The sequence below is a fragment of the Phasianus colchicus genome, chromosome 1 (assembly GCF_987193195.1).
Source record: "Phasianus colchicus chromosome 1, bPhaCol1.hap1.1, whole genome shotgun sequence".
Taxonomy (NCBI): Eukaryota; Metazoa; Chordata; class Aves; order Galliformes; family Phasianidae; genus Phasianus; species Phasianus colchicus.
In genome coordinates this window covers 45,034,986-45,095,933 of record NC_143436.1, presented here as the reverse complement: position 1 = coordinate 45,095,933, position 60,948 = coordinate 45,034,986, and the positions used below count along the sequence as shown (strand labels likewise).

Below are 60,948 nucleotides of genomic sequence, written 5' to 3'. Positions count from 1 at the left end.
CAGTTAAAAAACCAGCACCACTAAAAATAGAAAACTACCAACAACAGGATATGTTTCTTCTTTTTTATTTTTTATTTTTAAATCAGCCTAAAAACCCTCTCTCACCGATGTGGTAGTGTACCTTTGTGCATCAGGTCAGTGATTCTCCTAGAAATATCTGGTAATTGCTTCTAAGCTGTAGGCTCTCCTGAGCAGCCTAGCTCAGGAGAACTCCTCAAGGGTATTTCAATTGCTCTGATCCACTTGGATAAAGTAAGTTTCTGTGAATCTTTGGGCTTGTTTCCAGAAGAAATGGGTCTGACTGGAAGACTCTCTCTGCTGCAAGAAAATCTAAGCAGCACTCTTTGAGATGCAGGCACTCCTAAAATGAGAGTAAAGTAAAGCCATCAGTTGTCAGCTAGAAAAAGGAAGAAAGGAGAAAAGAAATGAAAACATAGAGGATGTAGTTGATAATTAAGTCAGTGCAGACTCCACATAGCCTTTGTAATATCTGGAGAGAAAGAGATGCCAACAAGATCATAAATATTCTCCTGTTCTTCCATAAGAAGATAGTTTAGGCCTCACCTCTTCAAATATTTGTTCACATATTTAATCTCCTATACAAGAACAAAGAAGTGCTTTTTTTTTTTTTTTTCTCCTCCGAAGTGCATGTCAGCCAAACTAAGCTGCAGCAAAAAAATCAGGGAATGTTTCCAAACCATTGTGTGTAGACTTGCTGGAGGGGTTCCTGAATTGCATCTCTCTCAGAGTTAGTTGATACTCTTGAGTATCAGAAGTGTGATGGATACACATGGCTCCTTTTGAGTTATCTCAAGTGCTTTACAGTGAGCCAAATTTCCATTTGCCAGTAACTGAGTTTTCAAGGGGGAAAAAACATCTTGCCCAGTTGTGACAAAACATAGAAAACACATTTGTTTGGGGGAATAAATGAAATCTGTTTTGATTATGAAACCAAAGTATTTTGGAGGGAGGTAGAATGGAAGCAGGATGATCTTTTGAGTGTAATGTTTAGATTTTGTGGGTCCACAAATATATTTCTAATGAAATATGTCTGCATGAATTTTTCTGTGATGGCTATCTGCCTTGAGTGGAATATTTCTGGAAAAAAAAACTTTAAAGACAAAATAGTTAAGCCATTTTTAAAAACCACTTTTAAAAGAAAAGATATTTTTCTTAGTAAAAAGTAAAAAACCCTCAACCACTCAGTGAATTGCTTGAGGAAGTATTGGGCCTCTGTAGCTCTGAAATGGCATCCTGAAGCATGGCATGCTTTTTTTTTCTTTTAAGAATTTATCTTTTTGCCTTCTTTTCCATTGGACTTGGCTGGTGGTAGCCAGGTGAACATTTTGAAAAACCTCTTCACACGTGCTCTACTGAGACTTGTTAAGGTTTGGCAGCCAAATTCTCAGAAAATAGGGAAAAGGCACAAAGAAAAAGGAAGAAAAAAAAAAAAAGAAAAAAAAAAAGAAAAAAGGTAGAAATGGAAGAAAAAAGAGAAAAATAAGAAAAAAAACTGTGGTTAGCTGATAGGCGCTCTCTCCAGGGTGCCATGCTTAAATCAAGACTTTCTCAGATGTATTTTTCTCAGTTGAAGGGAGCTACCCTGCTGCCAGGAGCGTTTGTGGGAGGTAAGGAAATTTCTTTTGACTGTTCAGGTGGTCTGGAAGAGGAGTAGGTTTGCCTTGTACAAGGCATTATCAAAAACATCAAGAACTTAGGTTCAAGCCTGATTGTGGTTATGGGGTTACTTTCTCAGATAAAGATCATGAAAGATAAGCTAGAAATGTTTGGTGGTGGAAAGTAGAAATATCAGGAGTGGGGAAGGTAAGACCAAAATAAAGCCTTTGGGAAGGCCTGAAAAATTAATAAGGAAAGGTGGGCTGGGAGTGAAGGGTATTTCAATGGAAAATGTGGAGAGGATTGCAACTGCAAATCCAGTAGGAGAGAATGTTTTGTTGTTGGAGTGGGAAGGTTGGAACTGAGAGAAAAAAACGTAGAAGGCATAGGGAGGAGAGAGACAGGAACAGAACAGTTTGGTCAGGGCATGAAGGGTCTGGTCAAGAGCCTACGGTTTTCTCCTGTGCGTTACGGATATCTACAGACTGTAATGAAATGCCAGGTTCCTTGCTGGCAGCAGCCATCTGAGAAACTCACTGCCAGAGTACATGTGCATTCCTCTTGAGTGTAATCAACTCTCACAAAGAAAATATAAAACGAATGTGACATGGCTGTTTGTTGAGTCTGCCGCGTGTGCTGAATAGCAGGCAGGCTGGGAGAGGGTGGGGAAGAGATGTGAGGTTATGTAAGTCAGTCTGCACCTCAGTGCATTCACATCAATGGGCTGGATTGATGTTGCCCGGGCAGCTTTAATTCTGGCATTTTCATCTTTTTGCATGCTGACTCTGCAACATTGGCATTGTTTTAATGCACTTCAAGTATGTATGAATAGAATACAGTAGAGATGTGACACAACAGATGATATGCCTGGGCAAAATTAATTATCTACAGATCTGGCATGTGATTGGAGGGGCTCTGCAGTACACCTTTTCCCTTCAACTCTTGTTATGTCATGTAGTCATTTAATTTGACAATAAGAAACCAAAAACATTACAATGTGGGGTGAGGAAAGATAGCTTTTTAATGCTGTTTGATTGTTTGCCAAAGCTTCTGCAAGTGTTCCTGTTAGGACATATTACTGTGTACTATATACAGCATGTTTATATTCTTACAACATGTTTAAACTTCTCAGTTATAAATTTCTTGTGTGTCTAGAATTGCCTGGGAAAGCAAACCTGCACAACCTGTCGTTGTCCTTTTTCCTGGGCAAGGTCAATGTGCCTTCTGTCAGGTCAGTAGGACCTCAGAGACAAGACTAGAACTCCACAGTGGATTGGGTGTGTTTATAATGGGATGGGATAAATTTGAAGAAATCTGAGTGATTTACGTGAGATGCAGTTATAGAAGAGTGATAGTAGGAGATCAAAGGATGTTGATTCAGTTGTATAATTTGGCCTCGAGACTATTAAACATGGGTTACAGTTCACCAGGGGAATTTTCTTTCTGCTAGCCTGTTCTACTCACAGCCAGAGAAGGGGAAGGGGGATGGGAAAAAAAATTGTTTTCATTTCTACCAAGCTGAAGCAGAGCTCGAGGGGGGAATATTTGGAGCTTAGCTGTGTGACCTACTCCTTTGTTTACCTAGATTTTTTAAAATTCTTTTCTTCCTGTTTTGAAAGGATTTGTAGCAAACTCTATTAAATCTGAATGTTTATCACATGCTGAATTTTACCTTTTTTTATCTAACAGCAGTCAAGTTCTTCAAGACGCTTTGACAGATAACAAAAAGTGTAAATGGGAAAACGTATAGAACTCTTTAGTGCTAGAAGCACTAAAACAGTGAAACTGCAGAAGTTCAGAAATGCAAATAGGAATTCACTTCATTGTTTCTCTCTCAACAAGTTCCTACATGTACCTATTGCCACAGAAAGGAGGCTTCCTTGTTGTGTCCTTGCCCAGGAAAAAAAAAAAAAAAGAAAAAGGAAATTAAAAAATGCTCCTACATTAAGTTCAGGTCAAAAGGAAATACATTGTGCATAGAGAGGCTGGTGCATACTTGAATTCCTGTGCCAAATGAAGACTCTGGCAATTTTTCAATGGTTTAAATCATGACCAAGATTTCTCTGTCGGCAATCAAATCTTGGCCTTTTAATCCTTTGGAAAGTTAGTTTGATTTGCTTTGTCACATCCAGGAGCTTTTAGAACAACTTTGTGCTGTACCATCATCCATGCTGTGAACCCATTGGGCCCATGGTATATTGTCCTGCTATTTACAGCAGTAGGAGGAAAGGGGGAAAGAGTACTGTCCTAAGAGTGAAGATGTGCTTCAGACATTGACTCTGCATGAACAGTTTGCAACAAGCAGAAAGCAACAGAGAATTAAGCAGCATTTTTCTCCTATGGAGCTCTTCCTCCCTTGCTAAGATACTGTCTATTCTCATGGAGCATCACTGCAGGGAGATACACCCCATGTCTTCGTTCAAACAGTATAGGTGAATAACATATTTCTTTTGTTCATTCGCTCAAATCTAACAATCAAGAGGGGAGCATGAGGAGTCGAGCAGAAGAGAAACTATTCAATTAAGATAAATTCAAAACCTTTTATTTAAATTGTGATAATTTTTCTTGTTAGCTGGATAATTTTAAAACAAAATAATGATGTTTTGAAAGGAAAATTTAAAAATCATTTATAAAATAAAATTGAATGAACATCTTAGCTTTTCCAGACAAGCCTTCCAATTTAAAAAATGTCAAGATGGAAATGTCAATTGCCTTTTCTTTTCCTATAACTTTTTAGTCTCTCCCCCATCATGTTGTTGAATCATGAAGTGTTTTTCCCCTTAAATTTCCTGAGACAGAAACATACCACAAAGACTCAGTCTAGCTAAAAAACTAAATAGCCATCTTCTGCTTAGAGGTTGCAAAATGTGAGCTATATTCTTTGCATTTTAGCCTCTATATCAGAGGTCAGTGTGGTTTGTATATAATTCAACCTTCTCTTGCCACAGACTGGAAGACCCTGATAGAGGTTTTACTGGCTGCCCTGACTGGATGCTTCCTCCATTATCACTCCATTCTTCCCCACAGAGTGTATGTTTGTTTTGGGGTTATTTGTTTTATAAAGTCTGGGAACTGTAGTGTTTAAAAAACCTCTATCTACAGAAGATGAGTCCAATAATGTATTTTTATGCCTATTCATTTGCATCCATCTTGGAGAATATATAAAAATATCTGCTTTCTGCCCACTAGAAATTCCTGTTCTGTGACATGCTTTTCTCCAATTTCCTCTCAGCTTTATCCAAAAACATTTAATTTCTAGCTATCATTCTTCTCGTATATGGAAAGCCCCTCAAGTGTCTTACCATGACTACTACTGTTTACTGTATCAGTTCCACACGCTAATATGATTTCCTGTAAGAAGAGATGAATATATTAGTTCTGCAGTGAAATCATAGAGAGACGGTGGAAGAGAAAGCCTGACCAATGTTTTCAAAGAGAATAATCTCAATGGAAAATGCTAAATTGGTTCCATGATATGAGTGTTAGTTGTAGAGTCTTGCTATAGCACAGGCTCTTGACTTTCTCTTTGGTTTTCTGGCTGGCAACAGATATTGTTGCTGCCACCTGTTTGAAGACAATTGTGCAACTGGGACCATGGAATGATGTCCAGTTGCCTTTTTTAGAATATGAATAGGGCCTTTGAGTTTGGCTGTGCTGAGCAGTTTGAGGCTGAATCACTCTGTAGGCTTGCCAGAGAAAGCGTTTAGCCTATGGACATGAGCCAAAGCCCACTGAATCTCACAGCAAGGCTCTTTTTGGCTTCGGTGGGCTCTGGCTCAAACTCTATATGAATGAGAATTTCTTCTCAGGAATTAAATAAAATTCCTTATTTTTAGTTTCTCTTTTTATTTTCCCATAGACTCTCACCTGTATTTTTCCATTTGAAGCACTGCCTCTTTGCTCCACTCATCCCTGCTCTGGAGCTAGAGTGTTAGGAATGATGGCAACACAGATGCTCAGTCATGAATAAGGCAGGTATAAGGAGCCGTCTCAGAGCTCAGCTGCCTGCCTGAACTGCACTGTACCCACTGTCCACTTTTACTTGCTATTCATTTTTGAATGTGTGTTATTTTGAAATGCCTCAAATGCTGTTGGACTCTGAGCTATTTTGGACATGAGCATGTCATTTCCCCTCCCTCTGCTGCAATCACAGTTGGATCCTGCAGGCATTTCCCATAACAGGCCTCAGTTATCAACAGCAAGAGTTTTAGTGCATTTCCCTTTGCAAAGACTTTTCTTGCCAGATGGGAGTTGTTAGTTGTTTATATCAGGCTATGAGTAATGCCCTTTCGCTAGCACTGTACACAATGGTTTTTTTTGACATTTATTCCTTCTGTTGTTATACTATGTTAGCTTTGCAAGTTATAAAGAACAACCTTTTTCCCTCAGGTGTCCTTTTGTGTGCTTTTTGCTCTATTTTTTTCCTCTCCAGATTTTCTCTTCCAATTTTGAAGGTAAAATGAATGTATAAAAATAGGAAAAAGAACAACAAACCTTCCAAGTCTCCTACTCACTGATGTGAATAGATCCTAGACATAGATTTGTGAACCCATTTGCGGGTTTCTCAACTTCCGTTTCTTCTTGAATCTCCTTTATGTCTGTTACAGGACTACTATTTCATTCTGTTTCCTTGACCCTGTTGGACGCAACATAAATACCTAAATTTTACCATCTCTAAGCTCTTCCATTAAATGGTGGGATGAATCTTTTCTCTGTAAACCTCACTCCATTATAATCCATACAGTAAGACCTTACACTGTGGGTCATTGAGCATTTTCTGTGAGAGGAGCCCCTCAACCCATGCTTATTCTGAGTTTTGACTCTAGGTGTTTGGACAATGAACCTGAAGTCTTGATCATGAAGATTTTTTGTGATGACTTTGGCATCCCTCTCATGTTTTTTCACTTCACAGATGATAGATAGATAGATAGATAGATAGATAGATAGATAGATAGATAGATAGATAGATATTTTTTAATCATTCTGTCTGCTTGCTTCCCTAAATGGTTTAGGATCCCTTTAAATATGCTAAGAAGATGGGTCTGTTTGAGCTATCACACTAAGCTGTTATCACCTTTTTTAACATTACAAACCTGAAAATATTTTCCATGCCCCACTGTACTGAATTAGAACCTCCATGACTTGTTCCTACCTGCTTGAACTATCTTTTACAGCCTTCTAAGAAATAGCCTTTAACAACAATAAAACCCTTTAACCGTAAATGTATGGGTAACATCTGCACTCTGCACTTTACGGTGGTAGTAATTTAGGAGAAACTCAGCAGAACTTCTAATCTGATCTTAATTATATGGTTGCCTTTTTGCTTTTAGTCACTGCTTTGGAGTGTCCACCACTTAGGAGTGTGAGAGGCTTTGTGAGAATGCACAAAGAAATAAATAACTGCTGTTAAAACTCTGTGTTCTCTCTAGCATTAACTCAACCATGGAAAAAAATAAAGGAAGAATGTACCCTCAGGTATATTTTCCTTGATGCATATAAATTCAAGTCCCATGGAAATGTTTATTTGTAAATAAGCAGCTTGGTTTAGTCTTGTTTCTCAAGATTACCTGGTTGTGAGTTAGAGTCTGCACTCGGTAATAAGTGAAAAACAAGTTTGATCACTGGAATTCTGTTATTTTCATCTGCAATATTATGCAAGATCAAGGTAACAAATTCTGTTGCCAGCTGGAGCTGCAGGGTAACAGGTTGCTGCTGGTTTTCCCTGTAGACAACAGTAAAGAACACATTTTATGTCAAAGTAATTGCACTAACAGGTGCCGTTGAGCAACTGTGTTTTGGTTGCGACACTCTTGTGGCTCAGCACTTACCACAAATGTTTATATAAAAAAAATTCAGTTCTGCTTTTAAATTCCTATTCAAACTGACAAGAAAGAATAGGGTAAACAAGAGTGAAGCAATAACTACAGTTTAAAAACTAGAAAGTCCCTTTCCCACTTCTGGTGGTTGCTGTCCTATCAAAAGTCCTTCCTTGGCCATTTATCACAGAGACTGTTAGCAGACTTCCAGGGCTGACAACATAAAGACCTGTAAGAACTGAATGAGATTCTTGCAGTGGGATACATAGTGATGTGATTATGTCACATATTTGGGAAATATAATGTAATTTCAGGCTCCAAACACAAGACACTGCTGCACAAGCAGTGGGCTCTTTCCCTCTTGCTTTTGTAGTGTACCCAGCTGCAGAGCAGTCAATGCATGGAGCAGTGTTGGGAAGGCTGGAGCCTAGTGAGTACCAGAGATGAAAGCTTCATGTGAGATGCCCCAAGGGTGTGTTTAAAACGTTGTAGGTATATATAGTGATGCAATGGCTCTGATATAAATCTCCTAAAGATGGGCTAAATATGGGAAAAGTGGCTTTAGCTATATCAGTGTCCTCATACAACCAAAACATATCTTATTCTAACTCAGGTATCTATTCCAAAATTCTGTGTTTGTTTGTTTGTTTTGGAAGCCAAATATCTATGCCTGCAGCCTGCACAGTTCTTTGGATCTAAAAGAATCAGCTCTTCCTAACAAAATATGCTGAGAACAGTCTGGAAATTGTACCTCCACCTCTCCTTCTAGATACATGCCATGCCTACAGCCTCCATGCCTTTTTGGTTTGCCTTAGTATCTTTCTCATATATTCTTCTCTGGTTTTAGCATGGATAGATGATTTCTGTGAGGACTGTAATATCTGACAAGACCTACTCTTTCTTCAATGTCTATTTTCTCAATCTGTTCCTTCTTGGAGACATTGTCTTTGCTTACCTGTGGGATTTCTCCAAATCTTCCAATTGCTTTCTTCCTTCCACCTATACCCACCAGGCTTATTTCTCTGAAACTTACTTCACTGGACTTACAGTCCAGTTATTGTATCTTAATTAACTGTTCATAATTACTGCAGCAAATTTATACATGCATGTTCAGTGCCACAGCCAAGGCAAGAGTATGCACAGCTGTATAAACATGAGTGAATGTGGGCTAAGATAATTCACGTTACTTCACATTCTGTAGGCTTGAAGAGTGTCCATGGTTATCAAGGAAGACTGAACCCTATATACAACTCATCCTGTGTTTTGGCAGCCTGAAACTTCCCTATTCTCATTCCCTTCACCTCCAATTCGTTCTGATTGTGATGAGTAGTAATTTTTTCTTTTGTACTGGTGTAGTCACTGCCAGCAGTGTTATGCCATAAATTGCATGATCCCACTCCAAGCCCCTTTGCTTCCACTCTTGCGAGAATGAAAAACACTTTAATGGTGTGGAGGGATGTTTACAGTTCATTCTCTCTTTTTACTTTGTTTTCCCACAGAAGTATCCCTGAAGTTTTGGTAACAGTTGTTTGCATGCATGGATATGAAGGCCTCCTCTTAATTTGGCTTGCTCAGTGCCTTTAATTGATGTTATAGATAGATTCCCATTGTTTAGTTCTTTTAAGAACACAGGGATTTGTTATTTTTTTCTATAAAATCTTTTTCTTATACGATGCCCACACTATAAGTGTCAGTAGCATACGCATTTTTCTCTGTCCATATCCCTTTTTTGTAAACAGTTGGATGAAACCACTGAAGTTGGCACACGTTTTAACTGAATAGCCACAATGTTGTGCTGCCATGCAATGCTTTCCCCATCCTCTTTCCCCACCCCAGATGTCATGTTCCCTTACATGGACATGTCCAAAATGTGGTGAGCCACTCCTAGCAGAGACAGAGTTGGGCTACAGATGGGAAGCAAATGAGAACAACCTTCGAGAACAAAGCTGCTGTAGTCAAAGGGCTTTGTCTTTGTGACTCTCCAAAAGCTTTCAGGAAAATTTCAGCTTACAGAGACATATTTTGTCTTGGTCATCTTTTGAGCACTTAATTACATATAGTAAGATTTTTGTTTTTTTCTGTGTGATACAACATTCTTTTGTTCTAGGAACTCCTCATTGTCTTCAGTTCCAGAGGGGAAATCCAAAAATTTAGATTTACTAGCAATGTTAGAAGACATTTGGATAAAACTGGAATTTATCTGAAGTGATTATCTGAACTAGATGAGAAAAAAGCATACAGATTTGATAACAAAATACCAAATTTCATGTGAGGATTCTGAGGGATCTGGATGTGAATCTCAAACTTTTGAGATATGAGACTACGTGGTTTCAAAAACAAAAAAGGATGGTGCACCTGGGATAGATAAGTCTTTTCAATTCACTATTGCATTTCACTGAAATGAGAGGGCTTGTTCTCTGCAGGGTGACATGGAAGCTGCCATCTCATTGTAGAGCACCACAGGCAGTGAGAGACAAACTGCTCTTTTTGATGCGTTGCTGACTGTTCTCTCTGTCATTCACTTGGCACGGGAGAAAAAAGCCAGCCTGATGGAAGGGCAGCATTTTGTCTATTGTTTTATTAAGAAAAAATACCTGCAAATTGTAACTCAGCAGTTTTGCTGAAAATACAGGTGAAGAACAGGAGGTGATTTACTTCAGTGAAGCTGAAGGAGAACTCTGACTTCCTGCAGCAGGAAACCACCTCCTACTGAAAGAAGCTTGTAGGGCAACATCTAACCCAGAGCAGGACTTCTGGTGGTCAGAAAGTGTTTTTAAGGAGGAAGGAAGGTGAGGGAGGGAGCAAAGCAGGGCTGAGTCTGGCACATATGTCTGCTTTTTGGGTGGTACAGGCTCTAGGTTTCTCTAGGTGTGAGCAGGACTGGGTGGGACATGGGCTACCTGTGCAAGGGGTCACTTGCTCTGCTTACCAAACTGCTTCAGATGACACTACGGGCAGCATGGCACACTGATGCCACCCCACCTGCTTCACAGCGTAGCTGTAGGCTTGCTGTGTGTTCCTGATGCTCACTCCCCATGCTAAGGTTTTCTGTTACAACCAAAAACTACCAGAAGGGAGAAAAGCTCTTTTCTTTTTGGTAAAAAAAAAAAAAAAAAAAAAAAAGATCTAGGTATGCAGCATCTTACTGATTCTTTCAAAAAAATCCATTGGAAAACAGCTTCTCTAGCCAAGAGTTTGCCACCTTTCCCACTGAAAACACTTTTATGGAGACCAGAGATCACCTCACCTGTCTTTAACTACTGCTCTTATTTATGATCAGACTGTTCCAAAAGAAAAAAAAAAAAAAAAGAAGGAAGAAGAGCTGCCTGCTGCCTGCTGCCTGTGGTGTGGTTTGGCTGCAGCTGGGCCATGTGATGTATGCTGTGCATCTCCCCACCTGCACCGTGCAGCTTGCTGTGGTGGGCTGCTGTGCTCTGCGGGGATGGATGCTCTTTGCATCGCTGGTGGCAGCTGCTGTTTGCTGGGGGGCTGCTGGTTGCTTTCAAATCCCATGGAGAAGCTGGTGGGGTGGTGAAAGGAATGAGAAAGAGGGGAGGGAGGGTTCATCCTCAAAAACGCTGTTACTATTTAACTCCATGCAAACTCAGCTGCCACACACCATCATGCAAGAAGTCTGCTCTTCCTGAAAATGTGGCAGTCCTTTCACAGCCCCTTCCAAAATTTCCTTAGATGGAGCTGGACTTGGCCCTTACTCAGGAGGAGTGGTTGAGCATTTTTTAAACCTGTTGTTCCTTAACTGAAAGGCTTTTTTCCTAGCAGAAAATAAAGGCCTTCCACTGCCAACCTTTCTGCCTGCAGAGTGGAATTATAAATGGCTTCAACGTTTTGCTCTTGTCTGCCCACACTGACAAAGATTGTTAAAAATTAGCTCCTGGTCTGGAGCTATTCAGATATGTAATGTTTATATATATCTGTTTTCCTATCAGTGTCCAGCCCCATGGCTTTTCTCACAAACTCTGCTTTCTTTACTGTGCAGGGTAGAAATACATGCTGACTGTCAACAGACTGCTGGTAAAATATCAACTGGAGCAGCAGCAACCAGGTATCTTGAGATGATGCAATTGATAGAAATCACTCTGAGATGTTAACTTGGGGTTGGGAGGGGAGTGGAATAGCAAATATACTTGTGTAGTACTTAATATACAAATGACATTTAAGGCTTTCGACTGTTTTCTTTAAACCTGATCTGATTTTCTAATTTCTAAACCTTAAATTCCAGCCAAGGACGTCTCTGAGCTAAGAAAAAAAAAACAAAGATTTTTTTCCCATCAAAATCTAGGAGAGGTGACAATCACAAATTTATTTGCATACAACTACAATGCCAACAGAGCCCCCTGCTCTCCCCTCTTCCATTCCCTCCTAAGTATGTATTTACAGAAATCAAGGCTAGGTTGATACAGGGGACTTGCTTCTGTTCTCAAGGGCAGTGATGACATGTTAGGAGGATCACTACAAGGACGATCCTGAGACTCTGCACCACCCTGAAAATTGAAATTTGTGGACTACGATGTGCTGCTGTTACAAAAGCAGCAGTGAGGAATGTGGCAGTACTGCACATCTCTGCAGCTGGCCACCCCTTATCAGGAAATGATGCAGAAGCCAGGAAGCATTCACATGTTCTCTACTTACACAAGAATGGCAGTGGTGTTTTTTTCTTTGACTTTCCCTCAGCACTAATTTGCTTTAACTCTTTGACTTTACTTACCTCCTTGACAGCCAGTTCATTTTTTACAAATAAAACTTCAGTTTTATCTGGATCAAGTCAATTTTCTGTACCAGTTGCTGGGCTTAAAATGCTACAGGTCTCTGCTTGAATCACAAGGAGACAAAAGACATCTCAGATTTCATGCCTGTTTATGGTAGGGCTAATATCAAGTCCTTTAGACAGCAAAACACATTAGCTCAAAACTCAAAGGACTAGAAAAAATTACTTTGCCTGATTAGCTTTAAGCTGACATGTCTGAAAACATCAAACAAGAATCAGCCTGCTTTTGAAATTTGTTTCCACTTATAGAAATGACCTTCTTAATTCCCAGCAGCATTACATCCTAACTTAAAAGAGCTACCCTTTCCTCTCACAGCCACAAAGGTGCTCCCATAGGCTGATGTCTTTGATAACACTGATGGAGATCCCTGCTGAAATCCCATCCATGTTAAGAGGGATGGGGAATCAGAATGATCTTAACAACCTTTTTTTTTTTTTTTTGTATGTGTGTGGCAGACCCTCCCAATAGGGGCAAGTTATCTGTGGTATGAAGAAGACTCCTTCTGTGTGTGATATTTTGGCATTGGTGCAGTCCACATCCCAAAATAGAAGATCTTTCTATCACTTTTTCAGATATTTCAGACATTTGAAAATATTCTTGCAGAGGCTGCATTTATTTCCAGAGGATCACGAAGTCACAGAATGGTAACACTGGGAGGGATCTCTGGATGTCTTATGGTCCAATGCCCCTGTTTGAGCAGGGACTCATCCCTACGTTTCATGAACAAAAGTATGTACTGTTATAATAGCAGAGAAGTAATGAGTGGCCTCATCCCAGATTCAAGTAGAGGCAGAGCACAGGTCTACCGGCCCAGGTAGGTTTGTCAACCAAACTGGTAGACAGCAGCTTCCATCCTGGTTGTATTTTTTTTTTCCTCTGTTATCTTCCTGGAGGACACTTCTCTGGGAAGAGAGCTAGAAAGCCATCTTTGCCAAACTTAGCCTTGGATCTCAGAGATTGGAAACCCAAGGGCAATTTTTTCATTGCAAAGAATGGACAGAAATGATATCAGGAAAAACTTTACAGAAAGTGTTGTTAAGCACTGGAATAGGCTCTGCAGGATGTGCTTAAAAAACATTTGGATGTGGTGCTCACAGGCATGATTTAGCAGAGGGGTTGTTAGTTAGGGTAGTATGGTTAGGTTGTGGCTGGACTCAGTGATCTTTAAGGTCTTTTCCAACTTATGAATTCTATGATTCAATGATTCTATGACATTTCTCCACTTGCTTCCACCAGGGACCAGATGTTGAAGCATGTATGTGTACTATGATACACCTGCTCTTACTGCGGGTTTATATATTTCAAGAACAATACACTAACCCAAATAAAAGTTATTGTTAATAGGTTCTATTATTTTTGCTGAGTGTTCAATGCTTGAGATTTGTGCATTGTTTTTTGCTGAGTCTTGAGTTCTTTCTTGGTTAAACTTTATTTGGTTGACAAGGGAATATGAACAGATAACCTCTTGCCTGTCATCTTTATGAAGAACATATTTGATATAACCAGGCACTGACAAGCACAGAATGTCAGAGCTGAGATTTCGACGTACTCAGTGTTGCCTTGTAGATGTGCACCTAAATTTATTTCTCTATTTTGCTGATGCAAAGAAGTAGAGTATTGAATGGATAGGAGTCCCTATCTTGGTCTTGCATGGGCTTTCAGTAGAAGAAGTAGGGGGCAGAGGAAGGTAAGACGTTATTCAAGACTAGGCAAATATGTAAAATAAATCAGTGGTTATTTCCTTTCAGGACTGTGAAGCCCAACAGCACTACTTCAAACTGGGTAACCTTCTCTCCAGCCTTTGCAGCAATTTCAAACAGGTCACCTTAGCTCGAACAGATTTCAATAGACCAAATTCATATAAGGAGGCAAAGCAGGAAGACTATTCCAACAACATGAAGTTTACACAGTGTAAAACAAGCAGCCAGTGTTTTTTTTTACAGTGACTATTCTGTTTATTTGGTTTTTTTTATCCCCTTTGGCAAAAATATAAATGGACATGATTTTATAACCAAGACATCAATACATTTCTCTCAGATTCTTTACAACCGATATTCTGATATTTACTCATTCAGGATAACCAGGTCAATTGTTTTTGGCACATATCCACAAGCATCAGTTCCTCAGTCTGGTAAATGCTGTTTTTGTAGCAGTCGGCAGGGCTGCTGTCTAGTCCACTTCCAAAACATCCTGGTAGAAAACAAAGAGCAGATTTAGCAAAACAGTAAAGTTTACTTGGAGCTAGAGCCACCGTCTGAGGCAGGTGATTGCATGCCCATAAATGAGTACAGGGAACTGGTAAAAATATCTACATGGGCAATAAATAAGTCTGGTTTACAATAGGTGGAATTTATTCCAGTGTTACAGTTTAAAGTAAGATTCATGATATATAGTTTGACTGCAACCTTCAGCACAGAACTAAATTTCCTTTGATGACTTGCTTCAGTTTTGGCCTTATGCTTGAAATTTATCTATCAAATCTTAGCTACAACATCCAATATTTAATTTGAAGGAATATAGCTGCTTTACATGTTGTTTGTGGTGACAATTCTGTACAATTATCAGAAATGCAATGCCTGGAACAATCAATGCTAAATTTCTAATTAATTTGAAATAATTATACAGACATCAATATAAAAATAGACTGAGAACTCACTAACCTTAGAAGAATATGTGCTTTAACTTTTAGCCCCGAAAAATGTGCAGACCGCTTTTGATAGTAGCCTGTTGTACTTGAGATGCTCAAGTTAATGATTATCAGTATTCTTCTAAGCCACTTTGTAATTATTTTTTTCATTGAAAATGATTATCAGATTTTATTTTATAGAAGATGTCAGAGGATGAAATAAATCTGTGCTCCGAGGACCATAAAAATGGCTGGTTTTGCATTTAAATTTTAGATATGGTATCAAAACCAGTTTGGTATCAAACTCTGTTTGAGTTCTGTATTTGGATTAGCAATCTAACGATCTAAATAGTGCTTACATGATGCTGGACTTGAAACTGGTCATTACAACTCAGGCAAGAGATCTTAGAACGTTGCTTCACCAAAATCAACTCAGTGTGCAGCATGGCCAAATAAGCCATCAAAATGCTGGGCATCATCAGAAAGGATACTGGGAACAGAATGGGAGCTATGATTTTCTGCTATTTAAAACCTGATGTGCCCCCCATCTTTACCATATGCAATCCTGGTCTTTATGTCTCAGGAAAGATTTAGTGGAGGTGGAGAAGGCACAGAAAAGAGCAACCAAAATGATCAAGGAGATGGAGCAGCTGCATCAAGAGAGGAGATTGAAAATACTGGGACTAGTTTGGAAAAGAGAATTTATGGTTTATGTTAAAATGAAGGTGATAGACATACTGAATGTGGAACTGTGTGTCTGAACTACCTGTTGAAATTTGTAAATCAGTTAAAAATTAGCAAAAGAAGGCATTTATTTCTACCTTAGGTGGTAACTTTCTGCAGCTCGCTGCAGGTGGTATCAACAGATTGAGAAAGAGAAAAGACACTTTCATGGGTACTACAGACAAGAGGTAAGGGAGGTAAGGAGGTGCCATCTGACATCCCTAAAAGGGGGAGGAGGCAGCAGTGTCCTCACTCCTGTGCACTTCTCAAACAGTACCCATAAGAATACCATGCAACACGGAGCAGTGGTCTTACTCAGAGGGACGCTTTGCTTTTATGTTTTAAGTTTGCTGTCTGCACAAAAGAGAAGTGGTGCTAGTTGCATGACTTTAAAGCAGAAACTGATCAAGCTGATGATGCGGCAGAATGGATTACTGAAATAGTAGCTGGATCTTTTCCGTCTAGGAAGGGAGAACATTCCTGAAAATGCAGTTTTTTACAAACAACAGACTTTCCTCAATTTTCTCACCATTGTTTTGAAATGTTAAGTAGTGACACATCAACCATTCAACTGTAAAGAGAGAGATGTCACAATACCATACGTCTCCATAAAATACAGATAAAAGTGTATCCTGAGTGAGTAGATAAGTTCTTATGGAGTATTTTCTTTCCTATTCTTTTTCACGCACCTGCCTTGGTTTTGGTAAGTGAAGAATACTATGCCTGCAAGCTCTTATATTCCATTTGCCACCTGGTCTAGTGGATGGTGTTCCTGCCTATAGCAGGAATCAGAACTAGATGATCTTAAAGATCCTTTCCAACCCAAACCATTCCGTGATTCTATGATCTCTTGTAAAAGCCATCTAGGCTTATCTCCCTGAATCTCAAAGCAGTTCTGTGAAAAGTGCTGCCTATCCTTGGTATAAGAGAAGAAGAGCAACCAGAAGAGTGAAGTAGCCCAATTCATGAGTACCCATTGAAGTCTTTGTTGCTCAAATGTTTTATGATATGATTTCCAGACCTTCGCCCTTGCACATCATACTTGTAAGAATTGCGGCTTGTTGTTTCTGGGCAAATAAACTCACATTATCCTTTTATGTGATTCCTACAGAAAGTCTGAGAGCTACTAGAGTGTGAATTGTTTGTTCATGAGCTTTTTCCATGCAGAAGGTACCCATGGTCTTTTCCTTTCTTTCCCTCATGTGCACTGTAACACTTGCTAAACAGAGGTCAATCATCCTAGAATTTTCTCTCAGCTGCACCATAAATAATAAATAATAAACAAAGCTGCGTGAAGCTAGGCATGAAGGATACTGGTGGTTTGCCATTAATCTTTCAAGCAGTAGCCAGCTATATCCTGTCAGTTGTTGTGTGGTTTGCTAGATATATTTTATAGTTGTCTTACTGGATACCTTATGTATTTACACTGTGTGAGGACAATTAAATCTTCAGGTGAGACACTTGTGTGTTTGGTGACAGAGACCAGCTGAAGGATATGCAGTCAGCTACCAGTGCGGCTGACCTGGATTCTTAACATTTGTTATATTTTGCCAGAGACCATAGATTTTGCAGTTTCCTATTTCCAGCCTGGTGCCAAGTGCTGTGCTATTCAACTACCTCTCTCAGCAGAGACCCAGAGTTATGAATCCGTATGCCATTGCTTCCAACTGCAAATAACTTAACATAGTGGTTTTCAGTCTATGGCGCACTGATGCAGAAATCATACTCTGTGGTCTACGTCTATGTGGTAAATAAATATTTGAGAAATTAAATTCAAAAGAGAACAGCTCACTGTTCTGAGCCAAAGATGTCTCAAAATAAAAAAAAAATAAATAAAGACGGGGCCTTCATATGTGAAATTTATCACACTGTTAAAATCTTTAGCAGAAAATACTGGGTGAACTGAAAATTGAAAAAGCCTTACAAACCACAACAGCGTTCTTCCTGCTTGATATTTTGGGTTTTATTTTTTATTTTTTATTTTTTTTTGGTGGTTTGGGGTGTCTTTTTATTTGTTTTGGTTGCTGACTATATGACAGTATTCTCCTTTTGGTCTAATATCTTAGGTGTTGACAAATAAATAGAACTGTTTATTCTATAAGCAGTGGGGGTAGAGCCCTGCTGAAGACTCTCAGCAGACCCCAGTGCCCCACTGACTTTCTTGATTCCGCTCTTCCTGAGACAACTTTGCTGCAGTTGAGCTGAACAGGAAAATAGCAACAGGACTGTAAGGTATGTCTGTGACAGAGCAGCTGTCAAAGTGCAGCACTGTGTGTTGTGTATTTCTCTGTAGATCTGCCAAGAGCTGGCACGCCGAATAGATAAATCTATGATTCTTAGAGCAATGCGTCACAGTGACCTCGGACAAAAGATCTCTGGGTTGAAGTGCGGCAGCTGCTGTAGCCCTTTGCTTTCCAGGCTCCAGATCTGTTTTATTGTATTTCACGGGGATATTTGTGTAACCCAGAAGCAGTCAGAAGGAGACAGGGTTTCTGCTGGTGCATGAACTGAACTCTTGTTTATCATTTGGACAGATCCTACCTTTGGATAAGCCTTCGGACATGGTATCTTAAACTATAGTAGATCCAGTGAAGGCAGAAAGAGGCCATCTGGGCTCTGCAGGTGAGATTTATCCATGAGCCAAAGCTAACATAAATCTCAGACTTATGCCTTTCTTTGGAATTTCAGCAATGCTTTGCAGAGCCAGCTCCAGGCTTCTTGGCAATGCCGGCCAAAGAAATAAATAATTTAAAAAATGCCTCCTGCCAGAGAGCAGAGCTAGAGACAGGATGGACCTGTAATTGAGAAATGTGGGGAGCTGCTCTCACTTCTGTCAGAAGGGCAGGGGGTGGCCGTGCCTACTGCTGCCAGACATCCTCCCCAGCATGCTCTCTGGCTTTGCAAAGGGAGCAGAAACAGGAAACTGGCTCCAGCAAAGCTGCAACTGCCAAGGATGTTGTGTCACTGCCCGCGGTTATTGCCAGGCTTTGCTCACAGTCAGCAAACTGAGCTGCGCCAACTTGGAGATAGTGACTCTCACAAGGGTGGATTTCACCCTGCCCAAACACAGGTGCTCTTCCTACATGGCAAATGAAAGGATTTTGTAGCATAAGCTTTAGTTTGTGTTTTAAGCTTGGGTTTTGCTGTTGATGGGAAGCGGCTTTTCCTCCTCAGTTTTGTCATTCTGTAGAACAACTCATGGCCACCATCTGTATGGGCACAGATACTGGACCATGGCTCATTTCCTGCATCAAGCCACAGATTTTATGCATGACCTAAGGAAGTTACTTCAACTCACCCAGGTATCACTTCTCCACTTTGTATGAAGCTTTCAGCTTCAGTGGAGTTTGTTATAATAACCCCACTTAGATGTGAAGGTCTAACAGCAGAAGCCATAATGAAGACACTGTGGTTACCTAGAAGGCTCAGTACAACCACTGTTGGTTTCACTGGAAGCTGCTATGAGTTTAAAAATTGCGTCCCTCTGATTTTTCCCCCATAAATTCTAGAAATTTGAGCCAGTGACTACAATGTGGGCCACTGACAATTTAGTAATAATGTTTCTGTCCCTCCTTGCTAGGGTCAGTGAGATTCAAATGCTGCAAAATTTACCAAGGGAGTTGAGCTGTCAGCACTGTGTGGCAATTCATAGGACTAACACTAAAATAAAGTTTGTAGGGGTTTATTATTCTCAACAGTAAAGCAGACGAGTGGTAGAAGGTGGGTGCCTGAGGCTGTGTGACACTGAGAGCAACTGGAAGAAGCATCTCAGGCAGTGGGCCAGACTGGTAATGTTGTGGCCCTTTGAGCTCATTAGGTAAGATGTTTGCAGTTTCCCAAGATATCTTGTCTCACTATTGTTGTGTGTTTTCTTTTCCACTCTTCTGGCTGGATGGGATCCTCCCTGCCTCTCCCCTGTTCAAGCTGCAGAAGCCATATTCCTGTTAGCTCCTGCAGCACAGTGCGTGCCTGTGGGTAGGGAGATCAGGTGTATGTGGCCAGGGAAGAGATGAGGCATTATGGACAGGGGTTTTATGTGGAAGCCATCTCCTTGGCTTAGAAAATCCTGCTCATTTCTCCACCTTTGTACCCTTGATGCTGACTGTGTTGATGCAGAGCAAGATTCTGTTCAGCTATACCACTGGCCTTGCTGAAAGGATGGTAATGCTTGTCTTATCCAAATAATTGTGCCTACACATAAAATGTAGTGGTTTTGAACTACTTTGCTTTTCATGAGCTGTTTAAAAAAAAAAAAAAAAAAAAAAGCCAAAGAAAACTTATATGGGGGCAAATATGTTGCCCTCATGATGCAAAGAATCACCTTGTTTGCTGACTCAGCTATTTGTGGTGGAGGGAAAGAGAAATGATTCCTAGCCAACAAATGATTTCTAACAAAATCTAAATTTTGAGGAACTCTTTTTGCCAGTGCCTTTCATATTGCCCCACAAATTACGCTGTAGATGTATCTTATTTTATTAATAGGAAAATTTCCTTATAGAAAGATTTCCCCTCACTCTGTGATCAGAGTGGGACAGAATCAGAGCTCTTCTGAAACCTGTTGCATGTGCAGCCCCCTTGGTGGGACTATTTAAGCAGTCAGCATCATAAAGTATCCCTAGAAAGGGGATTGTTGCTCCTATTTTAAAAAATGTGTTCTTATTTGGGATATAATAATTTTGATTACATCCAGTGTGAGCAATGTTTCAAAGGCCAGACTTTATGAACACCCTTGAATTAATTCTCCAAACACAATTGTGTTGTGTTCAGATATGCAAAAGAGGAGAAACTCATATTCAGGAATTGCATGTGAAAAATTTGAGTCATGTTGGACATTCATAGATATAACATGAAAAGAGGAGTTCATCTTTTACAACTGGAATAAAAGCCCTTTTTGAGTAGTGTTTTGAAAGCATTCTCAGAATGGTCAAGGCAGCCCTGGCAAAATGCTGTCTGTAAAAAAAGAGCAAGTCAGATAATAATCTATTGCTCTTTTTTATGAGAGGTATATGCTGGGTAAGTAGAAACAAAATGAACCACAGAATTATGCCTTTATGGCATCAGAAATGTCACCCCAAGGAAATTAAAAACTGCGCACAATTGCAAGCGTTAATCCCTGCCCTGGATGCTACAAAAAGACCCCTGAGTTTCCCTTTGGCAGAACTTCAATGTCTTGATGATTTTTTGTGTGCGCACAGCAGTGCCACAGTTGGCACATCTGGGTCTATGCCCTGTCTGTACCTGCTCAGCAGGAATGTAAACATGGCACAGACACTGCTGCCTTTAGCTGCGTGATCTCTTCACATCAGCAAGGGGAAATGATAGCAGGGTTTCTTCTGTATGTGTGCATGTTTTGTGGCAGAAGAAGGAAATGGTACTTTTTGCAGGTGAGCTGAAGAACAGAGAATGAAATCCTCGTGACTCAGAGAAAGGAGAAGTAACATAAAGCAAAGGTTAGATCTGCAAAAGTGCCATTCATTCACTATTAAGCTAAGGAAGCAGTAGAGAAAGCCTCCCAGACAGATAACGTGACTGCAGCCACGTTATGTTGGTTTTTATTTGTCTTGCCTGGTTAAAGCTATCATGCTGCACACATTGCACAAGAACTGATATGGAAAGGTCAGCTACATTTCTTAGGTGAGAACAGAGCAGCAGTAGGGTATTTCAGTATGTTGCAGATGCCTACCAGACAAGGGAACTGCTGAGAGTTTGCAAAGAACACATCCCCTCAAAGCTCAGTAATATGTTTGGGATTCTGCTAAATTTACCAGTGTTTTGTGCTTGAACTTTGTCCTGATGGTCAAAGGAAGGCTCTGAGTAAGGACATCTATTGTCTATTTCTAATTCTGGCTACTAATTTTGAAAAAAATCACTTTTCCTTGTGTCTGACTTCTCAGTAATTTCAGAGTACATATGTGAATACTTATATGTGGTCATAAAAAAGAATTTTATAACTCTTGGCAGAGAGTCTTTCTTCCTACATAACTTGGGAGATGCTTGTGGAAGAGCTGGAAATGTATCATGTATTTTACTGCATTATCCTTTGAAGAGAGGAGTACTGCAGGAAATACAGCTACCAGCTTCTGCTTCACAGTGTGTTTCTCCACCATGCCAGTGCTATGGCAGTAATTAAAATGACAGATAAACAACGTTCACGTTTGTTCTCCAAGCCCAGCAATGGGGAAGCTCTGCACAGCCCAAGTTAGAGCTGCATGAACTGTGCTGACCCTTGCCTACACCACTTCATCTGCCTTATGGGAGGGTGATGTAGTTGATTATTATTGCAATTTGGAACATGGGGTTTGTTTAATGCAGGATTAGTGAGAAAAAAAAACACATGTACTTCTCTGAGCATACTCCTGCTCCTGCAACAACAAGAGAACTTAGCTTCTTTTCAATGGGAATCCTGCTGCTTATTTAATAGCAGGTGGGATTAAACTCTGCAATAGGTCAAAGTGGGAGGATCTGGAGTGACATTCAGGGCATATCCAAGCATTTACTGGTGTGCTGTCCAGGTTCTCTATGCACCACCACAGTGTTTTGTTTTTGAGAGCATAGGGAGGATTAGATACCACGTGCAGCCTTGTTTCTTCAGTATCAACAAGAAGCAACTCAGCTCATCCTGTCAGGGGCAGAGCAGTTGGCGTAACTTATCCAGCAGAACAGCTGATTCTGTGAAATGTATCTGAGAATTAGTCAAACAGACCAAGAGTGAGTACAGCCTGCGGTTTAATGACAGCTGAGCAAAGGTCCTCATTGTACTAACAACATCCTGCGTCTCCGTGGCAGTGATGTGGTATATGCACACGTACTCCTTTGCAGTCAATAACTTCTCATCAGATTTTCACACCGGCTGATTTGGCTGTTATTTAACAAGTGTGTTTTCCTCTTCCTGCCTTGCGTTTATTTTTGTTGCTGTTGTTGCAGAAGTAAAATAATCTCAGATATTCTCAGAAATTCTTCAGAGCGCTGCTAATGTTTTGCTTGATGTTCTGCTGAAAGAGGTTTTGCAGGGACTTTTTAAATGTCACATCTGTTCTCAAAGTGCATTTACTTAATTGGCGTACAGTGCTGGATGGGATTCAGTACCTACGCATGTACCAGCTAGGTACAAAGCTGCATGGCTTGTCAAGAGCATACCTGAAAAAGAAACATGAGCTCAGCTTCCTCTAGAAGTGTGGCGAGCTCTGATGATATAGGAGATAGTACAGCAGGATGATACCTGTGGCAAATGATGGGCACAGGCCCTGGTTGCTGATGCCAAACAGAAGAAGAGGAAATCTTCTTTTCCATGAAAAAAAATCCTTTTACATTTGGTGACCTTTCCACCTGAATAAAAACAAAATCAATATTGCTAACATCTCCTATAATGTTTGATCTTTTCTCATGTCCTTTACTTCTTTTAGACTTCTTACACATAGGTATCATGTTATGTAATACATTTTATATTTAGCATACAAATGATGAAACGCAGCTTTTCCCCAGTGCCTTTTATTATAGATATCAACATGCTTAATCAGCGAGATCACCTCTCATCTTCATTTAAAGGGCTAGGAAACAGAAAAATAAAAATAAAACGATGTGCCACACAGGCCAGAAGTGCAGTGGCAAAGCCCTCAATGGAATTTAGGAAAGATTTTGCTAGGAAATTATGCCTCCTTATTTTATAGTACAAAAATATAAAAATGTAGAGCAACAGCACTGAAAATATCAGAAAAGGCTTGAAAGAAAGCAATAGAAAAATGTAAAATCACACAATAAATTTGGAAACAAAATGTTTTCTGAATGAAAAGGCAAAATGATCTGTTCAAGTAATGACTTTCACATTCCACTGTGCTTTTTTTTCCTAAAACAATCCACGATTCCCATAGATCCTTCTATACTCTGCAACCCAATACTGATAGAACTGGAAAAATAATTTTTTGGACCATTTTCACTTTCTCTAGAGGAAGAAAAGGAAAGTATGTAAAGCCAGCAGGACTGCTGGAAGGCTGGTAGTTTTTTTCTTTTACTGTTTTTTTCTTTTATTTTGTGAGCTTTATGAATGTGCTGTAGGCTTAGTTTGTGCTTCAAACACATTTTATCTGACAAATCATAACTGATGCAATATGATTTAAAAGTCTCCGCCATCATCCAGAAATTACAGTTCTCTCCCCAGGGACCTTCCCCAAAACATAAAGCAGAGCCTTCCTCCTCATTAAAACATTTTGTTGTGTGAAAAATGACAATGAGCCGTAAAATCTGGAGGGAAATGATTGCTGCACACTAACATATGCTCAACGATTTCAATACCAGAGCGCGTGGAGACTGTCAGTTGCACTTCAAGATGAGGAAATGAGCTTCTTGATCTTGTCCGGATGGAGGTCAATTTAGAGGGACATTGCAAGCAAAGCAGTTGGGCCCTGAAAGCCTTTTTTCAACAGAGCAGCAGGATATCCAGCAATCAGCAGTACGAAGGTACCAGTTTGTTTTGTTTGTAAAACCATGTCTTACTGTCCTTTTGCTATTCCCGCTTCACTTTTCTTAGAGCTGATGAGAATAATTGTCGTTGTTATTATTATGTACAAAAACGGCTCAGAAAGAAGATAAAGGTTGCCTACTCAGGCACTCAGAAGTTAGAAAATAATGGGATTACTGTTGCCTTGACAACATTTCCCTCTCTTTCCCCTGCCCCCAATCTCATTCCAGGAAATGGCTGAGCCACTTTGCTGAAACTCTGCAAAATAATTAAATAAAAGATTCAGCCAAAGAGGGACACCTGGCTTGGAAAACTTCCCCCTTCCTGCATCTGACAACATGATAAACAGATGAAAAGCAGGATTTTTTGAACAGAAAAAGAAAGTAATGCTGATTGTACTAGTAGCTCCATCTGCATTTTTTTGTTATTTTGCTTTAATTTATACTACATCCCTGCAGGCTGTTTTTGGAGCACATCCCTTTGTTCTGCAAGGCACTGCATCATGTACACAGCAGCAGGAGGGGGCTTAGTTTCCTGCTGCTGCTCATGGAAGGAGGACTTCCTACCCTAAGAAAGAGAAGACCAGGTGGAACTTGAGAAGGCTGCGATGATAACACTGGAGGCACAGCTTCAGGGCTTTTAGCACAATGCGTCACACTCGTGTGACCCATGACCAGCCTGCAATGTTGTGCCTGACGTACAGAAAGAGCTCTGCTTCTCTGGAGAGCGTCACAGAGGCTGCAGGGGTCTGGAGCTGGCAGCCCCCTGGGGCAGGCAACAGCACCCTGTGACACCTGGTGCGTCATCTGCAGCTGAGCTCCCAGTAAGGTCAGGCAGGAGACTGATAAATGACCCCGCCTTGTCAACACCGCCGTCATTAGTGTTGTTATCACCCTGCAAATGGGAACGTGAAGGAATTTGTATCCCTGCCCTTGCCAAAGCTGGAGAGCAAGTGGGAACAGGAGCTGTGGAGGTGACTGTTCACACCACTTGCATTCTCCTGCAAAGCAGCGTAATGTTTGGTTTGTAACCAAAGGGATTTTGTAGCTGATAATTAAACATTATTTCAGATTGATGGAATTTATAGGTTCTCTGATGATGACGAGGTTTCTTTCAAAGGAGGGACAAAACACTTCAGCATGCACTGGCATGGCTAGAACACTAACAAATCACTGGCCTGGTGGAAAGCCCAGAAATGCTCTCATACCCCTTTTCTCATCAGCCTCTGTGAACTAACACACATCCAAAAACGGCAGGTAATGTAGCCTATACAGGGGCTGGAAATGGGCCAACCTGGCCACGCTGATTTTGACAAGTAATTTGACAGCACTGTGAGTGGCAGGAGCAGTGTGATTTATTCAAAAGTTGAGTACTCTGGAAAAAAAAAGAAACACAACTAAATTTGCATGTAATGAGATGCATTTTAAAATCAAAACAATTAACAGCTACGTTATTTTTTCTTCCTTTGCTTTTACTTGGTGCACAGTCAGCCTTGTTGCTTAAGATTCCTATTGAATACTTTTCGGTGGGAATCTGATGAGAAGCAGGGAGCCTGGCAGCCCCTCCAAGTACCTCCGTGTACAACCAGCAGCGTTGGTGGAGTTTCATCAGCACATAGGAGACATAAGGGGTTGGCCAATCTGGCCCATCAAGTCCTGGTTTGCAAACTCTGCTCAACTAAGGGATACCAGCAATTGGATCCACAGGTCCTGACTGATCTGTTTGTGAAAATTATCTAAAGTGACAAGCAAGGTCACTCACCACTGACTCATATAAGGTGACTGGCTCATTCTTGTATGGGGTGTGCTGGGTGTTACAGCTATTTGTGACCTCAGATTGAGCACTGTGGCCTTTTGGTTCAAAAACATATGCTTCAATGAGATGTTCTGTGAATTTGGTAACCTCAGTATTCTATGAGAAGTGTTTGATTTCACAGGGGAAAGCCTAAAGAGATTTGAAATGTCTTGTTTCTGCAACTCTGAAACAATTTTTTTTCATCAGGTAACACCTGGTGCTTTTGTCAGTGCTGAGCAGCACTTTACATTCTATACTCTAAAATCTTTGGATCAGTTATGCATGGATGCAAGAAAATAAAACCCCATTGTATATCTTTGCTCACTATCTGTCCTCTGTCCCCATCATTCTAACACACACATTTCAAAAGAAGACAGTGCTCTGCTTTCCAGTCAAAATATTAAAGAATGCTTCTATCTGTCTAGAATACTTTATTTACAGATACGAGAGTATTAGGTAACGTGAGATATGCTACAGACTTCAGCTTGTGTAATACAAAGGAGCAACCTCAGCAGAGCAGTCCAGATGTGCACTGGCTAAAAATCTGGCCTATAAAATGGTGGTTAATAAACACGGAATAACATATCAGGTATTCAGCTAGGAGCACCAGGCTGCTAACATCTGCTGTGAAGTGAAACTGGTTGTTCTCGACTCAATGCATACATGTGCTTTCCTGTACATTCACACATAGAGCTGGATAGTAGCTCTATAGGTGGCCAACACACAAGCTTTCTCCAACAAAGGGGAATGATTTGTGATGAAATTATCTCTAGTATTGGTATTCCAGGTTCCCTCCAAAAATGTGATAGTTTTGAAAGCATAATGCAAACTGTTCTTGAGAAAGAATTATTTTAGCAACAGAACAGCACATGAAATTCTAAATTGTGCTGGAAATTTGGGAGGAAAATGCATTTAATCAGGACATATTGCCTGGGAAATACTCTCTGTTATTTTTCACACCAATGAAAGCTTCTCTTTATTTGATTTGTGTGTAGTGGAGCTTCACCAGAAAGATTACAGGAAGTCTTGAGGCAGATTTGCAGCTGAGACATAGGTGTAGAGGGATTTTCAACCAGGATATCACTGACAAAAATGTTTTGGCTAAAATTATTTTCCCTTACTGTGACTTCTGTCAGGGAAGACAACAGTGCAGGACTGTCATGGCACCCAACAGCACATAATGCCACCACAAAGGAAAACAGTATTTACACTGAAACAGAAAAATTAGTTAATGACCTGGTTTGAAACAGGAAACAAGTTGTCGCGTTCTGTCCTTTGAAAGTAAAAATGATAAGAGCTTTGATGAGTGGACGCCATAATCAGGGCCTTGGTTTTATGTCTCATCCAGGTACAGCTCCTCACCCTATAAAGCCAACCATCCATCTCAGCACAGTGCAGTCCTTTTTTCATCCTGGATCACAGGAAGGGATGTTGCCAAGCAGGGAACTTGTTCCCTCTGGCGCATGCTGTTATTACTCCTTCTGGACAATACTGTCTTCCTCTCTTTTTCTATTTCTTTCCTGCTTTTAAGTTCAGTGATTCCTTTTTTACACCTAGCTCAAACTGTCTTCCCCGTGATGCTGTAGGTGGGACTCAACACTCATGAGGCAAAAGGAGCTGTGTGTCCCCCACAGGACAGGACCAGAAAGGCAGAGGGGCAGTGTTCCTACCCTCTGGTGCCTATGCTCAGAGATGTCCCTGGTTTCTGCGCTAATATCAAAATCCACACTGGAGGCTCCAAGCCCAAGCCCAGTCACTTCACATGGGGTTGAAATCATTGAGGTACACATTTCAGTATTGTCGAGATTTGGGAACAATTACCCATCTGTTGTTAAATCTAATAGCAATTCTGTTTCACAGTCTGTTGTAATTTACACCCTGTTTATTATCATAACTGATTACATGACACTGACAGGTCTTTGAACTCCCAGCCCTTTGTTGCCACCTCCCAGCTGAGAGGCAGTTACCTGCCATATAATTGCTCTTAAAGTGTCTAAGAGCAAAGTCACACAAACTTAAATTGCTGCCGAAGGTTTGCATGTTTGACTTTGTCCGCAAACGGGTGTGTGTGTTTGTACAGCAAGTCACACTTGTCAGCTGGGAGGAAGTAAACACCTGCTGGGAAACAGTTGAAGCAGATTTTAAGCTGCTTTTCTAGTGCTTTCACCATGTGGCTGCTCCATATCCATGTTGGTGCAAGGCCGTCTGCTGCTCTTTGCATGGAGAATAAGGGGTATCAGAGGGACCACTGCCCTCTCCCTGCTGCAGCACTATGCTGGGAGGTGGGAAAAAGAAAGGTTTCTGGCCCAGCACTGCTCTTCTCCCTGATGCCACATTTCACAACTTGAATGTACTCTCCCTATCTTCTGCTTCAAGATTAGAAACCCTGTCCAGGTTTGCAGTACTCCTCCTGATCCTTCAGCCGGGGAGATGAACTTCCCTTAGGAGGGCAGGTAGCATCAGTGGGTTGGATCACCCAGCAGATGTGCTCACATGCAGAGGCTAAATCCCAACATGAAAATTGAGCTTGTATTTAAAAGATTCATCCAGGGTCCTAAAGAAAATGAAAATAGAGTGAGCCTTTGATTCAGTTGTAAGGCTGAGCCTTTTGAAAGTTATTTCAAGGATTTCCTGCTTTCAATATTCACGGTCTGTTTTTGCTGCAGTGTGCAATGTTTCTTATCTTCTTTTGTCTTTTTCTGTCAGGAGTCTTCAAGCACCTAATTCTGTTCTGACTTCTGATTTCTCAAATAGAAGTATGCATGTCATCCATGTCTGAAGAGCAATATACCACCTCATCTGTCAACAGCAAGAAATCACTATAATTACAAGAAAGTACAGACTATACCACGTGCTTTATTATAACTTAGGGACAAACTTGAAACTCTCAGATAAGTTTAAGCAGATTCTTACCTTTGTCACGGGAAGCCAAGATCTGAAGTCCACCGAGGCCAATTAGGTGGTTATTGACTTGGAGCACTTTGAATCATCTCCACAAATAGCACCATTAGCCCGAGTGACCCAAGCACCTCTTCTGTCTGCATGTGTTCAATGATCTGTTGGCATTGCTCTGAAGATGTGAGTTTAGCCTTGTTCATTTTCTCCTAGGTATAGGAGAGAGAATGCTGTATTTGTTTTTAGATATAGTATACCTGCATTATTACAAAATACCTCTCTCATTTCACACAGCTGTGAAGTAAAGGAAATGGAGCATTGCCAAAAACACCAAAGCTTTTTGCCATTTACTGGTGCAATGAGAGAAGAAATAATCCATTTTATGTTTTTTACGATCTGATTTAGTGCTTCTCCTTCATGTCTAATTACTTTAAAATAATTCTAGTTCTAGTTCTCAAAACATATGAATAAAACATGTCCATGTATACCATGTATGCCAGGTGTGTGCAGATATCCACACAGTTGAAGACTTTGGATTTTAATTAAGTATGGGAATGGATATGCTGATTGCATGAAGAATCAATGAAATGTTGATCAGATAAAGCAAGGCAACAGGTGGTCGAGATATCAGTAGGGCACATGTCTTATAGTGTGTACATCTCTCTGCAAACAGGAAGTTCACTTTCATGGCATCACGAGATACACTATGTCACCAAAACAGCCAAAGTCACCAAAATGTCACCATGCAATGCTCTTTAAGCAAGAGTAGTTGCATTTACTACTTGTCCTGCTTTTCCTTCTGGAAACACACTTTCCAGTCATGTTGGTGAAGCTTTTTTTCTGCCTCATGTGGGCAAGAGGGAAGTCCTGAAGGACAAAAAAACCCACCAACCCCCACAACAGTATGGAAGCTCCTTCTCACCCCATTATAACGTGTTAAAGAAATCTCACAGCTTTCATTTCACTGTTTTCCTTTGGGGATATCAGGAACATTAAGAGACACTTTTGTATCCTCTCCCAGACCTTCTGGACTTGCTTGCTGCTTAACTCTGCTTCCAAAAGCTGTCTGTGGTTACAGAAACAAATGTGCAATCTGAACATAGCAAAGTTGAATAAAACATGATGTTTCTTACTTCAGAAGTGGATACTTCCTTGACTACTTACTTACTGTAAGTGTTTGGATGATGGGACAAGCCCAGTGCCTTCATCAGCATCTTCTCTGCAGGGAGGCCAGGCCTCTTTGTCATGGTGCACCTCTTGGTGCCCTCTCAGCACCCTGGGTGTTGACCTTCACACAGACTGGAATATCTTCTCGGTGATGTTTTGGATTTCAGGGCCTTTCCTGTGTGGTATTTTGCTGAAGAGTGGAGTCTGGAGAGAGACAGGCTTTGTTCTTCTCTTGCAAGCTGAGCTCTCCTCCCATTTCCCCTCACAGATCCCTTTGCAGGATATGTTTTTATTGCACCCTCGCTCTCTTCGGTTCATGCAGAGTTGTTCATTTCCTGACTGTACGCGACCAGATGCGTGGCTGTTGTTAGTGGTGTAAATCCTCAGCCTTCAGCTGAACCAGAAATCAGCTTGTGGTGTTTGATGTGCTTTGCTAATGGGACAGGGCTGGTTTGAGACTTCTGATTTGCACAAAGCCAAACACTTCATCTGTGCCTCTAGGAAATAACAATAATTCATTAACATCATGACCCCGTGTTTCTTTTTAAACACAGATGTTATTTGATGTGGAGCTCTAGGTTGGTTCTACAAATATATTTTTTTGTTCTTTTCCTTTACAAGGCAATGTGTCTCCTTGAGTCTTTTTTCTACTCAAGCAGCAAAGGTGGTTCTGATATCAGCTACGGGGGTGAGACGTAATGTGGATGGCTGTGAAATCCCCCTTGACAGCTACAGCCAAAGTGAAAATAGCTTACAAACAACAAACAGAAATCTTTCCTCACAAATAGACTGCTTCTGTTTTGTAATTGTCACTGATAAATCCAAGCACTTCAAACAGATACAGGGCTTTTGAGTGACAGAAATTCTTCCCTAGAATCTTTCAAAATTCATAATATAAAAGCCATATCCCCTGGAGAATACAACCAGGAGAGCAATCAGAAACAGAGTTGCCCTACCAAAGGTCAACGAAATCCAAAATAAGAGTCTGTGGAGGCAGACAGTCTGCGGGGTTCGCCCTCCTACCCCTGTCTCCATTCTTGGCTGGGCAATGGTGAGGTGTGTTTGTGTGAAAGTGGAGAGAATGGGGGAAAACATTGTCAAAGGAGAAGAGCTCTAAAGAAACCTGGCAGGGATTTTGTTCCTGTGATGTACGGCAAGAGTAGTACAGAAAACACAAGGAAACATGCTGATAAGAAGGGTATTATTCTAGAAGCGTTAGAAATAGTTAATGTGTCTTGCTTTTTTGTGGTCTCACATCCTGTTAAGGATAGTGGAAGTGAAGAATTGAGGATGACATCCAAGAGGTGGTAATGTCTGAAGGTGAATCCCGGTTATGAGAGGAACAGCCAGGTGGGGGAGGTATCTCAGTCACTGCAGGAACCTGGACAAGTAAATTAGTTTAGATGCCTAACTTTCAAGCAGCTGTAGTTCACTGAGATAAATCTTAGTCTTTCTTATAGCCAAAGGCCGATACGTCAGCCTACGGAATTTTGCACAGGGAGCCCCAACTCCCTCTGAATTAAGTGAGACCATGCGTGACAAAACCAAGATGTCAGTATTCTCATTAAGATTTGGCTAAAAGTGCTGAGACACCTAGGTACTTAACTGCATCTATTTTAGCACAAAGCTTTAGATGTTTTTATCCTGCTTGAGCAATCCCTACAGAATCAGCTTTTCTGGAACGTGAAACCCTATTGGACCGTGTAAGCAAGCCACATTCAGCTGAACGCAAAGCCTCACTACACTTTCAATTTCTGTAAATTATGCAAGGATATAAATGATGAGTAAATCAGTGAGCTAGACTAGAGGCTGATTCATTCATGTATTGATTCATGCATGGTTTATCTTCATGCCTTGCAGAAAAAAAACAATTAAAATGGTTACACTGAGCTATAAAACTTGAAAATGGTGTGGAGGGGGAAGTGTGATCTTCTGCTTGAAGACTGGCAGAGGAAACCATAGGTTGTGTATTAACCATCTTCTAATTTGCACTCCTTTAAATGTTTCTCAGCTGAGTGCAACCAAACTGGGAAAAATAATTAGCTTGAAATCTAGAGGAAATTCACTTCATATTTTATTACTTTAATGTCATGTGTTTGTTCAATACTCTTTCTTATCCTTGCCTCAAAAATAAAGAAAAGAAAAAGATATTTAGATTTTTAAATCTTTGTGACAGCAGAGAAATAATAATAGTAAGAATTAATTGTGATTTGGGAGTGTGATCAAGCATATTTGGTACAAATTTGCATTAGAGGTTGTAGATGAACAAGTGGGAAAACAGGGAAAGAGGACATTCAATTTTCCAAAAAGCAAGAACAAAAAAGAAAGGACAAAGAAGATAAATCCATCCCTTGCAATCTTCAGCCAATCAGGATGTAGGAACGACACAATTTTCTTCAGTGTGTGGGTGAGTAAACCATAATTGTGCTCTCTCATCATCTGTGATGATAAAATGTTGTAGTTATAGAAAGGGTAATTATTATTATTATTATTTTATGTTAAGAAGCTTTCAAGAAACAAAATATATCACATCAACATACTGTATATACAGGCAGTTTCTGGAATCACAAACTGTTTATCTGTAAGCTTAAACATAAATAAAGTCCATTTACAAAAGCAAACCATGTAATGGATCTGCTCCTGATTCTTTCAGCTTCTATTTTCATTAGCTAACGCAGACTTTGAGTAAACTGTATGTTGTTTGTCATTAAGCATGCTTTAGTCATCTACCATTTTTGCATTTTTTTGATTGGCTGCTGCTAAGGGAAAGGAAAGCTCTGTAGTGGTTGTACATAAGACAAATAAGTCCAACACTGTGCTGTGGAAAGCTATGCTTTCATATAGCTTCATCTTCACCACCCCCATGTAATTAAGTTCTTTTCTTCAGCAGAATAAGCACAGCATTTTAAGCACAGCATTAACAATACCTACTTTTATGTACAGAGTTTTGAATTCATAGGTTGGCTGTCAGCATAACTCTCTACACCTGGGGTGGTTATAACCCAGCATGTCAAGGTATAGAGGTTGTTCAAATTGCATATAACAGATTTCAAAAAATTTGACTGCCAAAACTGATTCAAACAGCAAATTTTATTTTCAAAGGCAAAAGACAGGTAAAGCCAGGTTTGAAATATTAATGCTTTCCCCACCTGTCCTTTCTTGTTTGTTTGTTTTATCTGATTACAGATGAGAACACAAGGCTGAACTTGATTCAGAATTGCACAGGGAACTCTGACTCCTTTCAGCCCTCAGCAGCAAGGCAGACGCACAAATGCCATCCTTTGTTGATGTTTGAAATGGAAGCCTCTCATGCCAGTTGAAGTATAAAAAATCTTTTTAAAAAGCCCTAAGGAGCTTTTCAAAATGCTGCCTATCCACTCTCCATGCCTGTAGAAATTTTTGATAGACAAGGAACACATAATGTCTTTTCACCTAACTTAGCAAACATTGTATAAACAGTCTGTATGCCAAGAGTTGGTTCTGTTTTATCACTCTCAGGAAAAGTAAAAATGACACAGTGGCAGCATTTCCTTTTTCTGCAGCATGGCTTCCAGTAGTACGTGCTCTGCAAACACACTCAAAAACCATCACTTTGCCTTTTAATGATATAATGCAAAATATATATCTGCCAAAATACCAGATAAGATCAAGTAAGAATATTCCCCTTCCACACTTAACCATTTTCTTCAACTTTCGGAGGAAAATCAAGTCAATTCTGCAGTGAGCAGTTTTGCAAGTTTACCATATAAGAGAAAAAATAAAATGCCTAAAAAGCAGAAAATTGAAGCACTAAACCTTTGATCGTGGATTTGAAGTTAATCTATGCAATTAGCAGTGCTTTTTGTCACAAAAGGAAGAGTCGCAGGAAGAAAGGATGGCATAGAGCACAAACAAGAAATCTGGGGAAAAACTGAGAAAATGACGCTTCAATCATCTTCACAGCCACACAAATTTTTCCTAAAGAGTAAACAAAGAAGATGAAAAAATATGAGAGAAAGAAGAAGAACAGCAGCAAGCAAACTCCAAACAATTCTGAACAATTTCCTCCAGGTTATCTCACTGTAGGCAAAATTTAACGCTATCACATCAGGGAAGCAATGTTCAAAGGAGGGGTTCTCAGTGTGCAAGAGCCATTAGGGGGATGTGAATTTGGTTTCCAGCTGTATACTTTGTTTATTCTTCCTGTCTTGACAGGTTGCTTACAGCTCCAGGAGAGTATTCAATGGCTGTTTGTTAATGCGGATTCCCATCACCTTGAAGAACTTCTTAGACCTGGTAGACCCAGTGCATGGATTAAGTGCTGTCAGATAAGGAGGTAGTTTAATACATCTCTGATGGAGCAGACCCATTCACATGAAGTGAAGCACCTGTGTGATTATCCATAGATACCAGTAACCTTTCCTTTCCCCAAGAACATTGCAAGAATCACCTTTAAGAAACCATTGGGCAATCTTGGAACCTTTGCCAATCCTGCCTTACAGCCACTGGCTTCTTTGTGCATGGTGGATAGGTAAAGTCTCAGGGTCCTGTGCAACAGCTTTGTCCTACATGTCATGTAATGGTATTACAGACTGTTACCAGCTTGAACTCATTGTGCAAAGCAGAAATCTCCATTCTCACACTTTTTTCCTCTCTTAATAAAAGACGAAACACCTACATGGATATTTTTAAAAAATATTTGGAAGAGCGCAGCTGATATATACTGATAATGGCTCATAGAGAGGTCGGATTCTCAATGAGAAGATGTCTGATGTTTTTTTGGTGAATGCTTAGGTGGAGCCTTTTATCCCCAAACCGAAAGGATGCTTAAACTGGAGCTGAAAACTGTCCCAACTTGTGAGACTGCCAGCTGTGACTATCTAGAGGAGGTAGGAATTAAAGTAGGCCTATTTATTTATTTGTTTAGACTGAATTTTATGAATGATTTCTGATTTCCCGATCCACATATTCTTTTAGCAGGTATGGATTCTCTATATGTTCTTAAAAGTTTTACTGAAATTTATACAAAGTGAAAATATGAATGTCTTATTTAAAAGTATATGCAGATGGAGTGGACAGCTGTGTACCTATTTCGTTGAGCAGAAAATGGCTATTATAACTTTCTCTTTCATGACTTTCACAGATTAAAATAAAGGCCTTTTCTTTAGAATCATAGAATCATAGAGTGGCCTGGGTTGAATAGGACCACAAAGATCATCTATTTTCAACTCCCCTGCTATGTGTAGGGTCACCAACCACTATACCAGGCTGCCCAGAGCCACGTCCTTGAGCACAACATCCTTGGGTAACCTGTTCCCAAGGTTGACAGAGCATGTTACCACCCTCTGTGTGAAAAACTTCCTTCTAATATCTAACCTAAAACCTCCCCTGTCTCAGTTGAGTCTTAACTTGATTACTAAAAATATGTTGGTTTAAATAGAAGGTATTGTTGTTTGAATCTGTGCAATGATGAATAAATGTCTACAATAAATTCTTTATGAAATAGTGCTTCATTAATTTATTGTTCAGTATTCTGTAGTATACTGATAGGCTGAGCATTGTGGAGGTAATACCTCATTTACAAAAAAAAAAAAACAAAAAACACCAGAACTACTATAGTGTTTCAAACATTCCTCAGTTGCTGGTATTAATTTTGTAATGTCCTGTTTTATTAGAATATACTTTTGGAAAAAAAGATTTTTGAATGCTGTCTTTGGGCAAATCATAGTTTCTGACACTTTGACCACTATCAAAATTGCATAGTCGCAGTATGCTGACTGGCAGTTCCTTAATGTTTTCATAAAGAATACAGCACATACTCTGTCTGTAGCTCTTCAGTGGGAATTACCATGCTGGAGAACTGCATCTTATTTTAGTGGCTTCGGGGATGTGCTGCCAGCATCAAGGAGCAGCTGCAGTCTACTTCCTGACTTTGCTCAGGAGTGGCTTGAAATATGCCCACACAGTGGTCATGTGGGGATACATTTGTCAAAATGGTCTTTTGCAAGTTGTCCCCTGTGAGAAAGAGACGTGTTGGACAGAGGTAACACAGGGTGAGAGACTCTTACCAGCTACTCATGACTCATGCAGGGTAATGGGTAGACAGAGCTGTGGCTGCTTCTTGGCTGGTATGTCTTCTTTCCATAGTTGATAACATAATTTAGTCCTTTGCATTTCTAATGCCAGCTTAGTTCTGTGTTGTACTTGTGATGTTACACAGCTTGCCAGCAAAGGCTCTGTGATCCCCTATCCAGTGCTGTGAAGCTAATTAATCCTGTAATTTAAGGTTTTGTGACAGTTCTCTGCTGGTGTTAGAAATGAGAATTGGCTTTTCTGACAGCAGATTGCAGGATGCATAGAGTAGGAGGAAATAGTCTCCAGATTTCCAAAGGCAAATTAGGATACCCAGAGATGGAAATCTGGACATGAATCCAGTTCAAAGCACACTTAGATATTCATCCATCATTCAGCCAAAGGACTGAAGTGTGCCTTCAGTGGCATTCCTTTGATCTTGGTGAAACCGTGGAGGCTTGAGGTTACTTGGGTTATTTATGCATACTATATATTGAAAAATGGATGAAACAGATGGCATTTGAACTTTCTCATAAATTTAATCATAACTCAGAGCTTCCTGGCTTAAAAAAGTTATTTCTGCATAAGTGGACCAATCTGAACCAGGCTTTTTGCCATAATGTTACTTATCTGTGCTGATGAGTTGCAACTTAATGAAATTTGTTACCTACAATATAATCAGTGATTGAAGGAAATATAACACCGTCTTTCTGAAATGGGATTTCTCAATGTATTTTTGTTTGTTTTCTTTTATAAATTGTTTAATTGACATTTTACTTCTGACTGCTGGAATCCGATTGCAGAGATCAGTGGACTATTCCCGACTAAAGCAACTGACCCATTATATTGGTTCCGAATGAGATAACTTGGAAGTCAGATTAGCTGTTTGGTGGCAGCTTTGACAAGCAATGGAAAGGTCCTTAGTATTCTGAGATGCCTGTATCAGACTGAGCTACCAAATCAGGCACAGATTCAGCAGCCATGTGGCTACAGCTGGTGAGGATGGAGTCATGCAGCGGCTCTTTGCTGCATCAACACCTAACACGCTCTCGCACCAAGGTGATACAGCAGAGCCAGTCTGAACCCCAGAATCTGATACTAATCTCATGTAGTGACTTTATTCCTTTGTTACCTCTCAGAAAGTAAAACGAGCATGGGCTGCACTGGCCGACATGTGCTGGGTTATTGACTAGACACAGAGTTCTGGGTTTATGCAGTTGGCTCAGATTAGGGGCATTGTCTGATATAAGAAAGAAAATGTTTTCATTACAAGCTGCAGTCCCTGTCAGCATGATCCTTTGCATTGCTCTTAGGCAAGCAATGCAGCCTGAGAGTAGCATATGTTATCTCCTCTGCTCTGCACCTATGGAGATTATTCTCTTCATTATTTCTAAAGTTACTTAACAAGGGAGTCAGAGACATCAAAACTGAAGCTTAAGAGCTGTTTGTCTTCACCTCTCCTCCCTGCTTGTGTTTATTTAGTGGATAGTCAACAAATAGCAGGCAGCAACAGAGCATGGACAGAGCGATCAGCTGGGAAAAAGAAAAGCCTGCTGCCTACTTCCACTGCCTCTGGCAGCAAAAAACAGTGTGTGAAGCGTCTAGTTCAGTGTAAGCTGAGATCATACATCATAGCTACAGCATAGCTACATCATTCTACATCGTAGAAGGATATGTTTCACATATGGCTAAATTATATGGACTACAAGGAATAAACAAAATCTTTTCATCTTTGGAGAAGATGGCAATCAGTTAATGGAGCAGGGTGTAATCTCATTTCACATGTGAATTCTTGGCATGTCAAGGAAGGGCATTTCAGAAAGACTAACTTTAGCTAAGGGCTAAACTCCAGTGGGAAAAAAAAGAAGCTTTTCTAGGGACAATTTGAAGAGGCTTCTAATTTGGGTGCTCTGAACCTTGTATTGGGGATGGCAGGCTTTTCCCTGGCAAAGCAGAAAGCCCAACGCAACCAGTGCTGTGTGCCTTCAGCCAGCCTCTGGGGAGGCCCTACTATGGCTGTAGTCCTGAGCCTATGCACATCTGATACAGCAGTTGGTGTCTGCGTCAGTCTTAACAGTTTGCTGTGCATTTCAGCAGCAATTGTATTTAAGGTATGTAAATAATGGTGTCAGAACAATGAACCAGCAACACTTCCTAGAAATACAGCAGAGAACACAATTCTGGCATAAGCCTTTTATTTTTAAGTTTTCAGAGTGAGATTTTTTTTTCCTTTTCTATTTTAAAACAGCTTCCAAACAGCAACTCATGCCAGGAAAAACAGAGCCATTCTCTCAATGACAACAATGCTCATTGTGTTTTCTGTAACAGATGCCAGGATTTTATCACCAGGCCAGACATTAACCCCCTTGGTATCATTCTGAAAGGAAGCATCCGTACACCCCACTGACTTCTATTCCCTCTGGTGCTTCATTATGCCTCCTACCCTTAAAGCTTCATGCGTATTTCCTTGCCTAATACATCAAGAAGATCTACAGAGTTGACCTTACTTTTTTCCTCTCCTTTTGAAAGGGAGAATTTGTGCCTTCTGGTTTCCCATCAAACACAAGAAAAAAAAAAAAAGAACTACAGCTTGGCTATTTTTTTCTTTTTTTCTTCTAAACAAAAGGAAAATGTTTGGATAAGCAAGCCTTAAAAAGTTTTCTGTTCACAGGGGATGACTCTTTCCACATGAGTATCCATTCAAATGATACCTCTTCTAGTCAACAGATTTCAACACATGGAAATCTGAGACCAGCAATTATATATTTATGATATGGAAGTGGTCCCAACGTCCCTTCTATGTGTAAGATACTGTAGTCACTCATTCTCACGCAGATGTGCAAGGAAAGCCTCTGTTGAGTCCCTGAGCACCACAGCAAAGAAGAGAGGCTGATCCTTCAACTGCCAGCGGGTTTCAGTGAGAGGGATGTGTTTCACTGAGCACATATTTCTCTGTGTACTTGGCAGTAATGGTCCTCTATAGGACCAATTCTAAAAATACTTCAATGAAACACACAGCTAACACTGTTCCTCTGAGGGGAATTATTTGACATACAACAGTGTCAGTCAACAATGCTAAAGCATATGCTTAAGACAAACTTCTGCAATGCCCCAGTCAGTTTTAGTTACAAAAGGCAAATGGTCATCATCTTTAGTTCTGATTATTACTGTGTTCTCATATGGTCTTTTCCTTTAGATTTCAAAGAGATGGCTTGGACACATCAGATTTATTAGTGTTTTTAAAGGGAAAGATGGAACAATGTGTCTTTTGAATAAAACTATATATATATATTTTACTAAAAGAACTTTGTCTTTTGAATACTGGAGAAGTAAAAGCGGATTCTGTACAGGCATTTACTATTATTCATATTTTAGACTGTTGAGGACAGCTAGAATCTCCTCTTCGCAGTACCTCTGACTAAGAAGAGAAAGATAAACAAGAGAAAATTGGATGAAGCTGAAACATTTTCATTTAGATCCACAAGAACAAAACCAAGTGCAACACAGCATTAGCCCTGGGAACTCAGAGTCACAGGATATTATATTGAAGGAAAGTAATCATTAGGATTCGGAGAGGAAGGCTCAGAAATAAAAATATCATTTGCAGTCACTCTGGGTAGGATAACAATTATCTGTCCTCATACTTCAATATATGAGTTGATTACCAGCTGGGGAAAGTTTTAAATTTCCCCTAGAGCAGTAGTATTACACAATTGTCAAGTACACCACAGGGAATTCAATGTTTTCCTCTGGAACATCTGCCATAAAGCATTGCCTGAGAAAGGATATGGAACCAGGCAAATCACCAATCTATTCCAGTGTTAATAAATCCCAAAATAATTTCAGCAGGATAATGTATACTACCTCTCTGCAAGTACTCAGAATGAGAGGGGCAAGATGTGTATAATTGTGTGGAATGGTGTGGGTGTTGGAGGATGCAGGAGGCTGTTTTGAAGTACTATATTTGACTTTTAAAAAATTAATTAGAAGATAATTTGGTCTTGATTCAGGCATACAAAAGCATATTAATCTGTCAGGTCAGTATAGAAATACAGACCTGCTGTGTTGACAACCCTAGACATAAGGAAAAGAAGAAAAGATTTTAGAAATGAATAATTAAAACAGTAATATAGCCACTTATTTCTAAAAATATATTGATATTGTCACAATTGCTCTTATTATTTCTACTTAGACAGATTGATAGCTGCTTTTATCATCCTTCTAGGTGTCCCATCAAGTTCTGATGTATGAGCAGACCTGATAAGAGATGAGAAATGCCACTCCTGGGATCTCCATGGATTATTTTTATGCACAGCTGTTCAATGACAGCCAGTCACAGAGGCTGGAAAGCAGTTTTATTGTTCTGGTGGGGCAGCTGCTATTCCTCATCCAAAAGCAGCGTAGAGAGGGACGCACCTGCCATTGTGTGACAGATTGAAATTAAATTTCTTGCAATTTTCAGACTGCATTGATGTGAAAAGGGACCATCTTCGGAGGATGAAGAGGTCACTGAAAGGAAAGAAATAGGAAAGAGTAAATGACCTCCTGGCCTCTGAGGCAGATGCTGAAGTAAGAAGTAGGGCCACACAAGAGAGCATCCTGAAACTCTAGGGAATAAATTGTTCTCCAAGAGTAGCAGGAAAGCACGAGATAGCTCAAGTTTGCTGCTTTTGTCTCATCTCAAGAACCTTTCATAGAGCTTCAGCCTGGGGGGATGAGAGCATTCTGCCTCCTGGTGAGGGAGCAGGATGTCATCTCTGTGATTTACCAATAAGGTAGGATGTCTGCAATACTTTGCATTCCCAGGGCCAATCTCCTTCAACATTCAGTTTTGCTTTAAATTCAGTCTCTCTCCTCTCCTCAAGGAACATAAAGCAATTATGATTTTTATATTTCATGCTCCAGTCTGCATTATGGTCCCAGTCTGCCCTCTGTCATCAAGGTCTTTGGCCTGAAAAGGTCTTTCTGTGAGAATGGCTGGGACCACCAGTCAGCTGGGAGTATTTATCAAGTGCTTTTTGTTCAACTTAGATCTTCATTCTTCCTACTGCTATAATTCTTCTTTTTTATTTCTACCTTTATCCTTTAGCGTATCATTTTTCTCAGAAGAAAGTATCAAAATATCACTCTTATGTAGACTCAAGACTCAGCAAACAGGATGGAAAGAAAAAGAACTTAAATCATATTTCTTTGAAAACAAAACAACAAAACCAACTGCACATACCAGTTCTCAAGCATGCTCATTGTCAGTTCTGGTTCCACTTTGCTGTCATGCTTCCAGTGGCTTTATAGACTGTCACAAATTTAAGCAGATTCATAAATGAACCACAAACACATACAGGAAAGTAAATAAATTGATTAAAAAAACCTAAGTTCATAGCACCTGTTAAGACATTTAGCCGAAAGGTACCATGTAGTTTTATGCTGAAAACTTTTGCTTATTCATTCAATTGGCCAAAAGAGAGGAAGCTGAACTATATAAACTGCTTTGTTTAAATTTGGATACGGTCACGTAAAATAGTGTGTTTGGATTCTACTGCATGTGGTGAGCTAAAATTATATTGCCCAGTGGTTAGCTTGTGTCTTAGCTTGTCTGTCTGTAAACAAGCCTGAGCTTCATTTTCCTTTGTGAGATAGATCATCACATCTCATTATTATCTGGACTTTGATTATTTGACAATAATTTTGTTTTCAGCTGTCAATAGCTGTATGTAATAGCATGTCTCGTGTGGGTATGCCAGACAAATGACATTACTTAGTAACTTTTTATGTACTGTCTGGTGTAATCTAAGAATAACAGCTTGAGTCTAAACAGATTCTGAACAGTAACATATTACCCAGACACATAGAACAGGGCTACGTGAAGCACTGGTCCTTCATTTTAAGTAGTAAATATGATTGAGAACAGGCTCTGAAGAGTCATGTGCAGCATCTGAAGGTGAATCTTCTCCCTTCAAGGAGAACTTCCTAACTAATGCAGTATAGATGCCTGTGGGGTTGATTTTTCTCAATCTCTCTCAGATAGAGTAATTTTACCACTAAAAATGTATTAATTCACTGGAAAGCACTGGTGCCTCTTCCCTGAAAATCAGACAACTCGATGAGTGACAGGTTACAAAGAGAATTTGAATACTGTGTTACTGCCTTATAGATTTTAGGCAAGATTTTCCCTTGCTCCTTGGGATGCCTCATTTCATTATTGGGTTGCCGAAGAAGTAAGTGACAGACCAAGTCGATTGTGCAAGCCCAAATTAGACATCCTGCTATCCTATATTGCCATCAGAGATCTGCCCAGAGGGAGAGGTGCCTCCGAAGGCTGATTCTGAGTCCTGAAGTTAGTACTGCTCACGTACCAAATTGGGCAACTAACTCCCTCTGTGCACACACACCCCAAGCTGACTGGCAGACCATTGGAAACTGCACATGCAGCGACACATCTGAATGGGTGATAGATGGAAAGGCCTACAGCGTTTGCCTCGGTCTGTTCCTGAAATACTGTAAAGGAGCATTGTTGAAGGATGCTTTTTAGAGAAACAACACAGTGGGTGAGACATGTGTGGAGACAGGAGATCTTGCAGGCTGCTCTTAACCAAGATTTTCTGTTCTAGCAGTCATGTTCTAGTAGAGACCACTTAGTCATATGTATAACTTATCTCTCTTATAACCCCTTTAACAGAGCATTCCTACAGAATTTAGGCTGCTGTACACAAATCCCATTCTTTCCTCTCAGCCTCAAAGATATCACTGTTATTGCTACTTTCCCTACTTCCACCCAGTGAAGAATCCCCCAAAAGAGCACACAAAAATACTCAGAATAAGAAGGGTTCAGTGACTCTGGGAAATGGCAAGGATTTCTCCAACAGATTTCCACAATCTACTATGTGGAGTTGTAGAATTGATGCTCAGGAACAGGAGACCAGCACTGAATAGCACACCGACCATTTGGAGATGCAGGATCTTGCCAGAGAAGATAAAGGATTAAATCAATGTTGTATTTTCCCTCTTCTCTTGAAGCATTATAAAAAGCCTCATAGTTTCCTGTCTTGTTAAAGCCATTCCAGAATGCAACTTTTGGATGTCACAGATACCTGCATTTCTGGCAAATCATTTCCATTACAGAGTGCTCTAAGCTAACGTCATATCTAAATAGATTACATCATTATGACAAAATGCTTGAAATGAGAGATCTTCTAAGAATACGGAATTGCCACGTATGTTTTTTTTTTTTTTATGGAGATGAAACTTTCCTCACTTTGTTCATGCCCCCATGACTGAGGGAAGGAGAGTCAGCAGATCTTACTGATACAAACAAGATTTTTACTTTTGTTTTGCAACTCACTCTTTGTGCTTATTCTTTATGAATATGGAGTAGACCCTTGAATGTGCAAAAGGTGCCTTTGATATCTCCAAAATCAACATGTATACATTAAGTCTTTCCTTCATGAGTCAGAGCAAGCTGCTGGAAGGAAGCTGCTATCTCATTCTACAGTTATTGGTGTTCTCCTACAGTGGAGTTTTCCTCTTTGGATAACATTAAATATTTCAATACATGCATCAGATGAGTGAAAGGAAGTTAATAAGAGAAGCTTGAAAGCACAAAAGTGCAGATCTGAGCAAATGTCTTTATCAGAACAAGGTTTTAATGCTGAGAAAAGATATTTTGGAAAATTACCTCCGTCAGATAAAATATTTTATCAGTTCTCTGCTGTGGAGTAGTATTTTATGAAACAAAATGTGGGAAAGGAAAGGTAAAGTATACACTGATAAGTTTATTGGATTTGAACAGTGTATTTAAAACATGACTTGAGTACAAACAAAGTGCTAGCTAGTGGGAAGCTATGATTGGAAAAGTTTGCTTGAAAAGTGATAAAATCTACATCTTTCTTAAAGAGAAATACCTTTCCATTCCTTTGTATGATCATTTTGAAATCGCAGATGAGCAGCAAAAAACTGCCAGAAGGTAAAGCAGAGATGTGCAACTGGTGTAATGGACTACTGCCACTGGTCTCTACACCCACAGAGAATCAGGTTAGTCCTTTTGTTCTACCGGCTAAAAACAGGTAAACAACAGAATCTGAATGTCAGTGCAAGAGGAAGGCCTAGGGCAGCTTCACAACTGAATGCACAGGCAGTGTACTGACTGTTGCACCACTAAGCAAACAGCTCTGGCTCTCAGCACTCAGACCGTCCTCAGAAGAGTGCCTGATTTCAGGCAGAAATCAGGAAATCCAGAATGATACAGACAGGCTATTTAAACAGTGTGGTGCTGTCAAAGCAATAAACAGGAGCTTTCCTATCTATATTCACTGGATTTCCATTATTTTTAGAAAATACTTTATCTGAAAATGTAAAAACATTTTATAAAATAGTTATGTGTGTAAAAAGAAATAGGAGAACTGCAAATCAATATTATAGCTGTATGAATATTCAAAACTCAAAGTCAAGAAATCCTTTCTGTGAATATCCTGTTCCTTTCTGAATATAGTTTGAGTCAGCCCATAAATCTTGCTTTTAAATTTTTTGACAAACCTCTGAATCTGTATAGTTAAAAAAAATTGTGAAGGGAAGACATGATTCACGATTTCCTGACCAACTATAGCTACCATAAAGTTGCTCTTGCTGCAATGGCTCTTTCTCATTAATGCAGCCTTTTTGAGAATCCTGGGGAAACACTGTGTTCTCCCTCTGAGAAATACAAGTTTTTAAAAGACAGTCTCAGGACAGAGATGTTTGGATTATTTGTAGTTGTAACATTGCCTAAAAACTCAACCATGTTACACTAGCTAGGAAGTATGACACATTTCAATAATTTAAGTTTTCTTTAGAACCCGTGTTGCCCCACTAATGACATTTCCCAATCATTTTCTTGCACTTTGTGGCAGGATGGAAGGAAACTTTATGAGCAGCCCTTGTCCATTAGCACTGATGTTTGTTTGACATGTATGACAAACCTTGCTTTTTGAACCGCAAATGTGTGGTTTGGGGTTAAGTAAAATTTAGGATATTTCTACACCATTTTAACATTATTATTCCTGAATTATATGAATACCAAAGAAAAATATAATTTGTGCTTTTTAAATTCTGCTTTCAAATAAATTTATCTAAATGATAACTGTTTTTAAAATCTTATTTTAAGCCCAAGTCTGGATCCATAAAATGAGGTTCTTTTTCTTTGGTTTTGGATAAACAAGTTGAGCAAAGGAAAATGTGGAATGTTGGTCCACTGCATGTACAGGTGTTCTGCTTCCACTCCTGAAAAATCTGGGCAAGAAGAGTGAATTCAGATGAGATACACGTAACTCTGAAAAGAAATAAGAAATTTTCAAATGGCTGACTGGCTGGATTAGGCAGTATGTGCAATGACAAACTGACATTTTCGTATGATTTCCAGGGTATTAAATGATGATGTAAAATACATTTACGCTGCGAATCTTCAGGTGCAAATCTACTATGTTACTGCAGCTAACAGTAGAAAAAAACATAAGTGTGGATGAGTGTGAAGAAGATGACATATTATACAACACAAAATGAGAACAAAGGCCTGAGAAAGAGAAAAATGTTGCTAGATGGAAGGCTTTGGCACAGGAAATCACAAGAGAATCACATGAAGATTAACGGTTTTCGGAAGGATCTGCCAAATCTGAGCAATCCTTTTTGTTCCACTACCTGACCTCTCAATTGTACCACATTTTTGGATACCAGGCTTCCACTAATTAGTAAATAAATGTCTTCAGCTACACATAGTATAGTCAGACAATCTCACTGGTACACAGATAAAAACCTCAAACTGAAAACATCTTTGAGATGCCTTAGTGTCTTCATATATATACATGAGCAGCTCTGTCAGCCCTTATACATTCTTGTGGCTTGCGTTTCTTGGGTGAGGGGAAGAAATAAAATCCAAATGAAAAAAAAATATCTTAACACTCTGGTGGATCAACAACTGGCATATAAATGTCTGACAGATTGGTAAACTACTTGAAATAAAAAAAAGAGGATCTGAATAATAGTCACATATATTAGAGATAAAGAAAATAGGCCTGCTGAAGAAAACAAGCAAATGTTTTGCTGATAAGCAGATATACATTCACCATGCAAAGCTCTCTATAGACTACTAATGTGTTTTAACAACAATGTGGTTATAAGGCCAATACACTTGGGCATAAGAGCTTTCTTTGATGAAAACAATGTCCATTTGGAGAGTTATTTGATAATGCCTGCATAGGAAAATCTAATGTTTTCAGCAAAATGTAGATCTTAATTCTGAATGTTTTGTATTTTTTTCCTTTCAGATATAACAGTATTGTAGTACAGCCAGAGATAATCACATATGATAAACAGAATCATCTTCTTGAAATAGACTTTGCATCATCTTCCCCTCCTTGTGTTTTTTTTTTTTTTTTTTTTTTTGAGTTTTTCATTCTTCTAGTTGGCTGAAAACTGTTTGAGATAGTTATCTTAAATGAAAACTGATCTATTTTAAAATATTTTTCTTATATTCAAAAGTCTTTTATTGTATAGTTCTACCTGGAGTTTGCCCTTTTTTTTGTGCTAATGTCATTCTAATCATAAAGAGGATGATAAAACAGCTCAATTTTTCTTACACCCTGCTAGCTCCCAAGATGAGCTCTAGGGAACTTAGAAATCTACATGCTTTTCCATTTCAACTGAAGAACAGAATTGTTGCATAGAAAGAAATCTTTTGGTTTTGGCTGACTTTTTGAAAAAATGATACATATTACATCCAAAAACCCAAATCACTTCTATTTGTTTTTTGGGCTATAGAAGTAATATCCTAGGGTTTCACTGTTCTGATTTTCTACTGATAGCTAGCTCTTTCTGAAGAGATAGGCCATCGAAGTGTGAGTGCTTCTGAATAAAAATCTGGAAGTGGCACAGTGTTAATCTTCATGTTGAATTTATTTAAAAAAAATAAATGAAAAAGAAAAAAAAGAGATCATTTAAAGAAACTGAACTAGAACTTATTTCTAAGGACTTTTTCATTTTTCTCATGGAATTTTATAAATGCCAAGCAGACATGAAAAAACACCTTGATCTTCAAAACTGTAGGCATCATTTACAGGTTACCTACTATCTCCTTCAGAAGGATAGTCCAAGTCTGCTGACACTGAAGCTGTTACCATGGTTTGTCTGGAAAGAGTGCAGTCACTGACTCTGCAAGATGAAGAGGGGGCTCTAACAGAGGGAGCTACTTCTCAGTATTAAGTATGTTTCTGCCCACACATCCCCATCACTGCACTGCCATTTCAGATGAATCACTCTTCAGTACACTGTTATCTTTGCATTAAACAATGATAAATATCTCAGAATGTACCTTGTACTTTATGACTACTACTGCAACACTGCTGTTTCCATGGAAATAGGATGATTAGCTCATTACATTGACTTACTGCCCTGATTTTCTCCCCTCTTTTGCAACACCCTAAATATTTGAGTTGCCCAAGTAAAAAAAACTCTATTCTATATATCCAGTTTTGCAGATTTCCCTTTAATTTCTCTCTGAGTTGGAGCAGTTCTTGTAAAAAAGAAGCATCTAAGCCTAAATTAGATTTTAAGTGACAGTGAACCTGCCAAAATGTTAGAGAAACACTTCCAGTGTTTGATTTGGGTCACTGGTGTCATATTTATTTTCATTTTCCAGCTTCAGCTGGTCAAAGTTTGCCTTTTTCAGTCTTCTGGACCCACACCTGCTCTCCGAAGATTGTCTAAGCTAACAAATGATATCCCTGAGGACCGCTTTAGCCAGTTGTCTATGTCCCCTGGGGCAAATTTCATCAGAATTTGTTGATCTAAAGCAATCTGGCTTGTGTAAATACTGTCTAGCCTGATCTGTTCTCTACACTTTTCTTTCTCTGTTCTAGCCTGAGATACCATTCCCTCATCACTGACATTAAATATGATATCTGCATGATTGCCACTGGCCTCCGTATTGAAGAAGGGAACAAAAGAGGAATTAAACATTTCAGCTCTCTTAATTCATCTGTCACCTTTTCTTCTACTTGCTACTGATTTTATTACTGAGTATGACTATGACTCACTTTTCTTTTACTCATTCAGTGCAATGCCCTTTCTTCTCTTGTCCCCACATGTCTGTATTCTTTTATACTCATCCTTATTACTTTGTCTCATTTCCACTTTCTTACTGTGCCACTATTAGATCTGAGAACATTGAACAACATATGTTTTAGCCAGTAGGGCTCCTTCTACACTTTTAATTCTCTCTCCTTATCAAGACAGCTTGTACCTGAGTCCTTAGAATCGTTCAAGAAATTGCTGTCAGTCCTTACTTCTTTTGTTGGTTCTTCGGTTTGATTTTTGTTTGTTTTTTCAATAGTCTCTTGTAAACTTTGGGATTTTATCTTTCAATCTTTGGATGTACTGAAGTCTCCCTCTTGAATTTCTCCGCTATTTTTGCTATTCCAGCCTTTTCCTTTGTGAAGATTCTGAATTTTTACAATTTCACAGTGATTTTCACCTAAGGTGCCTATCATTTTTTATCCTTGACTATTTTTTCCCTAGTAGAATTCCTATCCTCCATTGCTTCAACAAGCACAGAATTATCACCTGTTCATTCTTGCTGTCTTCTTTCCCTGATGACTGATGAAAAATCCCAGACAGATCCTGATCTTTAGGTGGACATTTTACATAAAGCTTCATCCTCTTGATCATCATGGTGGATTACCTCATCCTCTATTGCAGTTCCTATGCTTGCTTCCCTTTCCATTGCTATTCTTATTTCATCAGACTTACACTGTGATTTCAAGTCACTCTTTGTCACCTTCTCTGCATGTCCTTAATAAACAATCTGCATTGTCACCAGTACAATACCCTCGACTAGGGGGAATGGCTTCAAGCTCCACCAGGGAAGATTCAGGCTGGATATTAGGAAATACTACTTTTCTGAAAGAGTGGTCAGGCACTGGAATGGGCTGCCCAGGGAGGTGGTGGAGTCACCGACCCTGCAGGTGTTCGAGGAACGTTTGGATTTTGTGTTGAGGGATATGGTTTAGTGAGTACTATTGGTGATAGGTGGATGGTTGGACTGGATGATCTTGTAGGTCTTTTCCAACCCTGGTGTTTCTGTGATTCAGTGTGATTCAGTAGAAGGTAGAATATTGAGAAAATCACAGTCTTCATCAGGATAATAGCAATTCATCTACGCCTTAAATTTCAGTCACATTTGTGCTTTTTGGAATGTTTATTTATGGCTGAAAGGATTATGCAGGCAGATTATAAAACCAAATTATTCCATTTCTTTTTCCCAAGACAACTTAGCTCTGTTTTGGCTCTGGTAGTTATTTCTACATGGATAAACAGCATGGCAAAGGTAATATGACAGATGATTATTGTCTGTCAAATTACAAAGCTCTAATGTTTTTCTGCTCATTGTGCCTGAATAAAACAAGCAATGTCACAGACAGTATTTTTAGGTGAAACACGGCTCTCCGTTCTGCCTACAGTTCCTGATACCACCCATCAGATAGTTCCAATATTTGGCAGTGATTCCAGCTTCATAGGAAAATATGAGCTTAACATGCTAAAATGCATCAAAAATTACAAAAGGATTAGGACAAGGCCTCAGGTTTGAATCAAGCCTGTGCTTGTTCATTTGTTCTCTCTCTCTCTCTCTCGCTTGCTTTCCTGTTACAAAGCTGAATGAGAAAGGCTGACCATGAGGCCCAGGATGCTTTATTGCGGATGACAAAGCTATAAGCATGGTGTCCTTCAGCAGCCCAGCAGCCATGAGGCATGTTCTTCCCCAAAATAATAGACACCAAGCTCTCAAGCACCCAACACATTGCCCAGAGCAGCACTAAATAGCACGCTCACATCTGGAATTTCTGCCGGTATCTGTATCTAACCTCTATTTTCTCAGGCTCTTTTTGCCATTGCCATTCTGGTGGCTCATGATTGCGATCTCTTTAGAATCAAGACTTTCTGTTCTGTTCAATGTTCAGAGAGAAAAAAAAAAAAAGAAAGAAAAAAAAGAAAAAGAAAGTCCTTGTCCCAACTGGAGCCGTTTGCAGCTACTGTAATGTAAATAGTTCGTAGCCCAGATGTACAATGAACTGCAGGACTGCCAGTACTTTACAGGCCCACACAGTTGGAAGGGGCGGAGGGCAGGAAGGGAAGGCAGAGCTCCACTGAGCGTGGTGGAGGTGGCTGGGCAGCTCCTGCTCAACGCTGCCTTTGTGTGCATGCTGCGGTGTGATGGCTGCTCCAGGCCAGCACCGGGGCTCTTTCCATGCTCATTGAGATTCTGCCTTGAATCGCCTGAAAGCACTCTCAGGTTAATGATAAATAGTGAGGAGATTGTAATGAAAGTGAGTAAAAAAGCTTTTATTGAACTTAGTGGTTACCAGCAGCACTAAGTGTGTCAGTAGCAGCAGAAATATGCAGCTTAGACGTATGTCTGAAGCACCTCGTAGCAGCTCAAAAGATGAAGAAAAATATTTACTTGGGCTCTCCAGTTGGTTTCATTTACTTCTACATGCTCTCACACACACTAAACCCAACTGTGTCCTTTTTAAATGTAAAGTAAAAATCTTTTTATTGAGTCATCAGGCAAAAGGGACCTGAACTCTCTCAATGAGTAGGAACACAGCAGATTTTCCACAAGATTCTTTGAAAGTCGCCTTCGTCTGGGCTGAACCCTCACATCTGGCAGCGGCTCACTTCTGCTGACTCCAAGACCCACATCCAGGACATGAATATTCATCGCATTACTCATGCTGCGTTCCTTTCCCTCTGATGTGTTTAGCTCCGAGTACCAGGGAGACACTCCAGAGTAGCTGTGGGGTTTTTGCCAGCTCTTACTCCTTAGGCTAAGCAGGAAATCATTTTCCTGTCCCATGAAACTTTCCAGTGTGAGCTTTTTCTTCTTCTTTTTTTCCCCTATTCTCCTTTAGGACAAAATCTTAATTCCCAAAACAAGACTGACAAATTTTCTGTGACTTCGGCCATAGATTTAAACTTTTTTTAAAAAAAAAATTATTGTATTTTTTCCACGAACAGAAAGAATGGCCTGCCACCAAGTTATCTTTTATTTCAGTAAATATTATTTCAGCCTGTTTTTCATTCCCTGCTTGAAATTCCAGCTTTGATCTGAGAACCCATTTTTGCAATCAAAGTTTCAATGAAACTGTTATATTTTCATTTTTTTTAACAACATTATTTATTTATTTGTTTGTTTGTATGTATGTATGTATGTACCCACAGGTAAGTTCCTGACTAGATTTTATTTCAGCATTTTTTTGAGTTTTTAAGTATGCATGAGGGAACGGGGATGTACTACTAACCTAGCAAACAATTTGATGAACTTTTACTACACGAGGACAAAACAAGCCCACTTGTTGGTAGGGAAAATTCCTTTGTCTGATGGAATATTTCCCATGGTTACTTTCGTCATTTCTCAAGAATACAACTGTAAATACAGTGATTGATAAGATTTCTACAGGCTCCTTGTAAGATAAGTTGTTGCACTCAGAAAGCTGCTGTTCCCATTTGTCTTTTGGAAATAATGAGTGGGGAAAAGATGGCAGTAGTTGGTTCCTCTTTGGTAACTGATATAAACATGGGATCCACCATCAAATGCCTACGTGACTGTTAACAGGGCTGGGAGTAACCTGCCCAGTGCCTGAGCACCTCCCAGCAGCACGACCCCAGCCTGCCCAGCACAGCCCTGCACAGCCCGTAGCAGTGGCTGCTCCAGCACTCTGCAGGTTGTGAATGCTCCAATACATAAATGGAAGCTTGGAAACAATAATTGATGTCTATTAATAATTATTACTACTAGGCACACAGACTAGAGAGAAGTCGAAGTGTTTCCATAAGAGGAAGGGACAATTTTCTCTAAGATTTTCTCTAAGATTTTCTCTTAGTCACCATGTTTGGAAGAATAAATTAATGTAGATTTATCTTCCACCAGAAACATTTCCCATTAAGCAACCCATAAACCTTCATCTAGATGTTTGGCTTAGTCAAATATTTTGTATGGCACTAAGATATTTGACATTAAGACATTTGTGTATAACCTGTGTATATTTTAATATCTCATTAAAATTCCATTTGAAGAACATATGGCATTTAATAATTCATTTGTTACCTTGATTGATGGCATATTAGTGAGCACTGGTTGAGTTAACACCAAAATATAATCTTAGACCTAAGGAAGCAGGCTGTGTAGACTGAACTTTTTGTAGCTTCCCACAAACTGCCTCAGTACTACAGTACTTCTTGGCAGTGATTTTTGTGAAACTCACCACAAGGGATGAATCAAGCGTATCTTTTTATAAAATGCATCCTGATAACAATTGTGATTATAAATGAGAGATAAAATAGATATTAAATGTGTGAGAGCATTAAATAACACATTGTTAACATATTAAGTCATCTCTGTGAGAAATGGAAGTACGCTATACAGAGAAAAATATTTCTATTCTGTTGAAGGAAGGTTAACCAGTGCTTTACGAGTGATGCAGATTGAAAAACAAGTTCTGTAAACAGTATTTGAAATATGTAAGTGGGTGATGTACTGATCACTGGTGGCTGAAAGAAAATGAAGGGGTTTTAAGAATCGGCTGATACACTCTTGAGAAAAATGAAGGAAATCATATAGCCAAAACTAGCTGAGTTCCCCAATCTATCCTCTGCATCCAGCATCCTTGAGTATCTTGGTGAGAGAAGCCTCCTTAGCATTTAGGAAACTCAAACTTGCCAGCTGCCATGATTTCCTTCATGAGAACTGTCCAGACAGCAAGGGACCTCATCTGCTCAAGACACCTATCTCAGGATGAATTGAATCCTCATCTAGAAGTTCTCTTGATTACAGGAGAAAACTTAAACACCCACTTAGACAGAACAACTGGATTTTGAAAAGCTTATTTTGACTGAAACAAGTGCTGTTCCCAGCTCATAGGACATGTAGAGCAGTGCTTGGAGTTAGTATAGGAGATCAGCCTGACACATTCTTACTGCTGCTGCTGCTTTGTGAGTCAGTGAGCATACTTCCATGTATGTCCGTGTAGTTTAGGCATGTAGTTTAGACATTTTTATTTCACCTCTGAACTGCTTAAATGCTTCTCTTTGAATAGCATCTTTCCTTCCTTCCTTCCTTCCTTCCTTCCTTCCTTCCTTCCTTCCTTCCTTCCTTCCTTCCTTCCTTCCTTCCTTCCTTCCTTCCTTCCTTCCTTCCTTCCTTCCTTCCTTCCTTCCTTCCTTCCCTCCTTCCCTCCTTCCCTCCTTCCCTCCTTCCCTCCTTCCCTCCCTCCTTCCTTCCCTCCTTCCTTCCCTCCTTCCTTCCCTCCTTCCTTCCCTCCTTCCTTCCCTCCTTCCTTCCCCCCTTCCTCCCTTCCCCCCTTCCCCCCTTCCTCCCTTCCCTTCTTTCTATTTCTTTCTATTTCTTTTTTTTCTTTTTAATTTGCAGCATGGATAGCATTGGAATACTGCTTATATAGCACTGAAGTAAATCAAGAGTAAAGGGAAATGTGTCTAAACTTCCTTCTCTTCTCCCAGAACATAAACTTGCAAGCAGTGCTTTATTTCACAGATAAGTTTGGGTGCAAACTCCTGGACCATAATTAGCTGTAAAATAATTTTCCAGACCAAACCGGGACCTATTACTTGGGTACTCTAGCACAGCTTGATCTCTTCTTTCACAGAATATTGGATAATTTCTTTAACTGCTCTTCAATTCAGTTTTAGTACTATGGTATTTTGCTTTGTCTCCAAGGGGGAATAAACAGTGAGCTACTTTTGCTCCTCAGTAGATTAAGAAGGCCTTTTATCTTCCAGGAAGTTAGGAAATGCAGAGACCATGCTCAGTGAAACCTTTATAGGACCAGGCTTTTTGTATCCCCAAGTTATTCCAAGGGACACTGGGGATGAAGGGGCAGAACATAATCATGTTTCACTTCTTACTCACTTGGTCCATGCCATGCTCCTCGAAGGACCTCATGTATAATCCCTCCTTAAACTTTAGAATTTTGGTATACGCACAGCAATTCCGTTGCAAAGATGTGTCATACCTGGATTATATCTATGATATTCTACCTATGATATTTGTTCTTTACAAATGATGACGACGATGACGATAGTTATGGCAGGGATAGCTGGGAAAGTTGTTATTGCGAGGCAAGAAGTTCACAATAATGTACCACACCCCTCTCTGACAGCATGTACTGAGTACATAGTACACCACCAGTTAAATGTGTACTTTCCTCAAGTTGTTTTTTCTTCTCCTGGCTTAAAGCCATTACATGTCCTAGTAAAAGTTTTGATCTGCTCTCACTGAAACTGCCATAGGATGACAGGAGCTGACATGATATTACGATGTGACATGCAAAGTTCAGGGCAACACAGTAATGGATGAATATGGGTTAGATGAATATGGGTTATATGAAACTCTCAGGCTCTCCAGCATGGCATTTCCCACCCACACTCCTCCTCTCCTCCCTCCCATATTCAGCTTCAAGATCAGGCTTAGCTCACATTTCTTTTTAGAAAGCAGAACTTGAAGCCAGGTATTTTGCCACAAACATTTGCAGGCTTACAATCCAAGCAGTTGTAACTGAATGCTGTCTCTCACATGGAAAACAAATTCTGTACATGCTGTACATTCTTCAGTGCAAAATAAAATCCAGATGGCCTTTATTTAAAAAAAAAAAAAAAAGTGGGGCAAACAGATGAAGAGACAGAAGTCCTTTCTTACTCACATCTATCTCTAAAGATGGCCAAAATAAAGTAACCAGCAAAATGCTCTCGTTACTGGCCAAAGGATTATGAGATTACATTGAATTATGAGATAACAATACAAGGAGAAACCTGTTCCTTTTAAAAATAGAAGTATATTAACAGATGAAAATCAAATAAGCATAGATGTTTACCATTTTGAAGTCCAACAGCCTCAGCCTTTAAAGCAGAGCTGGCTGGTCTGGGATGTAAAAAAGCCAGGTCTGATGGACAGAAATTGTTGTCACAGGACACAAAATAAGAGAAAAGAAATAAGGACATGGTCATTTTGAGTAGAAAATGCAGACATTCTGTTCTAGGCAAAGGCCAAGGTGGAATGCTCCATGGCTACTGAGATCCATTCTCATTATGTTTCAAAATGAAATTTAATTGAATATCCACCTTCTTTTGAGTTGTATGATGGGTGACGATCAATTGATCAACCTCTTCCTATCTACACATTCTAAAAAACAGAAGAAATAAGAAGTGTTAGCACGTAATATGTAAAAATTGATCCAAGTTTATCGGAAATATCACTCATTCATTTAAGCAAATTTAAGCAAAGAGAACATTCCTTTTCATTTTTCATCTGAATTACAGACAAAAATATTTTGAAACATGTTTTGTTGTCTTTTTGTATAAATTTATAGCTGTTGTTTACCTCTGAGTTAATCTCCCTTATCCCGTTCTCTGAAGAGAAGAAAAAGAAGAAAGAAAATATATACAATTGTGCTAAAAGAATACCTTTTTCTTTTATGAGTTTGCTTTGGATTGAACAGTTAGAAAAACAATAACAAAGAAGTAAAAATTTTGAAAACAATGCAGTGTGCAGTTGAGAGTAAGTGACACTGCTCTTCCTTTACAGTAAGATCAATACATACTGGGCACACAGTCCCAGCAAATGACAATCTCCTGTACATTTACATATTTATGAACCTTGCAAATCTTTGTGCAAGAGAACATAATGCCAGGGAGTCAAAGGCGGCTAAACAAAGTGTTTAGAGTTTGTAGAAATGAAAAAGAAATATCTAAAATGTGAATGAATATTTGATATAATGAAAAAGGCAGATCATGAGTCAATATTGTAGATTTATATCTGGCACAACCTTCATTCTCTTTGCTCAGGATGACTCATTCCTAGAACACAGGTCAGAGCTCCAATCACTAAAAAAAGGTTAAACAATTCAACTTAATTACTGTTCTAAATTCTGATGAATAATTGGTAGTTGTTTACAGTTGACTTTAAGAAAGACACCCAGAAAAATGAAGAATGTAAAATATAATGAATATTATTTGTAATACTATTAAGTACCCTGCCTTTACAGTTGTGTTTTTTAAATAAAAGGCTACAGAAGGTCATGTTCTGTTCTGTCTTTTATTATGGATATATATTCACTTTATTTTTTATTTTTTATTTTTATTTTTATTTTTTTTGGAGCAGATTTTTCCATCTCTGCAGTGCTGCCATCAGTGACCAGTATGGCTGACCGCATGGGTAAACACCAGTCCTCTTATAGCCAAATGTAAGACATAAATACCAACTGTTTTCAAGAACAATATCACAAAAATGGGCTATTGAATGAATAGATTTAATACCAGGAGCTCTCAAGCGCTGCTTACACTGCTAGTGACCATCATATGTATCTTCAGAGCTTTGGAAGAATGGTGGTTGAAAAATCTAACAACCAAATAAACCTGATAACAGATAAACAAGCAGTGCTCCCCTGCTGAGATTAATAGTTTTCTGACCCTCAGTTATTGCCGAATCAATGCGTGATACAGAGCTAGTGGGGCTAGTATCAACTTAAAAGCTATTCACTGTCTGGACCTCACATTCTGCAGAAGCCCATCTCATTTCCCTGGGTTCAGCTGGATCCAGGAGGAATGTCCAAATCCACGCTGTACTCAGCGCTGGCTATCAGCTCTCTCCACCTGAGGGAGAAGCCCAGCTCCCAGCTAGCTAAGTAGTTTATTGTAAATGTTGTGGGCTGTGTATCTTTGTGGGAGGATTGCTTTCTTTCTAGCTCTTCCTCTGAACTCATGAAATACATCACAGTGATTCAAACACTATAATAATTGCCTTTTTTAACAAGTTAACATATTTGATCTAAAACACTGGTGCTTATCCCTGTATATATGTGCACACATATTGATATACGTCAATATATATCTATATATACTATATATATAATATATATATATGAACCTTCCCTTCCCTTGCATCTCCCCTCTTTGCCATGTTATGACAGTTTCAAAATTCTGCTGTCTTCTTGGTGATTTTTTTTGAAGAGATCCCAAACAGACCTGTTCTGTACAAATTCCATATTTTAGCTTATATACACAAACACATATTCATACCTATGCATATATAAACCTACACAAACGTATGTATGTGTGTATATATAAAAATCTCACACCTTTCAGCAAATACATTGCATTGCTCCATCAGCCAGTCCTTGGAGATCCCAACACTGCTGGTCCTGGCAGTGTGCTGCCTCAGGCAGCACTCTTACAGCTCAGCTGTAACATGGGGCTGTCCATGCTATGGGAAGCCAAGACCTGCAATGAAAGAAAGATGTCCTTGTGCAGTCTGAGGCTGCACTCTCTCACACTCTGAAGGATTTTTGCAGCCCCCACGTCCATGCAGTGTCCTTTTCCACTAGAGGCTGGGAGAGGAGGAAGAGGCCTGGGATCTTGATGGTAGCTCCAGGGCAAGTAGGCAAGATCCAGGGAGCCCCTGAGAAAACAACCAGTGTTTACTAGAGAACTGTGAGACTTCTTGCCTGAGGGAAACAGCAAAAGGCTGTAACTAAATGCCATCAAGCAACTAGAAATAGTTGCTTTTATTTGGGTCAGAGGTTGCCTATCTCTAAATTGGCTGCTGGGAACAAGAAAACAACAAGAGCAGTGAGTCACAGGCTGCTGAGGGAAGGGACTGCGGTGACACCTTCCAAGCTGCCTCTGGTTTATTAGAGAATGCTGATGTCTCTATGTCAAAATAATTATTTAGCCAATATTTGCAACCCAGCATGAGCTCAAACACATCACTGTGCTGTTTGTGAGCTCAGACCAGAGAGCCCTTCAGAGCAAATAGCACTGAAAGGATCTGGTTACATACTCTTGAATGGTCATGCCAGCTACGTGCTCTCAGACATTTCTCACGTGCACTCAAGCACTTACTGGTTTCTCTGCCTAAAAATGTCTCAGTCGCCATTACAAACCTTCTCCAGGCCACTGTGACTACAGACAATACAGGCAGTTCTCAAACTTCCTACTGAAGATATTCCACTGGTAAAAACTAGCTGACTTAATTGCAAATGACATTTCCACGACCTTTGTGTGTTTTGTTTGTTTTTTTTTTTTTTAAACTTATTTAAGTATTATACTAAAAATCTATGTCTTTCAAGAAGACTTACAGAAATTAAATGGCCAGAGGATGTACAGATGATAAATGTTACATAAATATGAGTCAAGTTGGAGCAAACTCCTCTTTTATGTAAGGCAGAAAGTGATTTATCTTTCCAATAATTCTTTGTGTGAGTTTTCTTTTTGGTGTATCTTTATATTACCCATTCTGTTTTCCTGTACTCAAAGTCCATGTTTCCACTAACACTGCTTATTTATATTCTACACAAGTCTATCTATTTCTGCTACAGCTCCTTATGTTGAACATAGTATTCCAGACAAGGACACGCCATTGATTTATACAATATTATCAGTCATTTGATAACATTTCTGTGCCTTTGTTTCTGATAGTATTGCAAGCTGTTTGTTTTTATTGATGGAGTTATGTCTTCAGCGCTCGTATTTACTGGAGCATTCATTCTGGCTGATAAGATACTTTTGTGGATGAATAAAGTTATTTCGGATCTCTGACGTCTGTATGAATACTTCTCAGCATTCCTTCTTCAATCTTGTATTTATCAACCTTGAAAAATTGCTTCGGTAACACATTCAGCAACAATATTAGATTTCTCTTGAGTTCTACAAAGACATTACTATTGTCTGACAAAGATATTATTTAACACCACAGGGAGAAGATGTTCCATGCATTTTTTTTTTTCTTTGAAAATTATTTTGGTGATTGTGTCTTAATAATCAGATGAGAATTTTGTAAGTTCAGCTCCATAATTTTTGTGATTAGTTTCAAATAAAGAACACAATGGAATTTTTGAAGAATCACTGGAATTAGTTTCAGGATTACTATTCATTTATTTATTTATTTCACTAGTCATCAGATGAGGTCTAGAGAAAATGATGAAAATCTTTACTTCTATATTCACGCATGTAAATATTCTGTGAGAAAGTAGAGTGCCAGCAGGAATTATTCTCTGTGAACATGTAAGTTCTATTGAAACACTTTTATCATCTTAAAAATGCAGTGGACTGGCTGTGAATGGCTGTAGAATCGGAAGAGGGTTAATTTAAGACTGAATTTTTCCATCGTCGGCAGTATAAGTGGAACTTTTGGAAATTACTTTAAAAAATCCACAAAGCAAAAGTACAGTTTCAAAAGCCTAGCAATATACTGGGCAATTATTATAGTTCATTCAATTCATTCTATCTGTTATTCATATTGTTTAACCATGTAGGTGACAAATATCAGGACTCTTTTTATTGTGTATCTAGGGTCCAGCTGCATCACGTTCTTTGACAAACCTGGTGAACAAGCAGAGCACACCAACAGAAAATAGTCTGCTGGGAAGAATCACCTGTAAAAGAATTGTGCTACTCCAGGCAGATCACTTCTGTTCTCTGTATAATTATTTTCCTTTCTGTTTTTCTGTCTGTGGTCTACCTCGTTTAGACTGCAAGTTTTTTAGGCAATGAGGCAAGACTCACTCCATCTCACCTTAAAGCTAGAAGTCTCATTTCAGCTAGTTACCCAGACTCCCAGTACATTTAATATACAGAGAGAAATACTTTCAGAGGATGATTCATCTCTCTTATCTAAGACTGGAATAACATAAATTGCTCACTGGACATGCTTCTCACTCATTACCTCTTTCAATTGACTAAAAAATCAGATATTAAAGCAGGTAGTTAAAGTCAGCTGAGATGCTTCACATCTATGTCATTATTGTCTGCTAACCTATGGCAATTATGGTTTCTAGATATTACATTAATGCAAATAAATAACAATATATTGGGCCAAATGGAATTCTGTTGCAGTTTGGGTTAAGATTTGTAAGATAGCCTATACCTCTACCAAGGTATTCATTATTTCTGTCTGACTTACTAAATTCATTTTCATAACACTACAGTTTCTTCCTGCCCAGCTTGGTATTTAGGCCAACTCCCTGGTTATCCCTCTTACTCCAGGGGTCTTTAAAAAGAACTGATATTCTGGTTTATTTCTACTCATGCTAATTTAAACCAAGTTAGTTATAAAAGTGCCTCATCTGAATCAATTTTAAAAAGTTTTATAGATCCTTAGTGCCATTTTGAATCTGAAAAAAAAAAAAAAAAAAGCCAACAGAAAAACAGACCAAAAATCGAGCCTGTAATTCCAGATGTATTTTTATAACACGTCAACAGAATGGACGGTAAGTGTTCAAGTCCTACATTCTTTAAATTTTCTCAGTGCCTCACTAAAATTTTCTAACACAAGATGGATTTTCAACTCACATTACCTCTAGTCCCCTAAAAGTTGACCTGGCATTCAGTCTTGAATAGAGTTATTATTAGAAATGTGGTGCCTAAAGTTTCAATTCAAAGCAGCAGCCTCTGCTGCAATGCCTTCTGTGGGAGCAGCACCTCATCTTCACATGTAAGGGTGTTTTGCCCTACAAGTGGATTCACACTAACCTCCGCTACTTTGGAGCTCTTGGAGCAGAGAGGCAGAGAGTTGTGTCAGGGAACTGCAGACTTCTCACCTATCTTCATTCACCCCCTGGCTGGGCCAAGAGCTTCTGCACTTCGCAGTAGCAACATTTGTGTTCTGCAGAGGTTTCTGTGTGACTTGGAAAGTGTCTTACTCGCCTTCTGTACTCATGAATATGTGTAAGGTATACCAGTATATAAGCCTTGGTACCTACATGTTGCAAACTGCCTTTTTTTTATGAATCCAGAATCACAATTTAAAAAATGACACATCTAACATTTCAGCATAGCATCCCCGAATACTTCTGTCAGCAGTTGTCTTATGAGAAATCTGAGTTCAGCTGTTGCAAGTTTTTGTTATCACTTAGGGAAAATTTTGTCTTGCAAAATAATTGCCAAATGTACTCGAAAGAAGAACCCAAACATAAAAAGAATTAAATTCAG

The 60,948-nt window shown here is 39.5% G+C and overlaps 2 long non-coding RNA genes across 6 annotated transcripts; one reads left to right on the top strand and one right to left on the bottom strand.

Moving 5' to 3' along the window:
• The first annotated feature begins 652 nt into the window (after positions 1 to 652).
• On the top strand, positions 653 to 26,410 carry LOC116233510 (uncharacterized). Of its 3 annotated transcripts, none has more exons than XR_016466236.1 (4): positions 653 to 1,628; positions 11,431 to 11,496; positions 23,862 to 24,023; positions 24,255 to 26,410. It is a non-coding gene; the product is annotated as an uncharacterized LOC116233510 (long non-coding RNA). The 3 variants fall into 3 exon arrangements; XR_016466235.1 differs by lacking the exons at positions 653 to 1,628; positions 11,431 to 11,496 and adding exons at positions 11,503 to 17,801; positions 18,104 to 18,191; XR_004167974.2 differs by lacking the exons at positions 653 to 1,628; positions 11,431 to 11,496 and adding an exon at positions 17,815 to 18,191.
• Positions 26,411 to 26,621: 211 nt separating this feature from the next.
• On the bottom strand, positions 26,622 to 30,805 carry LOC149919539 (uncharacterized). Of its 3 annotated transcripts, XR_016466239.1 has the most exons (4): positions 29,882 to 30,805; positions 29,636 to 29,779; positions 28,732 to 28,922; positions 26,622 to 28,617 (listed from the first exon to the last, which is right to left on the bottom strand). It is a non-coding gene; the product is annotated as an uncharacterized LOC149919539 (long non-coding RNA). The 3 variants fall into 3 exon arrangements; XR_016466240.1 differs by having other exon boundaries at positions 29,665 to 30,802; XR_016466238.1 differs by having other exon boundaries at positions 29,636 to 30,801.
• Between the last annotated feature and the right edge of the window lie 30,143 nt (positions 30,806 to 60,948).